Source organism: Schistocerca gregaria, chromosome 3 (assembly GCF_023897955.1).
Source record: "Schistocerca gregaria isolate iqSchGreg1 chromosome 3, iqSchGreg1.2, whole genome shotgun sequence".
Lineage (NCBI taxonomy): Eukaryota > Metazoa > Arthropoda > Insecta > Orthoptera > Acrididae > Schistocerca > Schistocerca gregaria.
In genome coordinates this window covers 656819823-656891911 of record NC_064922.1, presented here as the reverse complement: position 1 = coordinate 656891911, position 72089 = coordinate 656819823, and positions in this window count along the sequence as shown.

Genomic DNA, 72089 nt, shown 5'->3' with positions numbered 1-72089 from the left:
TGTTATCCTTTTGGGAAACGACGCCTGGAATGATGTTGAAGAATGACAGAACGGCAGGTCGAATCGCCAGACTGACGTACAAATTTTCAGTCAGGGACGTGGGGTGATCTCGAGTGTGCTCCTGATATCACGAGAATTCGCACCACAGACCGTAACTCAAGGGTGGGTACAATGTACCTAGCACACAGACAGGTTGGTTGCAGGTCCTCAACTGGCGTTCTTGTGACCACACTACGACCATCTCAGCACCGAGGCAGAACCAACTTTCGTCAGAGAACACAACAGACCTCCATCCTGACATCCAGTGAGCTGTCGCTTGACACTATTGGAATCGCAAATGGTGATGGTTTGGGGTCACTGGAATGCACGCTGCAGGGCGTCCGGCTCGGAGCTGTCCTCGAAGTAACCGATTTGTAACGGTTTGTTGTGTAACTGTGGCGCCAGAGCCATACGTCGAACACGATGGTCTTCCCTCTCGGTAGCACCACGTGGCCATCCGGAGCCCGGTCTCTTTGCGACAGTACCTTCCCATGACGACCGCTCCCAGAAATCACGTACAGTGCCTGTATTCCTGCCAACTAAATCTGCAGTATCACAGAAGGAACAGCCAGCTTCTCGTAGCGCTACTGTACCTCCTCTTTCAAACTCAATGAGCTGTTGACAACAGCGTCTTTGTCGCCTTAAATGTATTGTTGACTAATATCAACTACTAGCGCCATTCATATGCGACTGGCGTGAAATTTGAACCATCTTTCAGATGAAGAAACACGGCAACTAACTTTCTTGTAGGTCACACAGCTTCTTCTTGGTGTTATGACTTTTTTCCAAGAGTGTATATATACAAATATTTCAATTATTTTTAAACCTAGCAATAAGATAATTTCAGACTACGGTTGAATCGTTGTGGTGAGGTAATGTGAGAGGCGTGAATAGAACAGGAAGTTTCGTATTTGGGAATGAGTTTAATGTGGGAAGATGGGTGGTAGAAAGGACGTCTGCTCCTGGTTATGAGAAGAAAAGAGCGGGGCAGTGTGAGAAGGGAAGAGGGAGACCTGTGTGGGGGATGATTTGGGGTTGTTTAGATCTGGCAACAGGATTAATGTCGGGGAGGTTTCCATTTTCTGAGAGAATGTGTCTGTTGAATTTGCGATGGGAGAAGATATGGTGAGGGCGCAGGTGTAAACCGGTTGTTGCAGTCGAGTCAGTAGGATGTGCAGGATAGACAAAGACTTTAAATCTGTGTGAGGAGGAAGAGCTGCTAAGGGATTCTTGTAGCTTAGTGTTTAGAACGTGTGGGAAGAACGTCTCAGCTTGCTGTGCGGTGGAGTCAGCGATGTTACCGTGGGGAGTACGTGTAAAAGATGAAGAAAGAAGGTTGTCCTGTAGAAGGGGCTAGGTTGAGGGTTGCGTGCTGAGCGGCCATCTGGATATTGGAACGATTGGCGGAGGGGGGGGGGGGGGGGGGGAGAACAGCCGCATTCCTGCCGACTCCTCTCAGTTGTGCCACGGTCTCCTTCTATCCACGAGAACCTTGGTGATGGTTTTGGCCTTCTCTACATATTCATCCTTTACTGCGACACGTGTTTCTTAACGTTGGATGGCTTGGGGGAGAAGTCTGCAATTTGGTTGTACAGGAAAGTTCCACCTCGAAAATAACGTCGTCGTCATTGTGAAGATGACTAGCACGCAGTAGTTTCTTCATTTTATGGAACAAAGAACCAGTATGTGTGGCTTTGACCTGCTTACAATGAACTGGGACGTTGCAGTGCAGCACATGCTGCTTCCGCCCCTCCTGTACCTAATCATCGATACATAAAAGTTAAATACGAGCGTGACTGTTATGGCGTTAAATCATAATTGATACGTTGCCCAGATATTATTCATCGGAAATCTGATGCATACGACTTATGAGTTCAGTCTTTCTGATCGGGAATCGAATACAGGCCTTGCATTTTCTGGGCATCGCTCTTACCAAACAGTTGTAAACTGCCAAGGGGTATCATTAAAGCGTGCGTCCGCCCCAAATTGAAAGGTTCTTTATATGAAATCGAAAATTTTTTCAGAGATATATAGCAATCATCTTGTAGTGGAATAGCCAGTGAGATGCTACCAGAGCCGAAAAGTCTAGTCTTCATGTGTTTGATAAAGTGCAAATCCAGTGATTTGGGAGAGAATGGTTCAAATGGCTCTAAGCACTATGGAACGTAACAACTGAGGTCATCGGTCCCCTAGACTTAGAAGTACTTACACCTAACTAACCTACGGACATCACACACATCCATGCCCGAGGCAGGATTCGAACCTGCGACCGTAGCAGCAGAGCGGTTCAGGACTGAAGCGCCTAGAACCGCCCGGCCACACCGGCCGGCAGCTTCTTCGTCATACCACGCAAAAACAAACGTAGCACCGAGAATTCAACCTCCATTTGGAAGGTTCCATAGAGTGCACTCTCTCAGCTAACATATTTTCAGCCTCTATTTACGGTCATTACGTGGCGTATCAATGTAACCAACCGAATACCATGATGATGTCACTCATACCATCGCACATGTTCTGCAGCAGGATTCATAAACTTCTTTCGACGTCCGCAAAAATAGAAAAAAAGAGTTAACCGAAAGTTTCTGCATCGAACATGTAAGCGACTGCTATTTCTCTTCACATTTTTATGTGGGAAGGTAACTTAATGTATCATTTGTGAGCCGTAGGGTCAGTTCTTAAGAGAGTAGATTCCGAGAAGTCAAAATTATTTGCCATGCAGAAAGATAAGTTCAAAGAAAGGTGTCTCAGAAGCTGGGAGATAGTAATGGGAAGTTTTTAATTTTTCAGATTGTAAAACTAAGGCTCTTCTTCTAAAATAAGCAGTTACAACTTGCTCTGTCGATCCAGATTTAAGTTCCCTGCAGTTTCTCATTGGTTGTTTTCACATATGCTTAGAACGCCTTATATCTCGATGTAGCGTGCCCGTGATCCAGGCGTTGTAAGTTTTGTAATGGGCATTTAGGAAGGTGAGGTCCTTAATACCTTATATTTTGATTTATAATTTTCCAGACGTACCTGAAGATGAGATACATTTCCTGAAACGGATTGTACTTTCCTTTTTATAAACAAATAACTTTTACAACTATAGCGGATTTTGTCGTTGATAAGTTTAAAAACACGAATTATGGTCAAAAATCTTTCATTTATACTTCACACGATGCACAGCAAACTACTGTTATCTTCTTCTACTTTGTCTATAAAAGGTATTATGCAAGGCCTAGTGTCCATTATTTTCAAAATGTTTTCAGTTTTTCATAATCTTTTTGCTAATGCCTGTTAGGCTCCATTATCCAAAAGGCGAACAGCAGAAAATACGGGGTCTATCACAGGAACCGTTGAGAGGCGCACATAAGCCTTAAAAAATGATGAGAAACTTCGTTATGAAACAGCAGTCTCAAAATTTATAGGTTAAAGTACTTGCCAACAACCAGCAGCCAGGGTGATGTTAACATCCGTAACAGTTGTTCAAAATTCGTCATCCCAGCGTCGTACAGTTCCCTCATAACTAACTGTGGCGAAGTTCAGACATTATCCCTAGCAGCAGTTACTCGTTACTCTTTGCTAGTATCGCTAGACACATTGCATATAACACCAGGAGGCAAGAAACATCAAGCAGCGTCAAAATGGTTCTGGATAAGGAATTCTACTACTTTTTGTGGTTAGTTACGACGGAGGAACTCGTTTCAATGGTTGGGGAGCTTCACTGTATACCTCTTCTGTTAACGCGAATTGAAGTAAATATTGACGGATGAAGGGATCGTTCAATACCCTTTCCCGCAGGTTCACTCCGTTTCTTTTCAAAACTTCTGTGCATCTTACCGTATATCGCTATTTCGACTGTTAAATATCTCAACAATAGCAAAACAAGTTTCATAAGTAACCCTAACGTATAGGCCCTAGTAATTTTGTAACAACTGCTGCTATTTCAAATGCAGTTAATTAAGTGTCTCCTTACCATCTTTACGGTTATTCGACCCGACGATTGAGTGCTCTTTCCTCGTAATCACAAGTCCTTTGTAAAGAACAGCCTCAAGATGTTTTAGCACCTCAACGACGTGGAGACCAGGCACAAGCTTGAACAAAACAAGCATGGAGAAGTAGTGTGTTTACGTCTTTTCGAAGAAAACCAGCTTGGTTTAAAAATGGCTCTCAGCACTATGGGACTTAACCACACACATCCATGCCCGAGGCAGGATTCGAACCTGCGACCGTAGCGGTCGCGCGGTTCCAGACTGTAGCGCCTAGAAAGAAGTGATACACATTAGAGTACTCAGGTGGAAATTAAAAAAAAATGGACTCTAACAGCCTGTATTATTCATCTCTGATGGAAGGAAAACAAAAAAAATAAGGCACACAGATTTCCAGGACGCTATATACAGGATCTCTGCCCATCAGGCGCTGAGTTCACTAGGTTGACCCAGTTCCCCATCCGTATGCAACCTGGTAGTCCATGTTACTCTGGATTGCCAAAGTCCCTTCAACATTTTCGAGGCTGTTTCTGATAGAGGGGAGCTATTTGTACTTTAAATTTTAACTGCAGCGTTTTGAGACCAACTTTCCATTTCTTGTGCTACTGTTTTGCTTCTCCAATATTCCTCAAAAGTCCGTACCTTCTTGGAAATTCTGTCTATAACTTAATTTCATTCATCATTCTCGATACTTTTAGAAAACCTGTATTTGTGTCATTCATGATTTAAATAATGAGACTGCACAAGTCACGTAATTTTTCATGCTTAACGCAACGCCTTTCGAGGATTTATCTTGATTATATTGTACATAAATATTTTTGGTGATGCTTCCATGTGTCATTTTCTGCCTCTCTTGTACTGTGGTTGTGCTTTTGAGGTTATACCGCAATCGTAAAATGGGACAACATAAATATTAGGACTTTTTTAGATGCTAATGTTAGAAATAGTAGTCTGCTTAGAAGTACTGTGCCTTCTGCATTACATAGAATATCACGCACACACACAAATCAGCACTTACACTGTTTATTTTTTGTAATCAAAACATGTTACAGAGATATTACAATACAGTTTCACAAGGAGTTTATTTCTGTCAGAGGGTTACTTTTTATGTGGGTTACGTTATTTATGAAGTTGTTAACTTCAACATTTATTGTACCATTACTGACTTTTGAGTCAATGATTATGTTAATATTCTATTTTTTTGTAGATGTTGAGTAAAGTCTATCAGGAAATGAACATATTTACAGAAATTACGGCAGTTACAGTTATCATACACAGGAGAAACATTTCAAGAACTTAACTGATTCGCTATGTGCATTCAGACGGCAAAAGTAATGGAATAGCTCCTAATATCGCATCCGATCTCCTTTTTCCCGGCGTCGTGCAGCAATTCGACGTGGCATGGACTTGAAAGTCGTTGGAAGTGCCTTGTAGATATACTGCGCCACACTCTCTCTATAGCCGTCCATAATTATGTAAATACTGCGGGTGCAGGCTTTTACGAACGAATTGACTTCATGGAATTTATGTCGGATGATCCGGGTGGCCAAATCATTCACTGGAACTGTCCAAAATGTTCTTCAAACCAATCGCTAACGATCGTGGCCCGGTGACCAGTCGCATTGTCATCCACAAAAATTCCACAGGTGCTTGGGAACACGAAGTCCATGAATGGCTGAAAATGGTTTATATGCAGCCCAACATCGCCATTTTCAGTCAATGATAGGTTCAGTTGGACCAGAGGACGTATTCCATTCCACCCTACACCATTATGGAGCCATCACTAGCTTGCAGTGTGCCTTGTTGACAATTTAGTCCACTGCTTCTGGGGTTCTGTGCCACACACGAACCCTACCATCAGCTCATAGCAAATGAAATTTTCGATCCGTCTAGGGTCCACGAGCCCAGTAGAGGCGCTGCAGGCGAAGTCGCGCTGTTAAGAAAGTCATTGGCGTTGGTCGTCTGGTGCCATAACTCGTTAACACTAAATTTCGCCGCACTGTCCTAACAGATACTGTCGCTGTTCGTCCCACGCCTTCTTCACGAAGTGTGCTTGTCTGTCACTACTGACAAATCTACGCAAGCGCCGCTACGCTCGGTCGTTAAGTGACTGCGTTGTCTGTAGTGAGACGTAATGCCTGAAACCTAGTATTCTCGGCGCACTCTTGACACTGTGGATCTCGGAATACGGAATTCCCTACCGATTGCCGAAATGGAGTGTCTCGAACGTCCAGCTCCAACTACTATCCAGGATTCAAAGTCTGTCAATTCTCTTTTTGCGATCATAATCACATCAGAAACCTTTTCACATGAATCATCTAAATACAAACGACAGCTTCGCCAATGCACTGCCCTTTTACACCTTGTGTACGCCTTATGGTATATGCGTGTACCAGTGTCCTATGACTTTTGCCACCTCAGTGTAGTGTGCCATTGAGAATTTTCTCCCTTGCTTTTTGTGATGTACAAAACTTTCCAGTTCTTCCTTTAAACCCTTAGGATGTGATTTTTGGAAGTGGTGAAGTATCTTAAGATCTCATTACTGTCTCATTTTTTTTTGTTGTTTTCTAGGCCTGCTTCATTCCGCAGTCATGCTTTGTACATTTTGACATGTGTCTTTAGGCTGTGCTCAATTTTATTTTGATAACTCGCCTGTGTGGTTTGATTCTTAGCATGGATAATTTCCCGGTTGCTGTAACTCCGTAATTGTCCATCTACATTATGAAAATATGAACACAATATACACATGTCATTGTTTTTTGTTGAATGCCAATACCAACTATGGTTCCGTATTTCTACTACTTCATAAAATTTCACACAGTTATTTGTATTCTTGGCAGATAAACCTGCAGATGCGCCTGTGTGGACTTGAAACCGGTAGCTGCACATAAGGACCTTTCGTATAGCTATGCAGCTTTTGGATCACGCCTCATCATTCTTGACATTTTTAATCATTATAATTTTTGTGTTACTTTCAATGGCTATTGAGAGTTGAGTGCTTCTTTATTGTTGTTCACAACGTCTTGTGATATACCTTTTGCATTTCTTACTTTTATGTTTTCATCCTCTTTAAAAGCAAAGAGAAAAGATGAGGTGGTAGTAGCCCAGCGTAGAGCCTGTGCCTACCGTCAGGTATTTTTTGACTTTCAGATGTTAAAAGACACAGCAGTTTTTTGTTCTTGTACGAGTTGTTGGAAGGAAGGTTTCGCTCAGTGAGTGAACGAGTGAGAACCGCCATTTTTTAGCGAGTAATTGCAGACCGCCATTGTGTGTATTTTCTATGTGCATCGAACAGAAATATAGTAGTGTTTTATTAACAGAATATTTGTGAGAGTTATTATTATTTCAAGTAGTAATGCAATAAGAAGAACGGAAGCCCACCTGTGTACTTCGGAAAATTTACGAAGATCCGAATATAACAACACGGCCACAGTCAAGGAGACGGCGATCGGACATAATATTAATAATTGGTACGCATAAAATACTATGAAGACGATTTATTTATATAAATATAAACTAAAATGATTCCTTTCCCGTTACAGGCAATGCCTAGCTTATTGTGCTTGTCTTTCATGCCAAAGAATTAATCTCTTTAATTCATCCATTTTAAAAAAGCCACACATTCCAACATTTTATTATCATTCATTCCCTATCCTATTATATTATCATTTTATTATATTATAGTCCCTGAGCTGTGATTTCCCTCCCTAGGAAGTTGTTTGTCTGTTCTTCTACGTCTGTTTTTTTAATATGTATTGCTATTGCTGATTTTGTGAATACGTTATGTGTGTAATAGCTGGCGCATTGTATGTATCTAATTTGAAAGTTCCTGCTGGTCTGTCCTATGTAGTACGTTAAGCAACTTGTTATTTTGTGTATCCCTGAGTCTGAGAACTGATCTGTTTTATTGTTTAAGTTGTGCACTAATTTCTATTGTAGTTTGTTGTTTTTGATGAAAGCAATTTTCACTTTATGTGACTTAAGTAGTTTTACTATTTTTGAGAAATGTTATGAACACAAGGTATCTGTTCATACAATTGATTGTATTATTAGTTCCTTCTAAAGAGCCATGAATTTCTTCCTTTATTATTATTTGTGTCTGAATTTTGTCTGTGATTGAACTGGGGAAGTCATTAGCCACTGGAATTTGCTTAATGTTGTCTCATTTTTTTCCTGGTCTCTTTGTGCAATTAAATTGTGTTTGCTCTGTGTACCACTGTTTTGCATTTGACTTTCTTGTGTACATCTGAGTGACATGATGTGGCAGGGATTGTGTTGCTGGACATTGACATTTTTCTGTATAACTCGAAATTGAGTCTGTTGCTTTGATTTTCTATGCACCAATAAAGCAAATTAGTCCTTTTATTTTTTTGGTATTCAGTTGTGAAATTTATTTTCTTGTGTACATTATTACATACTAAGCGTGATAAATTATGTAACTGATGCAGTTTTTCATAGTTTAAATTATGACTCTGTCTGTAGTTGGAGTCCAACCTGTTTAGTTGCGAATATGGAAATTTTTCATTGAAAGTGCAACCTCACTGCAATGTTATAGCCGTTATAACTAAAGCAGAAAGCATGCCTTCTGGAAACAGCGTCTGCACATTGCTGGACCTCAGTACCAGAGGGGGCGGCCAGTTGAACGATCTTGACTATAGGCTTCTTGGCCTTGTTGTGCCATGTGGGGAAGGGGGGGGGGGAGATGCACACACTCGCTTTAAAGTCTTTGTATTTAGGTAAAAAATGATTCATCGCTCAAATACTTTATAGGAAAGTCAGTGAATAATTAATACGGAAAAATGATTGAAAAAATCCCTTGGTATTAATAATGTTGACAAACACGAAAGCTATTGTTTATATCGACTAAATGCTTATTGATGTTTATCAGAAATCAGTGAACGGTGACCTCACAGTAGCGCGGATTCAAATTATTATAGTTAATAGCCAAGTAATAAATTAACAGAGTGCTCCAGTGCAGCGTAAAAGTGGAAGACAAGTGCTTGGTTCGTTTCTCAAAGCGTTACCTATCAAAACCTACGAGCAGATTTTCAAAATTCGGAAGCACTGCTCCTTCACTAACGCTTTATGACGTATCTGCACAAAAGAAGCATGATAAATAAATTTATAAGAATGTATGTGGCCAGGTTAAAATGAGCTAATGTCTGCCCTTATTCACTACTGCCTTAAAATTATTAGGCAGCTTGCCCAAATTACTAATTTTACTAATGGCCAGTTACATGATCAGTAAACTAAATTTTAAATAAACTTAAAATTTAAATTTTCAGTATCTGGGGATAATTAAGAAAGGAAATGGAGAATTGATGCTCTCTTCTTCCTATATGTGTTTGTTGAGGACACAGAGTAATGGCACATTCGCATAATCGTACTGTTATAAAATCGGCTGTAACATTTCATAGATGTAAAAGATATGAAATGTGACTTTTTGTGGCGTTTACTGACATCTTCAGCTTCCATGTCATACTTTATACGGTACGACAGATTACATTGTTTATTACTTTTTTGAAATTTCTTATTGGAATATTCATAGTTACAAACATTCGTGAATTTTGTAGTTATTATCATGTAAATGTGATCTAAATTGCATTGAGGTTGTGGTGTCCTTGGTTTTACTGTAGTATTTTTATAAGGCTTGAAACTTAACTATTAAAATCAGAACCCAGTTGTCGCCATTATAGTCCTTTGAAGTCGCTCCAGGTCGTCTTCCTCTACCCATGGGGTGATAAGTAGCTACTCTAGCGAGTAATTGCTTTCGTGTGGATTTCTACATAACTTGTAGAAACTTGGCAGTAGCGAACCGTGGATGTTCAGTTTACATATGTTGTCGAGTGCATGTGATGTGCACAGACATGGTCCATGAGAACGCATTTATCTATTTTTGTTTTCAAAGTGACAATAATACCATGAAGGCTATGGAAAACCGTCCCTGTGAAGACAATGTTTACAGAAATAACACATCCTGTAATGGCAGCTACCGCGTTTTATGAAATTTTTGAACAGTCTTGCAACATAATAGATCTCTCTACGTATAACCAACGAAAGCAGCTCGAAGGAAGTCCACTATAGGCAGGATTACGCAATTCATCAGAATATATGAAAGAAAAAGTGGTTCGCTACATTCTAGGATGTTAGCCTAATGGCTGCATTTCCTTTTCTGTCGCTAGGCGTGCGAGTCAGACTGTCTTTATTACTCTACAGATAAGAGCGTCTGAGGTGCGGAAGGCTACCAAAGTCCTACTTACTCCACTGCAGCAGCGCGAACCTCTAATATTACAATTTCCTTAACGTTACTAACTAATGGATGCACCAACTACAGATGATGAATGATGATGTTTTCAAGACCCGTAAATGGCTTGGAAATTAGCGATGGACATCAGGCTCTGTGTAAAGAAGGAGGAAGCAGGAAATTGCAAGGTTCTTTGCAAAGTAGGCGTTTTAGCATTCGCCTTTAATTATTTAGGGAATAGGAGGAAAATCTAAACTGGATCCCTTACACCTGGATCGAGTACTTAAACTATCGGGAAGTGCTATATTTCTGTGTTTCACCTACGGAGTGCTGTTGTGACCATGATTCGGTAAACACTGGGTCGTGAAACTATAACTGATAATCGCGTTCCATAAAATGCTAGGTGGTAACTTTTCTCAGGTTATAGTCGCACGTATTCGCACGAAGTTGTGAAACAATGAAAGCTTTAGTTACCAAAGACATCCAGAATCGCCGAAACATTGTTACTTGCCTCATTCTTTGTGTGTCTAAGAATCAATGCAAACGCGTAAATGATAGTGAAGGAAATTTGAAAAGGAAATCGGCTCGGAACAAAGAGTGCACGGCAGTTAACTGAAAGGACCACACACGTGTTTCTCTACTCAAACCTGATGCAAGTGTGAGGTTAAGTTATCTTCTGCTGTAGTTACGCCGCAAGAACTGGAATTAATGACAGAGAAACATGGGATACAGGTAATTAGCTGCCAAAGACGTGTTTGGCTAGACTGTGGACAAAAGCGGTGCTTAGGAGTAAGAAAAGGCTTATATCATTCCTATCAGCCGTTATTTACAAGGTATAGGAAGCGTTTACATTGTTTATGGCGCTACTGAAGAACAGCCGAGGTACTCAGACTATATTTGTTCCCGTCGCTGGAACAGATAACACTCGAGATACCTGCAACAATGCGATGGCGCTGATTTTATCAGACTCTAAAGCCATGTTACTTACACACTAAGAACTGTGTTCTTAAAATAGCTATAGCACCGAATAGGCATTAAAATTATTTGATCTGTTCACAATTTTAACTTCCCCTAAAAAAAACTCTACACAAATAATAATTTACAGCCACGTCAATGAACAACACAGGCAGTAGATAAAGCCAGTTTGGCTGCAGTAGTGTGAAAAGAATTCGCGTTACTTGTATTCTGATTGTGACTGTCCCGTGTCTACTGGCTAACGTAGCCACCACTACAGCTTTATATTACTAGGTTAAACCCCGCCTAGATCAAGCCACAGTACGGATAAATCACCCACTTCTTCGATTCATTCTGATGTTTACTAGCGATCAAATGTACGAGTAGATCCTAGTGGCCAACCACCACGTACCTCCTCCCTCAGAGAAAGTATTACACTAGTGTGAAATATGATGTCTCGCTTGCCAAATAACAGAAATAATAGGAATCCTATCCACTCCTCGCCAAATGAAGCACGCAGATGCAGCTGAATCACATTACGAAAGTGGCCTTAACCATCGTCATGAGTATCTGCTGCCATTCAGGGATTTAATGAAAGAATGCTTTCACGACCGGATGACATTGCTGCTGGGAAACGTTTCTGAGTGTAAGGGCGTGCTCCACGAAACTCTTCTGTTCGTAACAGTATATATGTGGCTCTCAAGACGTCCGTTCCGTAGGTCGGCAAGACTCAACGGAGGAGAAACGCCTCTGAAGATATTCAGCGCGGTTCTGGACGAAACTTTAGAAACAGAAGAGTTTCGTGGATTACGACTTCTCCCCTGACAGGTTTACCAGGTATACTAGCATTTCTTTCAAATATTACTGACTTCCAACAATTTCTGCGGCAATACAAAGAACTAAGCATTGGCAGCTCGTACATTCTTCACTACTGTAACTTGCTTTGATGTAATCTACCATTCCATTCCTCTAATCTTTTAGAGAGTTTTCCAACCACCACATTCGAAGCGTTCGTTTAAAACACAGTAATGTAAAGGAATGCATCTCCGATGAGTAACTGTGAGGAAATTTGAAACAACTGAATAGAAGTTCGCGCTTTGTGTTATAAATCACTCCTTACATTAATTATAGGTAGGCCTAAATATCAAATAACACAATAGTAGAAGAACGATCTGATAATTTTCAGTATACGGTGTGCCTCTAGATCCAAACATTTAATTAAATACCTAGAGCGTCTAACAACCCTACCACAGCAAAGACCAAAAATTAATAATGATTGAGGTGTTGCTCACGCTGCTAAATACTGCATTTTCCGGCAACAACTAAGTTATTATGTGGCAGGTGTCATTAGACCACAGATAATAAAGTCATTTCATGTAATAATGAATATACTAGGCATTCATCTTTTCATGGCTCAATCGTCGAAAATCTAGGTGGTAATCATTCCAAGCTCGGATGCAAAAAAGGCCTAGGTTTTATTCTGCTATATTCAAAAGTTTTGTAGATGCGCTTCACAAACCATTCTTGAAGATAAAGCCTTTCAAAGTTAGCACAAAAGTTGTGGAAAATAAAATAATCACTTCCTTTTACAAGACAAAACATACTTGAAAACATCTTCCTCACTATTAAAGTTCACATTTTATAAGCTGACGACAATATGCGTCTTCCTTACATTACGTCCAAGACTTGACTTTTTCAAGGTCCGACTCTAACTCACTAACAACTAATAATCGCTTACGCGCCCAAAAATCAGAGTTACAAGTACGTCAAAGATCATAATGAGAAAAGAAAGAATACACATAAGAATAATATCATTGCAATGTAAACATATAGATGTATCAATGTATCTCTACATTAATGAAATCAAATCTGAATGTTGTCTCAGATATATGTTAACTACTTTACAGAAATACAGTAGAATATTGCTGGTATCGAGAGGTTCAGATGAGGTGCCGTAATGGTTACGTAGTTCAAGTGCCATTACAAGCGGTGTTATTTGGACTGAATACACGAAGTCTACTGGGGGAAGGGGGAAACGGGGCCGGCGAGGCCGTGGAATGTGAGTGGGGAGGAGGTAACTAGTAGACTTCGAATAACGAAAAATTGTAGCAAAGCGTCATATAGCTACAAAGTAGGCTGTATGTAAGACTCTTATGGCGTTAGTATGTGGGATACTTTCCTGTTGTCAACATGCGGGGCTGATCTTAATCAATTCTGCGGCGGGCATTGCATTTCTTGTGGATGTACTTTCGGAATGACGTAAGGGACACTTACGTGCTTACAGATTCATACGATTAGTTCTCTTGTGCTCCATCTCTATATACAGAAGGAAATGTCGTGACTGACTGACTGATTTACAAGTTCATTATCACACAGCTCAAACCACTAGGGATAGAAGCACGAAATTTTGAGAGTGTGTTGATCTTTTATACGAATCGTTTAAGAAGGGAATTTTCGAAATGGGCTGAAATAGGAGACGAAAGGTTTTTGGAAAATAAATCGCTATTAAGGCATCTTTGAAGATATAATTACGAAAATTCGTAGTTGGTTTGTTAGTCAGAAGTATAAGAATGCGTGTTTCAGCATGTTTGGAAATTTAACTCCAACGGAGGTGAAATAGTAGGTAAAATCCTTTTTTTAAATAAATCGTCATTAAAGAACTAACAAAACATTTTTAAAGCTTTATTTATGAAAACTGGTATTTGATTTCTCTCTTGAAATTAAAAAATTGGGGATTTCAATGTTTTTGGGAATTCAAATCCTAAGTGAAACCAAGAAACGAGCAGGAACTGAACTACAGTAGAGTTCTGGATCCCAGTGCCTGTTGCGTTACATTAATGAAAAAGAAGCGTTTAAGATAACAGTTCAAGCGATGTGTTAAAATGTATGTGCTGAAATATAAAACGAAGGAACATTTGTCGAACGAGGAACATTCAAGCCCCGCGCCCGTGGAAACAGCACAGCCAACTGTTGCAGTACCTTGTAGTTGCGGCGACAGGCGCTAGATGTCAGGACCTATCGTAAAGCTCGCTCTAAGCGGCATAGCAGTGGCAGCTGCTTCATTCGGTTAAGTTCACATGCTCGACTTCCCGTGAACGATTGAGAAAGAAACGTTTTGTACGTAAAGTACTTCACTATACAGTTGCAGTAGCGTAGTAGGTTCAAATTGGTTTGATTTCAATTTCTTGTTTTCATTTTTATTTTTTTTTACTTTATTTTATTTGATTTCTTTTATGAACCGTTTACAATCAAAAGTCAAACTTACTGAGATTGTTATCTCATTGGCAAGAGAATATTTTTTGCTGTTGATGTGTACATTTCTCCACGTGAATAGTAAAGCACAAGAACACACACTTTTTCAACCCCTCCAGAACCCAGGCAATAATTACAGAAAGAACAACCTGCAGCTTTCGCGTCTTTGGCTTCTACCTCACCACTTATAACCGTCCTATCCAGTTAATTAATATAATAAAATATCTTGCACTAACCTTCAATCGGCAGCTGACTTGGAAACTTCACGTACACCTCTCGACAGGAAGCCCACGACACGCTAAAACTGCTAGCTGGTCGAACCAAAGGATTACAACGCTTCAGTATCCTCCACAACTCCAAATCCTGAATCAGACTCCATCCTTTCCTCTAACGTTTTTGTATGGAGTTCTTCTCCACCCATTCTATCAGTCCCTACGACTCTCTGAACGTCATACACATTGCTTTTCTTTCACCGTTTACTTTCACACACTTGCATCCTCTACCACCTCTTCTTTTTCTTTCTTCTCTTGATACCACCGCTTTTTCCACCCTCCATACACCTTTTCAGTTCCGATCTTTCCACTATCTATCCCAACAAATACCTTCATCTGCAGTTACTATCTGTATTTCACTATATTGTTTACCTACAAACTCAACCCTACACCTCCCCATGCTATTTTTACCAGTGCATGTCCTTTAGCCTTTTAGTGAAAGTGCAGTGCTACTTTTAAATGAACGTTACCATGCTTTTCAAAGAGTTTTAAATACCTATCTTTCCATTATATCTTTAAATTGTAAAGTTTTTTTATTTTCACTTAAAAAGAAAACGAAGAAAAACAACAATGTAATTTTATTCATACAACAGGAAACACTCATCTTCTTATATGTTTTAAAAAGTTTCTAAATTTGCATATTTTAATCTTGTGTTTCTTCGTCTTTGTTAAAGCTTTTAGCTGAAGGGTGGGATTTTGTACCCTTGACTGCCCCTCACTCATCCCCCTCTCCCTCGCCCTTGTGGGGCGAGGGGGGCAAAATAACAATAAAGAAGAAGGAAATATTTTTGGGGATTCATTTTCCTCAAAAGAATATTTGATTTGGAAATTAACTTAAAATGCAACACTTCATAATAAATGAACAGTATTTGAATTCACCAACAACTGTTTCGGGCGACAATATAGTCAGCGAATTTATGCATTCACTAATGTGTAGACGTGAATAAGTATAGGGTTGTCGGTTTTGAAGAGTCTCAAACCAAATCACAGAAACTGTTGACCTTAGTTTAAGTAAAGTATAATAGTAGTACATTCGCCAAATAGCAGAATGCAACTGAACTTGATTTCTGTTCGTTACGTAGAAGAAATCCGACATGTTTAATTTCCACTCTGATTGAAATTCGACGTATTTACAGCTGGTTACACTGAAAAAAAACCTCTCTCTCTTTTCAAAAAATTCATCGGATATGTACTTCGGAACAGAAATGTCGCTTTTCGAATGTTAACACAGTTCTCACAACAGAAGTGTGAACTAAGTTTTGTAATATTTGTTAACTTCACGGAACTGTCAGCGATGTCTGTTCACACAACGAGCAATATAAACTTTCAATATGTACCACAAAACCGCAGTGATGGTAGCTGCAAATGAAAACATGCAGTTAACATTTACTTCTCGATTTCCAAAGATATAATTTTTTTGTCGACATTTCTTTTGCACAAAATATACTGTACTGGAACAGTCACACCCTGATACTCAGCTCACTCGCAGGAGACATTTCGGCTCTCCGCAACTAATCAAGAATGAAATGGCTCCTTTATGGGCTAGTGTGTTGACCTAAAAATCCTACTGAGATCGACAGGTGCATACAGAACCACCTCTGCTCAAGCTCTATCAGCATATCAGGTAAAATATCGTTTAGATTCAGTAACCAGAAAGACGAAAATGCGATACTGGATAAAAAGAGGAGACTCAGAAAAAGTGATAGGCGTATTAGGACGAAGGGCAAAACCCCCAAGGAAAAAATCACTTCGCGCATTATGCAAGGTGGTACGCTATTGGTACAACAGGACTACCACATTTTTCTGTATGTGGTAGAAACATCATCAAATGTTAATTCTTCCGCAGGGATGTGATATATTTTGTAAGAGCAAAGACGTTACCTCCCGTATCTATAGGCCACTGAACACGGGGCCAGTAGTGGTAGCCAGTTCTGGCGGTCAGAAGTGGACGCCACCAGTTTTACCGGCCACTAAGCTTATACACGAAGCCAATAATGGTCTCCAAAATTTTCTCATCTGTGGCCGCCAGTGTGTCGTTAGAGGTGGTGGAGTATACAGTGTTACGTGTTTCTTCGTGAAAAATATGGCATGTGACAGTGAGCTTGAGAAGGCTTTTGACGAAGTGGTGGATGAAATTGTTGTCACTTCAAGTGGGGAGCTGAGAACCATTTTAAATCAACATAGACTGTGGGTAAAAGACCGAGTAGGTCGAAGAGAAACCCATAGAGCATCATCCACTTTGTTTCGTGAACTGTCAGTGGAAGATCCTTTAGAATTTAAGAGACAATTGAGAATGACTGTTGAACAATTTAATGAGCTTTTGAGCGTAATTGAGCCGCAGATAGCCAAGAGAGATACTGTTATGAGAAATGCAGTAACTCCCAAACAGAAACTAGAGGTTATGCTGCGGTATTTAGCAAGTGGTGATAGTTTTAAGTGTCTGGCATTATTATTTCGCATACCAGCCACCACAATTTCAAGATTCTTTCCTGGAGTTCTTCAGGCAATCATGAGTGGATTACGATATTATTTAAAGGTGAGTTTTACTGGTTGATTATTGTGTAATTTGATGAAAGTAGACGTGTAGAAAGTCGTCTAGACATACCTTCTATTAATTATGTAATTACTTAACCGACTATTTTATCACTGGTATTTAAAAACAAAACATCTTCTTTCATAACCTACCATTACAAAACTTTGTCCGCCTCCGTAGCTCAGTCGACAGCGTTGTTGACTACCAGGCAGTGAGCCCGGGTTCAAATTCCGGCAAGGGACTGGGTGTTGTGTGCTTGTCATCACCATTTCATGATCATTGACATGTAAGTCGCCGAAATGGCTTCAGTTCAAGAGACTTGCACTAGGCAATAAAAAGCCACACAAACATTTCATTATGAAACTTTGACAAGGCAAATGAAAGGTTCTTCTCTTTTTTCTCAGATATTACAATTGACCCAAAGTTTTCTACAAATGAAACATTACTTTATATAAACATTAGCTCAGTATTTCTTTCTGGGGAACTTTGAAGATTTCTGTATATCATATCATCAACTGTGAATATGTCTGAATTCAAACTGGTAACGTCTTCTTCTTCTTCTTCTGACACATGAGAAGATGTACTTCCGTATGGTGATGCAGAAGTAATTGTTGAATGTGGTGGCAAGTATTTTAGCTTTTCTTTGGTGATAAGGCTCTGGAACTTTGCTTGCAAGATTGCAGAGATTCTGGCAGGAAGTGTTCTCAATTGACCAGCAATGTGTTGGTGTCTCGATAGCATTTTTTTATAATTTATTAACTGCACTTTCAACTTTGGAAAAGTTTTGAAATGCGTCTTTTCTTTGAAGCTGGCGTCGCAAATTGGTTCTCTTGCGCCGACGTTCCTGTTGCTTTTATGTGCTCTTGGCAATGCTGTCATCATCCATGTCTTGAGTATCTTCTTCCTCATTTTCTTGGCGTACAGTAAGGAGACTAATGGCTTCCTGTTGTCAATCGTCATACTCTTCAGTGGGACTTTTCTGAAAGATACAAATGCGACATTATAGAAATTTTGTAATGATTTGCCTATTTGAATAGTATATTGTTTGGTTTTTATATAGACTAATAGATCAATAAATTATTATTTATTTATTTTGTTTATTTGTGAAGGTACCTCAAACTTTGGATGAGTGGAGACAAATACAAAACAGTTTTGAGATCAAATGGGGTTCTCCATCCTGTTGTGATGCATTGGATGGTAAACATACTTCCATCAAATGACCACCTGGAAGTTGTGCAGAATTCTACAAGTACAAAGGGGGTTACAGCATAACACTGTTGGCTTTGGTTGAAGCCGATTGTAAATTCATTTATGTAGATGTTGGCACAAATGGAAGGGCTAATGATGCAAGTGTGTTTCGGCTGTCTACTTAGAAAACAGCCATTGACAACCACAGCCTGAATTTGCCTCCAGATTACATTATTGTAGCAGATGACGCATTTCCCCTGACTACAAATTTAATGAAACCATTCGCAAGAAGAAACTTGTCCTTAGAAGAACGCATATTCAACTACCGGTTATCAAGACCACGTTCAGTTGCTGAGAATGCTTTCGGCGTATTAGCTGCTAGATTTAGAGTGTTTCGAAAAGAGTTTGAAGTTAATTTATCGACAGTTGATCTAATAGTACATGTACAATTCATATCTGGTTACGTGCAGTATCGAAAGTTACGTACTTTGAAAGGGGATGGGCTGATTATGAAGACACAGAAACAGGAGTGCTGCATCCAGGGCAATGGCGCACACCTGGAACTGAACTACTGTCCGTAAGTAGCGTCCGTAGGGTAAACGCCTACTCAAAGCAGGCATCAGAAAGGAGGAATAATGTGGCTGCTTACTTCAACAACGAAGGACAAGTTCCCTGGCAAATGAACGCCATCGGAATGTAAATATGTTGCAAAATGATTAGTAATTCAAACTTGAGATTTAATATACTTTTGTTCAACGATTTAGCTTTTCTACTCTTACAGAATTAGAATTTTAACAATCTCTAATAAAAGTTCATAAGCTTGTAAAACTTTTTTTTTAATAATCAATAAAATTAGTTGTCATATTATTTAAAAATTGTTTCATATTGCCATTAAATTTTTTTGCTTACATTGTAAAATACAAGTAAACATTTCCATGTGTTAACAATTCTAAAAAGGCAATTTTTAGCTGTTTCTATATTTAGTAATTTTCAGGCCATGTTCATAGAATAGAATACGTTAACTTACCAAATTTGATAGTCTTGGAGCTACGACGACGCTGATTAGAAACGTGTCAGCTGTCTTGAACCAAGGTAACTTCGGCGTATAAACATAATCATCCCCAGCTCCGCTCTTTTAGACGAGGTAACGTTTAGTAACTCACTTTAGTATGTTGTCATGATAGTCTTTATTCGAGCTCTCAAAAACGCAGCATCGGGAACAACTACATCCTGACTTTCAAGGTCTTCTTTCAGTTTCAAAATACTACTTTCCCTTTTTGTTGTGTTGGAGTTATCTTCAAGGCGTATGTTCCACAGTAGTTCATAGTTCCGGAAAGTTTCTAAAAATGTTTCAATGTTATCTGCACCCCATTCACTATCTTCTTAGTACCAGTAACTTTGTTTGCACTTAAACAAGACATATCAAGTCACTACACGACAGCACGGCACGACAACCACTTGATCTGAGCGCAAAAACAACGGCACAGCTCCACACACTATGGCGGAATCAGCTCCGGGTGGCGGCCACTGTACTTTCAGAACCGTCCAATAATGACCGCCATGAATGAAATATATTATTTGCCAAACTGCGATTATAGAGACATTTTGTGTAGTTAGATGTGACAGTATTTCTTTATACAGAGCCTTCCCAAAAATTTTCGAGAACACAGTAACTGTACTGTCCTGTCTCCCTTTTTCATGAAGTACTTTTACCCACGCACGTTATTTGTACCTGGAACGCGATGGTGGTGGTGGTAAGTTCCTCTGGGACGAAACTGCTGACGTCATCAGTCCCTAGGCTTACACACTATTTAATCTAGCTTAGACTAACTTACACTATGGACAACAGACACACACACCCATGCCCGAGGGAGGTCTCGAACCTCCGACGGGGGGAGCCGCGCGGACCATTACAAGACGCCCCAGACCGCGCGGCTACCCCGGGCGGCGATTTTTATGTTAATTACATCAAAACATAGTGCATACTGTTTGTGTCGAAACTGTAACGTGTTATGCTATTATCTTTGAGCGATAAAAGTCTTAGTAAAACCGAATATTTTCAATTCTTGGAACTGTAGGTACATGAAAAGTTTTCTTGGAAGCGTCAAAATCATGGTTGTTTGTAGAACCTGAATGCTGCTGTCTTCTCTAGAAGAATAACGTCCACTGCCATTGCCAGTGTAAAGTTAAGACTCGACTCCAATGTTCTTTTTTGTTCCCTGAATTATCTCATATTTGGTCACATCATATTTTGAGGCTCGTCTGTTAATACACGAAGAACATCCTCCCCCAGGTTAGGGCTCTCAGAACGACCACAAAATGTGGATACATTAGAAATAGCAGGAATCACTTAGAGAAAAGTAGACAGTTTACAGCGTTACATCCTGTGACATGTGAATATCCAATCAGGCATTAAGTAATGGCTCACAGGAGAAGAAACTCGCGTTGGGCAGATAACACGAACAATCTTCAAACATGTGGAGCTATAACACCATTGCAATGAAATTACAGATTTTCGCCAATAAATGAATGTCTATACCTAATGTTAATAAGACCAACCGCAAGCGTATTTAAGGTACACGTCACCACCGGTTTCGTTCAACACCATGACAGAAAATTCGGCATCAGTCTTCATAACAAATTCTCACAGAAGTTTGACGATGTCATGACTCAAGAGGTCTAATCGTCTTGCTTAACGTTAAAGGCACCTTCCGGAACATGGCGAGGATACAAACACTTCGTCCCGCACATGCTCATTCAGCAGTTTAAGGCGGTATGCTGTGCACACTAGAGATGTTACAACGTAGCTATTAGAGAAAATGTCTTTACGCATCTTAACCGTGATAACTCATAGCAGATTCTAAATAAAAACTATAGAAAACCAAGAAAGGAAAATTCACGAGAAAAAATTTAGGATAAAAGTGTGAAGAAGAAGTTTAGACGAGAAAGAAGTCATGAGATTTTTTGACTCATCAGTCTGCAGACTGGTCTGATGCCGCCCGCAACGACTTCGTCTCCTGTGCCAATCTCTTCAACCAGAGTAGCACTTGCAACCTCTGTTATTTGCTGGATGTATTCCAATTTCTTTCTTCCTTGCATTTTTTACTCTCTACACCTCCTTCCAGCGCCGTGCTAGTTATTCACTGATGTCTTAACAGTGTATCATCCTGCCCCTTCTTGTCAGTGTTTTTTATATACGTGTAGATATTTTCCGTCAATGCAACTAATTGAAGGAGGTTTGTTTATTGCCATTGCTTCTTTTATTTGTGAAGTATCTTCTGTGGCCTCTAATACATGCTTTTTTTTAAACGTTCAATAAACATATTATGTGGTAGATACAATATGTTGCTTTGTTACAAATGATTCAAATGGCTCTCATCACTATGGGACTAACATCTGAGGTCATCAGTCAAATGGTTCAAATGCCTCTGGGCACTATGGGACTTAACATCTGAGGTCATCAATCCCCTAGAACTTAAACTACTTAAACCTAACTAACCTAAGGACATCACACACATCCATGCCCGAGGCAGGATTCGAACCTGCGACCGGAGCACCTAGAACCGCTCGGCCACTACGGCCGGCTGCTGTGTTACATTTTGTCGTGTTTCGCTCTAGTTTTTTAGGTTCGAATCAACGTTTTTAGCACAAATTTTGTAAAATGAAATTATCGTTAGGCGTTAATGAAGATTTTTAGCGCTGTTAACTCATGAGTGTAGTCCTAGAGATTATTAATTAGTTTCCATGTTCCAGTTGGCCCATTTCTGGCGTTTTTTCATCCACATTTGTCACATCGCATCTATCGCTTGTACTTTCTATTTTGTGATGAACATGTGTGTGTTTTCTGTGCGTAGTGTTGCCAACTGTTGTGCGTTTGTCTGTAGTCTTTTGTTTTTGCTGTGTGTGTGGCTTGATATTTTTCATTTGCCTTGTGCGTCTTACCATAGAATACTACTCAGATTCCTGGGACGGATAACTTATACGACTAACAGGGGATATTGAACTTGTACGACTCACGGGAAACTGTCGCGGAAGTGTTTAAAAAGCTAAACTGACAGACTCCTGCACATACAAGCAAATTATCCCGCAAAACCTTGCTTACACAATTTCGAAACTAGTAAAACTGGTATAGAGATTTGTTCAGCTCCCTATGTATCGCTCCCATAGGGATAGTGAACACACGATCAGGCTAATTAAGCAGACATTCATCCATTCTTCCCGCTCTGTATACGCAACTGAAACGGGAAGAAATCTCAGCATGTAGCACTAAGCTAATTACCCTTTGCCACGGACGGCACTTTGGTGGTTTGAAGATTATGTACAAAATGATTATTATTAAAGTTCACATTTTGGCCGCAAGGTGCAAATCTGTAGCTGTGAATGCCAGATGGAAGTTTAGAAATGTTTCTATATGTGATGGATTAGGAGAGGGAAGTGGACAAAGAAGGTAAAACAAGTGAGAAAGGCATAATGTAGATGTTGTTAACCACCACTTACGCATTTTGTCCAATGTGAGCACTGGAGATGTATAGCGCCAGTTTGCAGGTGGTGGCCAGAATTTGAACTAATTTTTTTTTCAGCGTAAGTGGGTTCTGCATTAACTATCTACCAAGTTTCGCTGCCATAAGATAATTGGAACCCGCGCTGGACTTGTGTGAGTAGCTGCACGTTAATTGTAACCAACTGATACAAGGGTCGTCCAATAAATAAGCAAGTTTTCCTGTTTTATTTCTCTGCAAAATAGACTGTGCCCGTGACATGTGAGGGCTGCCGAATTCCACTGATATGTATTGACAACGCTCACTTCTAGATCTTGTCTCAAGAGATTTTTGTATGTTCCCCCCACTCAAACGTACGAGAACGGGACCAGACCTGGTACAACACTCATTTTCAAAAACTTATCACTTTATCCAAACATGCTTGGAAAAATATGACGACTATGTAGAAAAGAAGCATCGTACAATGTCGGTAAAATTGTTTCATAATCATGAATCATATGTAACGCTTGCACACAATGCTCTAACTTACTTACTATACGAGTATATTAAAGCGAAATTAAATTGCTGTCTTCGTCGTCCAGGTGAAAATGGTTCACCAAAATAAAGACTTCCCAAGACCACGCATAAGCCGGCTTGTATGTTTGATGCATCTTTTTCTAGCATGTAAGTAGCTTTTGTCCGTTGGTTGTATTTTTAAATTTAATGGTTAGAGCAACGTGAGATAATCTTCATGGCTTGTTGTTCCCTGTAAGAAAAGCATTATTTTTATATGTTTTCTGTGTGGTTTAGTGGTTACTTTACACATTCGACGCTTTTCCGTGTAAATTCGCTATTTGTTTTTCACTTTTTCATTCTCTTAAATATGACCACTATTTTCGGCGTATTTCATGGTATACCCGTTCTCCGAGAATACGGAGAGCATATCTATGTTCGTTCAATCTAGCATTTGCCTGTTCCATATTAATCGAAAACGAGAATGGGTTCTAGGAATGTAGCGATATTTCATTGACGCCACTGAAAGTTGTAAAGGTACACATTGATAGTACGTTATCCATTACCCTCCAGTTGTATTACGTTTCCCGCCACTTGATTTCATACCTACATAGAAAAAAATTTCCCCTGTTCGGAGATCTTAGCAAAAATCCTTACGTAGGAGGTATGACCACAAAGTAAGTTCCGCTTGGTTATATAAAACAAATACAGATACAGTAAAAATATTGATTGTACAGAAATCTAAAACTGTTAAACTGCTTTCCACATAGCTCCCGAAATTTTGTAGGCACAAGTTTTTGTATACATTCTTCATAGAAGGTTGCCGCTTGTGTATTCAACCATGTGGTAACATATTCTTTAAGCTCGTCATCATCGTTGAAGTGTTGACCACCAAGGACAGATTTTAGGTGCAAGAAGGGATGAAAGTCGCTAAGAGCGAGGTCCGGGCCGTACGGAGGATGAACAAGCGGGTCCCAATGAAATTCCTGTAAGGGTGTGGTCACATTCGCCATGTGAGGTCGAGCATTATCGTGAAAAAAAAAGAAAAAACACCTTATAACAGTAATCCTCGGCGTTTGGTCTGTATTATGCAGCGCAATTTCTCAATGGTCTCGCAGTAACCATGTTCATTGACTGTTTAGCATCGTGGTAAGAAATCAATCAGCAAAATGCCTTTTCTGTCCCAAAAAACGCTGCACATGGCTTTTCGAGGTGTCAAGACTTCCTTAGGCTTAACCTTCGTTCGGGATGAAGCTTGCCTCCATTCCACTGATTGCCGTTTTGTTTCAGGGATGTCGTACGATACCCAAGTTTCATCCCCCGTGACTATCCGAGAAAGAAAACCATCGCCTTCTTCATTGTACGTGTCAAAAACTTAAGTGCACTGCTCATTCGTTGTTTTTTGTGTTGTTCGGTAAGAATTTCGGGTACCCAACGTGAGCAAAGCTTTCGAAATTCCAGCTTTTAAGTAACAATTTCATGAATTAGTGATCGTGATATTTCCGGGACTTCCATTTGCAAGGGCACTAAGTGTAAACTTATGGTTGTGCTTAATCTTCTCTTCAATAGCGTGAAACAGTTCATCAGTAACCACAGACGAGCTTCGTACATGTCATCTCGTTGAGTCAGAGTAACTGCCACGCATGCTCGTAACAGCGATCTTAGCGTGGCCGTGGGTAGAAATAGGAACGGAACTTACTTTGTGGACGACCCTCTATGTTGTTATGAAACTGTCACACTATTTCAGTCAGAGAGCAAGTCAAATGGAAACTGTGTTTCAGAAATTTCACACAAACGTTAAGGACTCGTCAACATCAGACTTAACAGTGCCCGCTAAAGTAAAAAGTGAATAGAGTAACTGTTAAAAACATTTAATAAATAAGCAGCTCATTTCATCATTTACTTTGTACCTGCTAGTAATCATGGTCGCATTAGTGAAAGAACAGTCACATGCCGACAAAAAACCTTCAATTTTTTTATTGCATTGTAGCGAGTGTCCCATTCGGTGTACATTGTAAACCACGTAACTCTTTAGTCTCAAATATGTTTTTAATTTCTTGATGTGTTTTCATCCAGACGACAAAGACAGCAGCATAATTAGGGTTTAATATATTCCTGCAATTTAATGGAGTCTACTGCTGGTAAAATGAAGAATCTGAGTCATATTTTTTCGAAAAAAAATAATTTCAGCCGCATCCATATACTTCTTGCGCTGCTGTACCTAAATGTGGATGGTAGGGAGGGAATTTGAACATCGCTCTTCCCTAAACCAATGCGCCATTTCCTTCCGGGCTTTATGCTCTTTACACAAATAACTGTTGAAAATTCATTACTACACACACAGCTTATGTACTGTAGAAAGGGAACCATTACAACAAATAGAAACTGCAAGATGTTTTCATTAGAAATGTTAAGGTTATGGGTAACTAGAGTCCTTCAAACTTTTTGTTAAAGATACAGTTTTTTACATTCCATCTACAGCTTCCTCGAATACCGGTTTAGGAGACACACATTCGCTTTTCTTTCATAATCATTCGCTAGTGGTGGCTTAAATTACAAAGGAATACAACTCGAAGATATTTAAGTGGTCTGTGAAATTCCCGTATCATAAAATGTACCCTACTATGGCTTGCACAGTATTGTTCGCGATTTAGCATACAGTTCGTAACGTATGGCTTATTCTCCAGTTGTCTCGCAGAACATTATCGTCCTTTGTTGTGTCCATCAGAGGTGAAGCCAACAGAAGAGCAATAATTTCTGTGTAAGTGCTCCATATTTCATTACTTCTGAGTTAATGCTCGTACGTGGGGGGCTTTTCTTTTTATCCTTCTCTGGGGATCACATCTTAATTAATTTAATATTGTATTTTTTCCTGTTACTTAGTGTCATTTTCAAAAGCTAGTGAAAACCCTTTAATATTGACAAATTGCCTGTTGGCTTCTGTCTCGGGTTCTTCGGGGGACGTATGTTTGACGATTTTTCTGACGTTCGCCAGCAGGAGTGGCTGGCATTGTGCAAAGTGCTCTCTCTCTCTCTCTCTCTCCCACACACACACACACACACACACACACACACACACACACACACACATACACACACACACACACACAGAGAGAAATTTATTGATAACTTCTTTTGCTCTTGTCTATATGTAGTTTTACGTAGACTGTCTGCAGCTTATATTCTTAGTAAATTCAATTTATACAGTCGTTTTTGTTTGATTATTCCTTTAAGGCTATCCAGTTCTCCTTACTTTCCTTTCAGTTGGTCTCAGAATGCCTTACTTCTTTGCAGGTCTACATAATTGTGTATATGTACGCATTTTCTGTGTATGATCTATGACTCATGTTGGTGATAAATGCTGAATTTGCCGGTTTTGTTATAACGAATTAATTTCATGTCTTCGAATTCTCGTACTTTTGGTTCCTGACGGCTGTCAGTCAAGGTGTGTACCATTTTTTGCCAGCAGTTGCACCAGTTTTTATCAGTGATTTCCAAATGACAAGCGAAATCAAACTGTCGAGGACAGGGTATACTGTTCTGTCTTCTTTGAATAATTTTAATCAAAACGCCTCGGAAAATGAGAGCCGTTAACAAGAAGTTAATTTGAATCCGTATTCTTCTTGATGTTTTGTTACTAATCGTAATAAAACTGACAACAAGCTAGAAACACACAAAATTTCCGTGTCATGTATTAGAAAGTACAGAAAACACTTATGGCGTAAAAGAACAGATCATCAGGAAACCGAGGAATGTCTGCTTATCAGAATGTTACATAAGGCCCAACAAAATGCCGGTGGCATAATGCAGCACATAACTGTGTATGGCTAAAATTACTTTCTTGAGAGCAAGTATGACCCAGTTTACTCATTTTACCAACAGCAGACTACCTTGAATTGCAGAAATATACAAAACAAGAAAAGAAACACACACCATGGAGGAATTACCAGAAAGGGACGGAAACCGGCAGATGTTATGTAAAAGTGTAGAGAAACAAATGATAACAGATTCATAAAAACTGGATCATTTATTCGAGAGAAAGAGCATTAGAAACTGAAACTCAATAACGCGTTGCTCTGCCTCCGGCCTTTACGCAAGCAGTTAATCGGCTTAGCATCGATTGGTATTTGTTGGACGTCCTCCTGGGGGATATCCTGCCAAATTCTGTCCTATTGTCGCCTTAGATCGTCAAAATCTGGAGCTGGTTGGAGGGCCTTGCCCATAATGCCCCAAACGTTGTCAGTCAGGGAGAGAGCCCATGACTTTGCTGGCCAAGGTAGGGTTTGGCAGGCACGAAGACAAGCACAAGAAACTCTCGCCGTGCGAGGGCGGGTGTTATGTTGCTGAAGTGTAAGCCCAGGATGGCGTGCCATGAACGGCAACAAGACGGGACGTAGAATGCAATTGCCGTACTTCTGCGCTGTAAGGGTGCTGCGGATGACAGCCTAAGGGGTCCTGCTATGAAAAGAAATGACACCTCGGACCACCACCACTAGTTGTGGAGCTGTACGGCGAACGACATTCACGTTGGTATCCCACAGCTAAAAAAATGGTGCAAATGGCTCTGAGCGCTACGGCACTTACCATCTATGGTCATCAGTCCCCTAGAACTTAGAACTACTTAAACTAAGGACATCACACAACACCCAGTCATCACGAGGCAGAGAAAATCCCAGGCCCCGCCGGGAATCGAACACGGAAACCCGGGCGCGAGAAGCAAGAACGCTACCGTACGACCACGAGCTACGGACTATCCCACAGCTGTCCAGGGTATCTCCAGACACGCCTTCGGTGGTCATCGGGGCCTGGTGCCTCACTGACTGGAGTAAAGTTGTCTTCAGTGGTGCGTCCCGCTTCGAACTGATCCAAGGTGACAGCGCAGTCGTGGTTGGAGATGCCCCACACAACTGTGGGATACCAACCTGGAACTGGGAGTGATGGTCTGGGATGCCATTTTATTTCGTAGCAGGACCCCTTCGGTTGTCATCGGCGGCAGTCTCCAGCCAGCGGTTCCTCTACGATATTGTAGGCCCCGCTTTGTTGCCTTTCGTGGCAAGCCCTCGTGGGCTTACATTTCAGCAAGATAATACCCGCCCGCACACGGCGAGAGTTTCTACAACTAGTCTTCGTGCTTGCCAGACACTACCTTGCCAACAAAGTCTGAGAAAGTTTGGAGCATTATGGACAGGACCCTGCAACCATCTCGGGATTATGACAGTCTAATGCGTCAGTCTAATGCACAGAATTTGGTACGATATTCCTGATTAGGAGAGTCATTGTTGTCTGATGTGTAGACGTCCGTTTCCCTGCGCTGCAGTAGTAGAATGGGTTATTGTCACTGACTTATGTCAATCTCTTTATCTCACAGTAGCACATACACCAAACGTCTTTAATTATTCATTGTGTATACTGGGCTATTAAAAAATAGAACATAACTTCGGTTACATACTTCTCACATGCAGATAAAAAAAAACATTTGTTTGTAGCAGGCGTCCGATAAGGCTACCTTTCCTAGGTATGTCTTTTAAAACAGTGATACTCACCGGAATAGTTTTCTTCTCGTAGGTAGCTGCTGTGACAGAAGGCTTTCAGAAAGTCCACGTTCTCCTTGAACCCACTTCGGTGACTCTTGGTCCAACAAACATGATCCAAAATTCTGGGAGTACTGCGTATAGCCCCACAGCCTTCCATAATTCGATCGCGAAGAGATTCTATGTCTGATGCCAGAGACGAATACAACGATGAGTTTAAATAGCCCCACAAGCAGAAACCGACAGGTTTGAAATCAGGTGAGCGTAGATTCCAAGCAGTTGGGCGATTCCATCGTTTAGGGAACGTTCGATCCAAATAGCGGCTAACCGTAGGGCTGAAGTGGACAGGAGCGCCATCATGCAAGAAGTGAGCTTGGTGGCGAATGATCTGTTGACTCTCTTCAGAAACATGAGGTGAGATGAAACTTCCTTGCAGATTAAAACTGTGTGCCGGACCGAGACTCGAACTCGGGACCTTTTCCTTTCGTGGACAAGTGCTCTACCAGGAAGTGCTCTGCCAGGAAGTTTCATATCAGCGCACACTCCCCTGCAGAGTGAAAATCTCATTCTGGATGAGATGAGATGTTTCCCAGGAAGTTTCTGTTTGTCTGCTCCCTAAATATGTTTACATCTACATTTGAACTCCGTAACCCTCCTTACGGTGTGTGGCAGAGGGTAGTTGGTGTAACAGTGCCACTGCCTGCTTTTCCTGTTCCAGTCGCGAATGATCATCGGAAAGAAAGATTGTTGGTAATCTTTCGTATGGGCTACAATCTCTCTCATTTTATCTCAGGGTTTCTTGCTATATTTCAGGGAGGAAGCAATATATTGGTTTACTCTTCCTGGAATGCAGTCTCTCAGAACATTAACAGTAAATTACATTGTGATGCAAAAAGCCCCTCTTGCAGCGTGTGCCATTCGAGTTTGCTGAGTATCTCAGTGACACTCTCGCGCTTACTAAATGAACTTGTAACTAAATGTACTGCTCTTCCTTTGACCTTCTGCATTACCTCTATCAATCCTATTTAGTACAGATCCCCGACTGACAGGCAATAGTAAACTACGAGGGTTGCCTAGAAAGTAATGCACCGCATTTTTTTCTCAGCCGAAAACAACGTCAACGCTACAAATGCGGAACTTTACCTATGTATTATTTGAAGTCTCCTGAGAGTGCGCGTCTAGTTTCCGTCACTTCCGACAGATAGCGTAGCTGCAGGACAGTTTCAAAATGGTGCATGTAGGAGAGTACGTTACAAGCAACGTGCCGTCATCGAATTTCTCAGTGCAGAGAAAGAAACTGTGGGGAATATTCACAAAAGCTTGTGCAAGGTTTATGGGGCATCTGATATCGACAGAAGTACAGTTAGCCACTGTGCACGGAGGGTGAAGGCGGTTTGACGGAGCTCCACGATTTGCAGCGGTCAGGCAGGCCATCCATGGTTGTCACACCTGACATGTTGCAGCGAGCTGGTGCTGTCATTCGCTAGGATAGACGCATTACGAAGTGGCATTTGGCGCTGCATCCGGAGGTGATTGACGCAGTGAAGCACTGGCTGCGCCGCCAGGAGAAGGACTGGTACGACAGGGCATACATGCCCTTGTTTCGCGCCATAGAACAGAATGGAGATTACGAGGAAAAATAGGATGTTAAATAAAGAATTGTTGAAGAAAAAATACGGTGCATTACTTTCTGAGCTGCCCTCGTCTTATCTAATGAGTGTCTGTAAATTACCACCTGTCAGAGAGGTCACAGTTCGTAGTAATTGATGGAAAGTAATCGCGTGAAACAGAAGTGATTCCTGGCGTTCCCCAAGGCAGTGTTATAGGCCATTTGCTGTTCTCTGTCTATACAATAGATTTTGGACTCAATCTGAGCAGCCATCTTAGGTTGTTTGCAGATGACGCTGTCGTTTATCGACTAATAAAGTCATCAGAAGATCAAAACAAATTGCAAAACGATTTAGAAAGGATACCTGAATGGCGTGAAAATTGGCAGTTGACACTAAATAACGAAAAGTATGAGGTCAGCCACATGGGTGCTAAAAGGAATCCGTTAAACTTCGGTTACACGATAAATCAGTCAAATCTAAAGGCCGTAAATTCAACTAAATACCTAGGAATTACAACTACAAACAACTTAAATTGGAAGGAACACGTGGAAAATGTTGTGGGGAAGACTAACCAAATTACTGCGTTTTATTGGCAGGACACTTAGAAAATGTAACAGATCTACTGAAGAGACTGTCTACACTACGCTTGTCCCTCCTCTTTTAGAATAGCACTGCGCGACGTGGGATCCTTACCAGATAGGATTGACGGAGTACATCGAAAAAGTTCAAAGAAGGGTGGCAGGTTTGGTATTATCGCAAAATGAGGGAGTGAGGCTCACTGAAGTTCACGAAATTCGAGTCACCAACGCTCTCCTCCGAATACGAAAATATTTTGTTGACACTGACCTACATAGGAAGAAACAATCACAATGATAAAATAAGGGAAATCAAAGCTCGTTCGGAAAGATATAGGTGCTCGTTGTTTCCGCGCGCTGTACGAGATTGGAATAATAGAGAATTGTGAAGGTGGTTCGATAACCTTCTACCAGGCACTTGAACGTGATTTGCAGAGTATCCATAGAGATGTAAATGGCGATGGGCTACGTATCGTGAGAATCCTACCAATGAATATGTCTGACATCTGCCTTACCCATTATTAATTTTTTGTGTTAGCTTCAGTACAAATCGTGCGACGCCGAGCGTTGAAATCAAGCGGTTTTTTTTTATGTGTGTGGCAGACGAGAACTTTCAGACGCAACGCCGCTCTTTATCCACACGAAGAAGCCTAGGAGGATGGCATAAAGGGCTTCGATGAAACCATACATTCCCTTGCGGCATTCATTCACACACACTTCGAGGTCGAAAATGACAGTTTGCAGTGCGATGACTAACAGCATCCTCCCCCCCCCCCCCCCTCGCCCCCCCTCCCGCCCGGAAGATTCAACCCTTCTCTGCAGCCTCACTAAACGTGATCACAACCTTTCGAGCGTAGTGCGACAGCAAGTTTCACTCTGGTATACAGGTTGGAACCACAAGAAAGGTTCAAAACCAGTCGACGAAATCTGAACGTGATCCGAAGCACCAAAGGGTGTCATGCTTTTTCAGTCCTCCTGTTTAACTCATTCTTGTTACGTGATCACAAGTGGGCGGGGGGGGATCGAGATTGAGACAAAAATCGCTAAGGAACTGTCTAGGATACCAGTTCAGCGGCACCCTTAGTGTCACCCAAGCACCACTACTGAACACTTTAAAAATGTATCTGATTACTGTGCGCCAGCGTGACAGCCAACAATTTCGACACTCTGAACTGAATGGTGCTATGTCGCTAAGCTAGCGCCTACTGGCCACATGCGAAATCTAAGGGATGTCGGAAGAGATGTCTGTCACGGAAGCACCTACTAATCAGTGACTATCTATCTCTGTGCAGATATATTTTTAAATTCTCAAGAAAGAAGCGCATGTGGCCGAAATGGGTGTTCTTAGAAAGACCCTTTGCAGTTTATTCACGCATGTGTCAATAATGCCCCCCCCTTCCCCAATTTCCTTCCCCCTCCCTCCCCCCCCCCACCCAATCACGTCACAGGAGGGTGGAAAGCAGGAGGGTTGAAGAAGCTTTGCTGCATCGGATCACATTCACTTAAAGGGTTCCCCGTCGTTCCAACCTACATGCCATAGCAAAAACTGCAATCGTGCTACACTTCAAACGACGCAGTCACGTTAGTGGGGTTGTAGGCCCATGATGACCTTCCCACCATAAGACACATCCACGGTAGCGTTGGGCACATTTGTTGACTGCAGAACGATTCTACTGCCGCTAATGTACATCTCATGTAAGCACCACGAAGATAGCATACAAGAAATCAGGCATATAGATAGTTTTCCTTTTCTCTATTTGCGAGTTGAGCAAGAAAGCAAATGAGCAGTAATGGTACAAGGTACCCTCCGTCACGCACCTTACTGTCACTACTGTGACTGTGAATACCTGCGGCAAAAAAAAGGTCGAGTCCAAATTCACTGGTCTGAACACCATAACTTCGGTAAACAAGCATTTCCGGACACATTTTAAAGAAACTTTTTATTGTCTCTGCATGAGAAATACGTATCTGAAATTACGTCTGCTATTTTGAAACACCCTGTACCCTAGTCTCCGTCTTTCCCTCGAAGTTTCTTCCTGTACGTCCCTCTCTCGTGCACTGTCAATTATTCGCTGTCTTCTGAACACACATTATATCATCCATCCTTTCTTCTAGTTGTTATTTCCGTATACTCAACTTCCTTGCACATTCTGCGGTGGAACTCCTCATTTTTTAGCCTTTGGGCACATTTAATTTTCAACATCTTTCTGCAACACTGTCTCAAACGCTTCGATTCTCGTCTGTGCCGGTTTTCCCAAAGTCCATTATTCGATTCCACGCAATGCTTGCTCCAGACGCACATTCTAAGAAATTACTTTGTTGAGTTAAGGGCTGTTCTGTGCTCCAGACGCACCTTCTAAGTAATTTTTTTTTATCGAGTTGAGGGCTGTTATACGCGTATATCAGTCTTCTATTTTTGCCACGTTATGTTCTCTTTGTTTGTGCTGCTATGCTTAATGTATTCCCCTTTCGTCGTTCGTCATGTGTTATTTTGCTACCAAGACAAACATCTTCCTCAATTTTAGCGTTAGGTTTGTCGTTAGTGTCATTTCCGCCGCCCCTCAGTACGTTCGTGTTTCTCTGGTGCACTTTCAATCCATATTCTGTGGCCAGTTCATTCTATTCAATAGGTCATGTAATTCTTTCCCATTTTTATACAGAACAGCTGTCTCACCATTGAGAATCTTATCAATGCTATCCTATCATCTCGCATTTTTATCCGACTTCTGAAACAACCTGCAAAGAGGAACGAATAAGAAGGAGGTTTAAGTTACTGAATATGATAAATTTTGCCGCCTCGCAGAGGTAGTTTTCACAAGGTATGCACAACTTGTCCCATTGCACGCGCACGCAAACACACGCACACACACACACACACACACACACACAGTCGTATCCGTTCAATATCAGTTTGATTTATGTCAGAACATATAATTGTTGTTCATTCGTAGCAAGTTCACCCACAGCAATCTCAAAACTACTCCGCCGATTGCCGCTACTATCTTCGCAACTGAGAATAGCAGATGGTTCTACATAAATAACTACATTCTGGGTGCTAAAATCTTCCACCAGTGTTTTACCTTCATTTCGAAGCGTATTTTTTGTTGCCACTCAACGTCAATCCCTACTAAACACGTGGGCGTTGTAATGGAACTGGTAATCTCTTTTTTCGTCACCTACTGAAAAATCCGATAAAAATTAGTTCCTTAAATGATGAAACGGGATCGAAATTGTAATTCTGTCTTTACTGTAATTCTGATGTTGCAGCCAAAGCAATCACACGTTTTATAAACAGAAATAAAAGATGAAGCTAACATAAGATTGATGCACTAAGAACCATTAGGGCCTAAACCACACAGTCAAATTTGAGATTGTGACATGCATGCATGCTCCTGAGATTTGTAGATCTTACGGTGATCCAGCTTTATCAGTGCTATACCACTAAGCCGTATAAATGAATCTTTACAAAAATCTGTCTCAACGATTTCTCTGATATTCACTTCCATACGAGTCCAATTAACAAATTTTTTCTTTGCCGTGGAACCATCATTTGCCACACTGTCGTTCATTTCCACACAAAAGCTGGAAGCTCTTAAGGCAATGCCCCAACATTATCTCACGTTTCATTGTTTCAGCATTTCAGTCTGTAAAATGGACGCTGAGGATTTCAGAACCTTTAACAGTGTTACCCACATCACTACCAAACCGAAAATTGATGTTCGTGGTAACAATGTGCATTTCAGAATTTTTAAAATTATTAAGTTTCCAATTGGTTGTCATGATATGTTGTTTAAAGTAACATATTCTTCATTGGTGCTTGGAAAGCTACAATTTTCTAAAAGTCACATCGAGGAAGACAACAATTTATTTCCCCATAGTTTCTAGATTTTTTTTTCAAGTTCCACACACATCTCCTTATGACAACCACGGAGTTCCTAAAATCGTGATTCGGCAATAAAGAAAGTTCCGAAACAGAAATCCAAATGAATCTCGGAATTATCTCCCTCCAGGTAATGGTAGTACAAGTCGTCACTGCACCGGCTTCAGTTCCTTCATCTCTAAGACACTGCTGACAAGACTGAGCATAACAAGATGTTCTGTTGTCCACGCTGTAAATAAAAGCAATAATTAATCGATATTTGCCGCCATGAAAGTATGACGCCCGGCATATATCGCTTGCAAGTGACCTTGGAAATTACTGCGATTTGGAAGGACTGTATTGCTTAAAGCTCTATTCACCTAATACTAAATAAATGTGTTTCGAAAGAATATACAAGCCTGCAGTGACTTATTATTTACTTATTGCATGGAGACAGAAAACCTGGGGACCTTTTTCTTTAGACCAGTGTGCCGCAAGCAAGAATGAGACGAATCTGCAGTTATCGTTCAAGAAACTAGTCGACAATATTTCTACTAAAATTTGCTGAAGTTAATTAACTATCCTGCTCACTCTCATGTTCATGCTTATGATAACTGAACACTTCCTGATACCAACATACATGCAGTTGTTGCGTGACGTAGAATAATAATTTTCGAACATTTTTAAATAATTTCACCAATGAGGATGAGGAGATACATAGCATTCATATGTTCGTGAATGTTACTTGCTGTATGCCAAAAGTGTCTTCTCTCAATTAGGTATATTGTAGGTAGTAGAAACCTGTAATAAAGTGCTGCGATTAGTAGGTTTGGCGTTTAACAAGTACAGTTTCTTAACAGTTGATTGAATTCCACTTTGTTTTCTGTAACCCCCCGCACTAAACTAATTTGATTTGTCCCCCCTAGCTAAGATGCTGGGCACGATATTCGCAGCACACGACCCTGCAGGCAATCGGCCCATATAATTTTGAAAAACTTATTTGGAAAACCACGGGAAACAGAAGACTGGACGGAGACTTGCACTCCACCCTCTCTGAATGAGAGCCATCCGTTTTAACCGCTGTACCATTTCGCTCGCTCTTGGACTGACAATTGTTCTGGAGTAAAAAGATAACTTTCTTAGTATCGCAAGACATCATCACTTAGAGACCAAAGACGTAACATTCAATATAATAAAAGTAGCCTGTTAGCAGATAATTGGGCTCTGTTAAAGAATTAACTCAGAAAACTTCCGCCAGTCCCAAAACATTTTCGGAGCTCATGTGCAAAAACAGTTGGTCGCCATATCTATAAAAAAATTTACGGAATAAGAAAATTGTAATTAACATATCTGAAATTGAAGTTAATGGGTTATGCAGTAGCTACAATTAACATCGACACGATTTGGAGCGAGCAGATAACATTAACGTAAAATTATACTAATGAGGTAGACATTTCCCTAGAGACGTGTCCGTAAACAGTAGCTAATTCAGTAAAGAGACAGCACTAATATATTAATTGGAATTGTAGAGACGATAAAATTGTGAATGTAGTACATCTGCAAGAAGAAAAATGTGGTGATTACTTGTGTGAGAGTGCCAATGCAAAAATCGGCAATCTGTTTTATATTATGTGGCGGGATATGTCAATGATTTCGTGTAAGAATTTTTGCGAGTTTTCAGTAACTGCTTTTCATCGAGTTGTCTTCTAATATTCTGTAGCCACCTGCAAATCGCCCGAAGGAGATCGGGACGATAAAGCTTGAATGGCCTACTTACAGCAGTACAGAGCCATTTATGTAGTTACCGCCTTATGTGGTTTAACGGTACAACTTAATTTGATACTACTAGCGCAATAACGGCTACACAGCAGCGCCCACTGAACCAAGGGAGCGTCAGGTTCTGAATGGGAAAGCTAATCTGGCAGTGATCCAGGACATAATCTGGGCTCAAGTGCTTCATTCACGTCAGTGTTCGTTTTCTAAATAAAGTTTGGGGGTATTCTCACACTAGATACAATGAGACAGTTCCTCAAGTTTTTAATTTAGCTAGTTTTTTTAGTATGAAAGTAGATTGTAATTATCATTACCTGTTTCAAACAGACATCAGATCGTGGCTACGCCTTCTTACTTTCCTCACAGTATCAGCAGCACAAGTATACGTTTTATAAATCGAGAACGTACATAAACCACATGTTGAAACAACTGCAGTGGATGGGCAACCAATTTAACGAACATCAGACTGACGACGGTAGAAAGATGGAATGAAGCTCTCGTAGGTGTGATAAAGAGGTTCATTTGCGAAAACCCACGTTCACGTTCTCTAATAGATATGGGAACATATTTCACTGCACTGAGAAGAGGAACGCATTTTCTTCATCAAATAATCCCGAAATCCTTTAAGTATCCCTCTTTCTCGAAGACAGAAACTACGACATAAGATTTTTATATTTGTTTCGCCATAATCTATTCCAGAATTTTCTGGCCAAGTCGATGAGTCCAACACTTGGCACATTAAGAGACAGTAATATCCTCCGTCTGCAGAAGACGATTCTGAATCCCCTGCTTTAGACAATCGTAAGATCTTCTTGTTCCCCTTCCCGATGTAACTGCTCTGAAGTTCAGATCTTGTACTGCTCTGAGGCCCCAGTAATGAGGAACATTGCTCAGTTTGCTTTCTTCGAATACCAGAAGCTGACTTCTGATATTTCTGTGGGCAGAATACAGTGCAATGTCTCGTGACTCTGTTCAAGGGTTCTGATAATTCTTGAAGGGCATTGCTAAGTCGAGAATGAAATAAACTTCGATAAGTTGACTCCTGTTTTGATCATCTTTTGCAGCTGTTAAGTGAGCAAGTGAAGTTTTCCCACACTTGTGAAGCTCGATGACAGCCAACTGGTGACCAAAACTCTGTCTATTTTCAGAAGTTCAATTTCAGGTAGCTCTGCATGCTGCTTTAATTGTTGAACGTTCTTGGGTGATGGAATTCTTTGTTTATTACATCAACAACTGACAATTCAAATCTATGGTTAGCATTATGACAAAGCAAAATGTGTAGGAAATGTTAATGTAACACTCCTATTTTCCTCCCACAATCACTACTGTTCCATCTGTTGCAAATTAAATAATATTTTCTTTCAGGAAGTCGTTACAAAAGCCTTTGCATACTGAACAATTTAGAAATGTGCTACAAATACCTTCAGCAAGAACATTATTTGGCCCAACCATATCAATGAATATATTGGAGCGCTCTCATGTCAGGGAGTCTGGTTTGTAAATACATTACTAAAGTTTCCTAAATGTTATACTCTCCTCAATAACTGTCATTTTTTATCTTATCACAATAATTATTTTAATCATTGTGTTTGTATCGAGTAGTGTGATTAATCATGTTAATACACACACTTCCAGAATGTAAAATGCGGACCTAGTCAACTTCGTTAAGTTCTTGCAAATCAGTTTCGGTCTCAAGTCTACTGAAAGGTTGATTCTCTTTCGCGACTTTAAAAGCAGTGCGAAGCATTTGCTGTCACCTCTTGTTTATTTTGAAACGCCCTAATGTAAGGATTTTCCAAACTCTTCTCTTCAGCACAACGTAGTATTTCAAGAGCAGCTTGATGAGCGGACTTTTCTTTATGTTTAAATATTTTTTTCACGAAAGACACCATATCTCATTTTCTTGAATTATCTGAAGATGACATAGATACGGTAGCCATCGATTGTGCAATGTTCACGCCTTCTTCATGTCTTTCTAAACTCAAATTTTCCACTTTTTTTTACAACAAAGTTTTTTGTTGAAACCATTAATCAATTATCTTCCCCTCAAAAGGTGATTTCTTTGTCCAAAGTCTAACATTCTGAACATTTCATTTCTTGTCGTACGCACGTTCTTCCACTGTATTTTCATACTTGGATTCGGTGTTCAGGTTTACATTTTCACTTTTGTCATACACTGACAGCATCGAATTTCCGACTTTCCATTCGCACAAGAATTACTGATAAGTTCTAGCTTTTTATATGCAGGAGAACAAGTAAGGTAGTTTGTTACTTTGGTGCTCATCTTACCTTAACCTCTAAGCTGGCTTACAAAGAAAGGCGGACACACCATACAATTTCACGTACAACCAATAAAAGGGGAACAGTAAATGAATAACCAGGTATATCGTGTCCCGTGTGTCGACTCACTCACAGTACAAGATGTAGACTCACTGTCTGGCTTCTAGCACTTCGGTTGTCGAGAACGATTGCCTGCTGCTATGAAACGTTCCATCGACAGACTGCACTGACATTCATATTATTGCAAATACCATCATCAAAAAATGAAATAAATCCCATTTACGTCGGTGTAATAAACTGTTCACAAACTTTTAAGTTTTCCAACATCGTAAGTAAACTACTTTCCGAACAGAAGTCTGCCTGCTTAGTTGAGTGACAACGTGTTTGCTTGCCATACAGAGGGCCTGGGTTCGCTTCCCTGCCGGGTTGGAGATTTTCTCTTCTCGTGGACTGGGTGTTATGTTGTCATCATCATCATCATGATCATCATCATCCATTCATCATCACCGACAAGCAAGTCACCCAATGTGGCGTCACGTGCAATAATAACTTGCGCCCGGCGGCCGAACTTTCCCCCGACGGTGCCTCCTGGCCAGCAATGTCACAAGAGCTTTTCATTTCATTTTTGCGGACAGTAAAGTTTTGAGGTACGCGTCCCTTGCGATCCCCCAGAAAAAGTAAACTGATTCATGTACCCACCAATTGTACTTCTATAACTTACCACAAAATGTGTTCTAAATATGTATAGAATACCATACGTTACTTGTGTCAGGTAAAAGTATATTGCTGGTCTTACATCTGACCAAACAGAAAACGGAGGCCTCTACCGCAGTCACAGAGCATTTACGTAACACAGAGGAACGAACCGACCAATATTATTTCTTGCAGAAAAAAAGCAGACCCAAAAACAGTACAGCTGCTGATAGTAGACCGTTAATTTAAAGCTGGAACATGTGCCCTTACAAAAAGAAGTAGCGCTGTGGCTGATTTGGAGCATTCAGAATTAATCAAGGTATACCTCCATTCGAAACACTTTGACGGCGTAAGAGACTATAGAAATCATTAATTTCGCAGTGAGTTTTATAATCCATTTATTGTATAAGTAAGTAGGTAGTGTTTCCCTGTCTTACAGAAGAGAAAAATGGGGGGAATTTTCGGTATCTTACAGCTACTGGTCTGGAGATGTCCTAATGCCACAGTAGTGGATGAGCGATGCCATCCCTGCCAGAGATGGATGATCAGCTTCAACTTGTCTCTGAACACTTGCTTTCTTAGAACTTTCCATAGATACCTTGCCTCCATCTTTCTCGAATCAGTTTGTAGATGCTCCTTCATTCTGGCACAAAAGATGTCTTGTGAATGAATGGAGCATTATGATTTTTTCTTATTGAACTTACCAGCCGAATTACTGATACCGCCAGTGTGGGAGCACTGTCTGTTTTTTTTCTTTCTGCAGACGAGACTTTTAGCGGCAAAAACTTTTTCGCGTTTGCACCGTAGATATACTCCTCGCTGCACAAGGTATTTCCCCCGAGGTCTGGCGCTCATCCGCTCCCGACTCGTGACCAGAGCTCCCTCAGTGGACTATTTCACTAGAAACCTGAAACTTTAGTCTGATGAAGCGTGATGTAAACCATTGACTAACTAGAAACTTATCCCATCTGCGAAGACCTTTATGTGAAAACTCGAAAAAAATAGAGGAAACTGATATTTCCACTCGCGAATACCAATGTCCGTTATGTAACAGATCCCAAATCATTCCTATAAATGGTTCAAATGGCTCTGAGCACTATGGGACCCAACTTCTGAGGTCATCAGTCCCCTAGAACTTAGATCTACTTAAACCTAACTAACCTAAGGACATCACACACTTCCACGCCCGAGGCAGGATTCGAACCTGCGACTGTAGCGGTCGCGCGGTTACAGACAACCATCCCTATAATCTACAAAGTCAAATAAGGTGTTACTTATGTCTAGAGAACCAGGAAACGTGTCTTCCACCCGTCTTCCACCTGCTAGACGCTCAAACCACAGTCTATGTTCTCTCAACTAAATAAAGGCGCGAAATGTGCAGCCACATGTCCATATTGAAACTTCTCAAGTTTCCACAGGATCACGAAAGGTGTCCAACACATACTAGGTAATAGTATGCTATTTTGCTGTCTAGAGAATGGTTAAGTCTGCTACATTCCTGCATCCCAACAGGTCTCTCCATTCGGACAGCTCCTACCGTTAGCCAGAAACGTGACTAATTACCACCACAGGCCACCGTCACTGTGCAGCACGCACCCCCAGTCAGACAATCATTCTAGGAAACCGGACACTTATATATATTATCACTGTACCTCCAATTAAATATTATGATCACAGCCTCAGTTGAATGACATTCGACACCCCACTGACAGGTGTGGCTCTGGAAATAGAAATATCTGTACCATTCTTATAACTTGACATGCTCTTCCCTCCGTTATCACAGTATTCCACGTCAAATCACTACCTTCCTTGTGACTGGACATAGTCATTTCCTTTGCACATTTCGGAACGCAAACACATACTTTATAAGCCTCATGCTCAAAGGGAACCTATCACTCATCCCCTACTACTACTTAGTATAATACACTCCTGGAAATTGAAATAAGAACACCGTGAATTCATTGTCCCAGGAAGGGGACACATTCCTGGGGTCAGATACATCACATGATCACACTGACAGAACCACAGGCACATAGACACAGGCAACAGAGCATGCACAATGTCGGCACTAGTACAGTGTATATCCACCTTTCGCAGAAATGCAGGCTGCTATTCTCCCATGGAGACGATCGTAGAGATGCTGGATGTAGTCCTGTGCAGCGGCTTGCCGTGCCATTTCCACCTGGCGCCTCAGTTGGACCAGCGTTCGTGCTGGACGTGCAGACCGCGTGAGACGACGCTTCATCCAGTCCCAAACATGCTCAATGGGGGACAGATCCGGAGATCTTGCTGGCCAGGGTAGTTGACTTACACCTTCTAGAGCACGTTGGGTGGCACGGGATACATGCGGACGTGCATTGTCCTCTTGGAACAGCAAGTTCCCTTGCCAGTCTAGGAATGGTAGAACGATGGGTTCGATGACGGTTTGGATGTACCGTGCACTATTCAGTGTCCCCTCGACGATCACCAGAGGTGTACGGCCAGTGTAGGAGATCGCTCCCCACACCATGATGCCGGGTGTTGGCCCTGTGTGCCTCGGTCGTATGCAGTCCTGATTGTGGCGCTCACCTGCACGGCGCCAAACACGCATACGACCATCATTGGCACCAAGGCAGAAGCGACTCTCATCGCTGAAGACGACACGTCTCCATTCGTCCCTCCATTCACGCCTGTCGCGACACCACTGGAGGCGGGCTGCACGATGTTGGGGTGTGAGCGGAAGACGGCCTAACGGTGTGCGGGACTGTAGCCCAGCTTCATGGAGACGGTTGCGAATGGTCCTCGCCGATACCCCAGGAGCAACAGTGTCCCTAATTTGCTGGGAAGTGGCGGTGCGGTCCCCTACGGCACTGCGTAAGATCCTACGGTCTTGGCGTGCATCCGTGCGTCGCTGCGGTCTGGTCCCAGGTCGACGGGCACGTGCACCTTCCGCCGACCACTGGCGACAACATCGATGTACTGTGGAGACCTCACGCCCCACGTGTTGAGCAATTCGGCGGTACGTCCACCCGGCCTCCCGCATGCCCACTATACGCCCTCGCTCAAAGTCCGTCAACTGCACATACGGTTCACGTCCACGCAGTCGCGGCATGGTTCCAGTGTTAAAGACTGCGATGGAACTCCGTATGCCACGGCAAACTGGCTGACACTGACGGCGGCGGTGCACAAATGCTGCGCAGCTAGCGTCATTCGACGGCCAACACCGCGCTTCCTGGTGTGTCCGCTGTGCCGTGCGTGTGATCATTGCTTGTAGAGCCCTCTCGCAGTGTCCGGAGCAAGTATGGTGGGTCTGACACACCGGTGTCAATGTGTTCTTTTTTCCATTTCCAGGAGCGTATTTCGCCAATTGCTGGCGATAAGAAATAATACTGAATGGAAATCAACGACGGGTGGACATGTCTCATAAGTTTTCTTGCGAGTGGTACCACACCAGACACGATATATGGGTATAAAGCCTTTATTCGCACTTGATGTAATACAATGCTTACGCCTTGTAACATGTTCTAGAGCGAAGAAATTCACTTCTTCCGCGCAGGAAAGCAAGTCAGCGATCCTATTTGTGGCAGTGTAGAGACCCCAACCGCCCCCCCCCCCCCCTTCCCGCCTCACCGGAATGTGACGCACCAGGGGGCGTGCTGTGAGGTGACGTCGTGGAGTGGCTAGCGCTGCTGGTACTCGTCGGTGGCTGTTGCCTGGATATCGAGTACACATACCACAGCATGAGCCATGGCGGGGGGCAATGGTTCTATCGGAGCGTGATGTGCTGGGGGGCTGGAGGCGATTGTGCACCTGGCAGCGACGACGACCGACCACGTGTGTCCGGCGGTGGAAGCGGTGGCGTAGCCGCGGGCGGCGAGAGGCTCGTAGAATTGGCCGGCAGGATGATAGCGCGCTTGCTTGTCAGAGAAAGGCGGGAGGATGCAGCAGCAAAACAACACAGCTGGCGGTAGGTTGAAGGTAGTGAGCCGGGAACCGATTGGCGTGGAAGAAGAGTCCTGGGAACCACATGACTAGCTTCAAACAAGAGTTGCATGTCTGCCAGTTCGTATGCGACTTCGGTTGAAAGTGGCAGATGTAGACTGTAATAATGGCTGGTTCGGCGAGTCGCGAGCCTGCTGAAGAGTCGCCGCAAGCAGTCTCGCATCTACGATACTTCCGAACCGGGGCGAAAGCTCTCTGGTGGCCGATCCCCAACTCCCCACGCCCACTCGAGCGCTTGAGATAGGAAGTCAAAAATTTAAAAAAAGTACCTTCATTTTGTAGCACACATGTGTCTGAAGAGCTTGCTACATAAAGCATACATGTTCGAGGAAATGTAAGACACGTTATTTAGTCTTAAGTGTGCCAAAGTGCAGTGCCACTCCTCTTCACGCAGCATTGTTCGTGTAGTGTGCGTACTGTAAGACCTTCGGTACACACACCATCAGATTATTTGACTTGTCGTTCTAACGAAGTAGTCGAGTGTCAGCAATATGTCTCGTGATCTTATCGTGGCGTGTTTATCTTCTGCCGTTAGGTCAGACGATAGAAATGCCACTTGCACGCTTAGAGTAGCAGATTGACGGTGACCAACTTTAAACAGAACTTGATTAATTTTCACACACATTTATTAAAATAATAAAAATCATGGACATTACATAACTTGATTCTGGATGCTGTTTACAATTGACAATCTGAAGTTCCTTTGGTCTTGGTACGTTAATCTTATTCTCAGATATCTCTGATACTTGGCAAAGTGTCTATACATTTCTCTTCATGGCTATGTACAGGAATATGGTAATCTTATTAGGCGCAGACTGAAACTTGACTATAGACTGGTACAGACAAATGCAGACAAACGCAGACTGACTAATCGGAGCTCTGTACACTCGTTATAATACCTCGTGCGTCCAGGTATCACTGCGCGTGGATTGGCGGAAGCAGAATTTGGTCCGTCTCTAAGTCAGCGTCATCTCGTAGTGCGGAGACGGACGAGCGCTGTGCCTGCGCTGTTGTACTTAGCAGGGCGCGCTCTAGTGGGAAAGTTGTGTATGCGCTGACTATGCGGAACTATCTTCTATCGCACGTGACTGTATTTCGGTGTGTGGAATTCTAAGGTGTTTTTGTAATGGAAGCCATCAAACCTATAGTCATGACAGTGGAAATTAAAGTATCCTGTGTCTTGTGGTGCCTCTCCTGCTCTCACTCGACCGGTTTGATATAACAACCCCCCCCCCCCCCAAAAAAAACCGTCAGTGGATGAGATCATTTGTAACCGGGAGAGTAAGAACTCTTTAGAAAATTTGCATTCTGTATTGCATATTAGCTAGTAACTTCCTCCTTTGTGTCACAGAAAATTAAATACAGGAAACATAAAACTAGTAAAAATAAGAGACAAGCAAGAAAGGACTAGTAATAATAAGAGACAAGCAAGACAGGACACATTTCTTCAATCCTTATGTCCTAGCATATTTTTCTGTCATCTTGCTACAGCTTTACACAGCGTACTTTCCTTTCTGTGAAAGAATCTACACTCCTGGAAATTGAAATCATCCCCTACTACTACTTAGTATAATACACTCCTGGAAATTGAAATAAGAACACCGTGAATTCATTGTCCCAGGAAGGGGAAACTTTATTGACTCATTCCTGGGGTCAGATACATCACATGATCACACTGACAGAACCACAGGCACATAGACACAGGCAACAGAGCATGCACAATGTCGGCACTAGTACAGTGTATATCCACCTTTCGCAGCAATGCAGGCTGCTATTTTCCCATGGAGACCATCGTAGAGATGCTGGATGTAGTCCTGTGGAACGGCTTGCCATGCCATTTCTACCTGGCGCCTCAGTTGGACCAGCTTTCGTGCTGGACGAACAGACCGCGTGAGACGACGCTTCATCCAGTCCCAAACATGCTCAATGGGGGACAGATCCGGAGATCTTGCTGGCCAGGGTAGTTGACTTACACCTTCTAGAGCACGTTGGGTGGCACGGGATACATGCGGACGTGCATTGTCCTCTTGGAACAGCAAGTTCCCTTGCCAGTCTAGGAATGGTAGAACGATGGGTTCGATGACGGTTTGGATGTACCGTGCACTATTCAGTGTCCCCTCGACGATCACCAGAGGTGTACGGCCAGTGTAGGAGATCGCTCCCCACACCATGATGCCGGGTGTTGGCCCTGTGTGCCTCGGTCGTATGCAGTCCTGATTGTGGCGCTCACCTGCACGGCGCCAAACACGCATACGACCATCATTGGCACCAAGGCAGAAGCGACTCTCATCGCTGAAGACGACACGTCTCCATTCGTCCCTCCATTCACGCCTGTCGCGACACCACTGGAGGCGGGCTGCACGATGTTGGGGCGTGAGCGGAAGACGGCCTAATGGTGCGCGGGACCGTAGCCCAGCTTCATGGAGACGGTTGCGAATGGTCCTCGCCGATACCACAGGAGCAACAGTGTCCCTAATTTGCTGGGAAGTGGTGGTGCGGTCCCCTACCCTGCGTAGGATCCTACGGTCTTGGCGTGCATCCGTGCGTCGCTGCGGTCCGGTCCCAGGTCGACGGGCACGTGCACCTTCCGCCGACCACTGGCGACAACATCGATGTACTGTGGAGACCTCACGCCCCACGTGTTGAGCAATTCGGCGGTACGTCCACCCGACCTCCCGCATGCCCACTATACGCCCTCGCTCAAAGTCCGTCAACTGCACATACGGTTCACGTCCACGCAGTCGCGGCATGCTACCAGTGTTAAAGACTGCGATGGATCTCCGTATGCGACGGCCAACTGGCTGACACTGACGGCGGCGGTGCACAAATGCTGCGCAGCTAGCGCCATTCGACGGCTAACACCGCGCTTCCTGGTGTGTCCGCTGTGCCGTGCGTGTGATCATTGCTTGTACAGCCCTCTCGCAGTGTCCGGAGCAAGTATGGTGGGTCTGACACACCGGTGTCAATGTGTTCTTTTTTCCATTTCCAGGAGTGTATAACGCCATCAAAGTTCGTCAAACGTTTTGCCACATGAAAAATCAAAATGTCGTTTTGTAATATTAAAAAAACTGTTAATACGAATAGTTCCCAAGACTGGTGGGGTTTCTCGATTTCTGTTTTATCACTGTCTGCTATATAGAACGAAATAGGCCTTTCTAATATTGCAGCAATTTTAACACACGCCAAATAAGCGAGACGTTTTTGGTACAAACCGTCATTTTTAACTATTTCATTTACATAAATAACATGACAGAATGTAATTCATGAAGTACCAATATCAAACGCCTATTAGGCCTACTACAAGCAAAAAATTTTATGTTAGGAAACATTTTTACATTTTACTCATACTCTCCAGTTTCTCAGTCATGAGATCGAGAAGTAGCAGTATGAAAGTTTTATATAAAATTTCGAATCGTCATTTTCTTCCTCATAATTTGTGTGGCGGCACCGTTCCTTCTCTTCCTATTTCTAACAATCAATCCTGTCATAATTAATTATCTAACTATTCCTGCCGCTGTCAAATCTTATTCTCCCGCTAACATCACTAATCCTTCCAGAATCGTCGGCTTAGTCATTCCTCGTTTATTCTCCGGTTAGGCATTATTACGCGTTCATACAACGAGTTTTGCGCGCTATAGCGGGGACTGAAGAACTATCCCTTAGTAGTGTAGCGATCTTGCAAAACTTTTCTGTCAAAATTTCGTTTTATTGAATATACTGGGAAGATATGTAATCTACTTTACCTGTTATGCTCATTAGTCGTTTATTTCCACTCTGATAATCTGAATCTAAGGATTTCGCTAATAATACTGATCATTCGTACCATATAAATAAACGCTGATTAGCATTCACCAGTTGCGAGTTTATTCAGCTCAGCTCGTATAGCGTGTCCCCTTTTGTCTGCGAAAAAGTTTATTTCCAGATGCGATGGGGATTCCCTGGCAGAGACATCATGTACACTATACATGCATTCAAAAATCAACTTATGATTCGTTCAGAAATCAACTTGGAATGTGTTCAAAGATGTTGAAAAACGAACAGGGATGCCTTTCAAGATCATAGGAATAATCGAGAACCAACGTGCGCTGGATGCTGACCGCTTTTTGAAACAAGGTTTTTTTCATCAAGAACATGAAGTTGGCGCCCCCTGAAATTGCCGCCATGGTCAGATGACCCGGTTCCACTCATCCCCGCAACCCCCTAGATCCAGATGTGGTCACAAGCTTTGTCGTCGTGGGGAACAGGTTGGCGTTCAAGGCATTTCTAGTGATGCTAAGCTGGGTATCTGGCATAGGGTGTTGCAGGGAAACTGGCATCACAAGACACTCCTTGGAGCAGATGAATGTAATTTGCATCTCAGTAATCACACAAATTTCTGTTTCCCCATTGTGCGTGGGCCCACTAGGGCATCAGTCAGGGGTGCTTGAACCTCCGTAGCATTTCAGCGGTAGGAATTGAGGATGCCCAGGAGCTGACGAAGGTCATGAGGGGTTCGAGGTGGTGGCACCTGGTGGATGAGTTCGGCACAATTTGGTATTGGTTTGGTACGATTAGAATTGAGCGTGTGCCCAATATTGCGATTTTTCGTCATTGATGGTCACCCCAGCATCGCAGAGGGCGTCGAGGATGAGACTATCTTTTGTGGCTTTGAGTCGCCAGAGAAAATTAAGATATCCTCTAGGCATGCATAACAGCAATTGAGCTTGAAAAGCACACTGTCAGTAAAACGTTCCCATTCGTCAGGTGAAACGTCCCCTTCGAACAATTATACAAGACTGTGCTTAAACTGACACACAATATTGTTTTTAGCGCAACGCATTCTGACTTTCAATAATCCCTACAAAAGAATGACCCTGACTAACATTAACCTATACCTTTCGCAAATCACTTACCTCACAAAAATCTTCGTTACTCAAGATACTGCAATACAGCGAGCGCCACTACTGCCAGCTAAATAAAAGATTCAAACTACGGAAGGCACTAACTACTGATAGGCACAGTTAGCAAATTAAAGATTTTAATAGAGAGCAAACAATGTATTTACCTTAATAGTCATAATATATATAGCAGTTCATGACATCCAGTCTTACAAATTTCAAAACTCCGCCATCTCTCTCCCCACATCCACCACTGCTGTCGGCTCACCTCCAACTGCGCAACGCTACGCGCTGTTAGCATCCAGCTGCCCAGCACTACAATAGCGAGTATTACAACAATGCCAACCAGCCACAGACTGCACACAGCACAGTAAGTGATCTTCATGCAGAGCGCTACTTGGCGTTACCAATAAAAAAGCTAAACAGCCTACTTACACAGGTCATACGGCATGACAAGGAACTCAAACAGGTCAAATGGTGTAATAACAGCCATCTTAGCGACTTCAGTTGCGTACACAGGGATTTGATAATAGGCTTGGGGCAGCCGATCACACTAAAAATAGTATCTATATAATGAAATACATAGTGTCTACATACGTTTGTACTTGTGATTATATCTTACATTTTAAACATGAAGAATGAATAATTATAATTTTTTCGCTAATTTGTTGCTCCTGCTTTAATATTGTATGGAGTAAAGTTTTTTAATACATTTTAATGTTCTTCGTTATAATGGACTCAGTGTGTTGCAATATTTATCTACAATGCTTATTTTAGTTTAAATGCCACGTGACAAAATTGTATTTTACTATAATTATATGGATTCATTTTATTCTTACGTATAAATTTTGTCTTAACCCATTTTTGTATATGGATAATCGTTCAGCTGTGTATATGTGGATTCGTTGCCTATAGTTTCCACACCCTTGTTTATGATATCTCAACGTTGTATTCCAGAGTTCCTTTCTTATTCTTTCCCTCTTTCAGCGACAGTCAATGAACGTCTGTTTATTTTGTTTTCAATGTGTTTGATGGTAGATACACTTTCCACCTGCAGTTGTGCCAATATAAAGACTTAGAGAATGGTAAGAAGATTTGACCCCTCTGGTCGAAGTATTATTGCGCTTAAATTGACATGGTGTGGAAAGGGCTCCTCTGGTCACTTCTGATACCTGTCTAGGTCCCGATTTTGCTGCTGTGCTCAGACACTCGTTCCTTGAATCTTGGTGAGTCAGGTTTTTAGTGTACGATAGCTTCAGTATGGTGACTGACACTAAGTACGTTTCAATCTACCTGAAGTATTAATCAATTTCTTTTACAGCTTTATGTCTTGGTAATCGAGTGGTGTAGTTCGTTCGGTCTAGGGAGCGCGTTATAGAGTGCTAAGGGTTTTGCGATCATTCAATTTTCGTAGATAATTATTTTATTCAGTCAGGTATTACGAATGCGGAAGTGCACTGGACAAACTATGCTCGATTTCTGCTAGTATTCTCATTTCCCCATTGTCTTTCTTTAATTAGTTTATTTTTAATCTGCAGTTTCCATCTGCATTGTATGTGTACCTCTGTGTAGTTCCACATATTTCTATATGGTTTAGCTAGCCTTTAACTCTTATTCTGTTTCATATGGTAAGTACCTTATAGTAATCTTCTTATACGGAAGATCTCTTCTCGTATAATAAATTTTTCAGGGTTTTCATCCTTTCTCTTGGTTTTGCTTTTTCAGTTCCTTTCTTTAGCGGTAGTCTTTAAGTTAAATTCCGTTCACGGAGTGTTATTTCTGATCTGCGTATCTGACTGTGATTTTCCGTGACTTTTTCTTTAAAGTGGGTTCTTCTTTGTATGAGTGAAAAATCGGACGTCGCTAGTATACGCTCGAAGTTGTGGTTATTTCAGTATTGCAGTGTTCTTTTGCGTTTGCGATTACTTGTCGTTTCTTTTATTACTTTCGGAGTGGCTGTGACATCCTCACAGGTTACTCTGCATGTTAAATTGTTCGGCCATGTGGTTCTTTCCTGGTCCATTTGGATGAACCTCAACTTTTGCGTGTTATTGAGACACTATTCGTAATGTAAACTGCATTTGATGCCGTAATTTTTCATTCAGTTGTCTTCCCCCCATGAACCATGGACCTTGCCGTTGGTGGGGAGGCTTGCGTGCCTCAGCGATACAGATGGCCGTACCGTAGGTGCAACCACAACGGAGGGGTATCTGTTGAGAGGCCAGACAAACGTGTGGTTCCTGAAGAGGGGCAGCAGCCTTTTCAGTAGTTGCAGGGGCAACAGTCTGGATGATTGACTGATCTGGCCTTGCAACATTAACCAAAACGGCCTTGCTGTGCTGGTACTGCGAACGGCTGAAAGCAAGGGGAAACTACAGCCGTAATTCTTCCCGAGGACATGCAGCTTTACTGTATGATTAAATGATGATGGCATCCTCTTGGGTAAAATATTCCGGAGGTAAAATAGTCCCCCATTCGGATCTCCGGGCGGGGACTACTCAGGAGGATGTCGTTATCAGGAGAAAGAAAACTGGCGTTCTACGGATCGGAGCGTGGAATGTCAGATCCCTTAATCGGGCAGGTAGGTTAGAAAATTTAAAAAGGGAAATGGATAGGTTAAAGTTAGATATAGTGGGAATTAGTGAAGTTCGGTGGCAGGAGGAACAAGACTTCTGGTCAGGTGATTACAGGGTTATAAACACAAAATCAAATAGGGGTAATGCAGGAGTAGGTTTAATAATGAATAGGAAAATAGGAATGCGGGTAAGCTACTACAAACAGCATAGTGAACGCATTATTGTGGCCAAGATAGATACGAAGCCCACACCTACTACAGTAGTACAAGTTTATATGCCAACTAGCTCTGCAGATGACGAAGAAATTGAAGAAATGTACGATGAAATAAAAGAAATTATTCAGATAGTGAAGGGAGACGAAAATTTAATAGTAATGGGTGACTGGAATTCGAGTGTAGGAAAAGGGAGAGAAGGAAACATAGTAGGTGAATATGGATTGGGGCTAAGAAATGAAAGAGGAAGCCGCCTAGTAGAATTTTGTACAGAGCACAACTTAGTCATAGGTAACACTTGGTTTAAGAATCATGAAAGAAGGTTGTATACGTGGAAGAACCCTGGAGATACTAAAAGGTATCAGATAGATTATATAATGGTAAGACAGAGATTTAGGAACCAGGTTTTAAGTTGTAAGACATTTCCAGGGGCAGATGTGGACTCTGACCACAATCTATTGGTTATGACCTGTAGATTAAAACTGAAGAAACTGCAAAAATGTGGGAAATTAAGGAGATGGGACCTGGATAAACTGAAAGAACCAGAGGTTGTACAGAGTTTCAGGGAGAGCATAAGGGAACAATTGACAGGAATAGGGGAAAGAAATACAGTAGAAGAAGAATGGGTAGCTCTGAGGGATGAAGTAGTGAAGGCAGCAGAGGATAAAGTAGGTAAAAAGACGAGGGCTGCTAGAAATCCTTGGGTAACAGAAGAAATATTGAATTTAATTGATGAAAGGAGAAAATATAAAAATGCAGTAAATGAAGCAGGCAAAAAGGAATACAAACGTCTCAAAAATGAGATCGAGAGGAAGTGCAAAATGGCTAAACAGGGATGGCTAGAGGATAAATGTAAGGATGTAGAGGCTTACCTCACTAGGGGTAAGATAGATACTGCCTACAGGAAAATTAAAGAGACCTTTGGAGAGAAGAGAACCACGTGTATGAATATCAAGAGCTCAGATGGCAACCCAGTTCTAAGCAAAGAAGGGAAGGCAGAAAGGTGGAAGGAGTATATAGAAGGTTTATACAAGGGTGATGTACTTGAGGACAATATTATGGAAATGGAAGAGGATGTAGATGAAGACGAAATGGGTGATACGATATTGCGTGAAGAGTTTGACAGAGCACTGAAAGACCTGAGTCGGAACAAGGCCCCCGGAGTAGACAACATTCCATTAGAACTACTGACGGCCTTGGGAGAGCCAGTCATGACAAAACTCTACCAGCTGGTGAGCAAGATGTATGAGACAGGCCAAATACCCTCAGACTTCAAGAAGAATATAATAATTCCAATCCCAAAGAAAGCAGGTGCTGACAGATGTGAAAATTACCGAACTATCAGTTTAATAAGTCACAGCTGCAAAATACTAACGCGAATTCTTTACAGACGAATGGAAAAACTGGTAGATGCGGACCTCGGGGAGGATCAGTTTGGATTCCGTCGAAATGTTGGAACACGTGAGGCAATACTGACCTTACGACTTATCTTAGAAGAAAGATTAAGAAAAGGTAAACCTACGTTTCTAGCATTTGTAGACTTAGAGAAAGCTTTTGACAATGTTGACTGGAATACTCTTTTTCAAATTCTAAAGGTGGCAGGGGTAAAATACAGGGAGCGAAAGGCTATTTACAATTTGTACAGAAACCAGATGGCAGTCATAAGAGTCGAGGGGCATGAAAGGGAAGCAGTGGTTGGGAAAGGAGTGAGACAGGGTTGTAGCCTCTCCCCGATGTTATTCAATCTGTATATTGAGCAAGCAGTAAAGGAAACAAAAGAAAAATTTGGAGTAGGTATTAAAATTCATGGAGACGAAGTAAAAACTTTGAGGTTCGCCGATGACATTGTAATTCTGTCAGAGACGGCAAAGGACTTGGAAGAGCAGTTGAACGGAATGGACAGTGTCTTGAAAGGAGGATATAAGATGAACATCAACAAAAGCAAAACGAGGATAATGGAATGTAGTCCAATTAAATCGGGTGATGCTGAGGGAATTAGATTAGGAAATGAGATACTTAAAGTAGTAAAGGAGTTTTGCTATTTAGGAAGTAAAATAACTGATGATGGTCGAAGTAGAGAGGATATAAAATGTAGACTGGCAATGGCAAGGAAAGCATTTCTGAAGAAGAGAAATTTGTTAACATCGAATATAGATTTAAGTGTCAGGAAGTCATTTCTGAAAGTATTTGTTTGGAGTGTAGCCATGTATGGAAGTGAAACATGGACGATAACTAGTTTGGACAAGAAGAGAATAGAAGCTTTCGAAATGTGGTGCTACAGAAGAATACTGAAGATAAGGTGGATAGATCACGTAACTAATGAGGAGGTATTGAATAGGATTGGGGAGAAGAGAAGTTTGTGGCACAACTTGACTAGAAGAAGGGATCGGTTGGTAGGACATGTTTTGAGGCATCAAGGGATCACAAATTTAGCATTGGAGGGCAGTGTGGAGGGTAAAAATCGTAGAGGGAGACCGAGAGATGAGTACACTAAGCAGATTCAGAAGGATGTAGGTTGCAGTAGGTACTGGGAGATGAAGAAGCTTGCACAGGATAGAGTAGCATGGAGAGCTGCATCAAACCAGTCTCAGGACTGAAGACCACAACAACATTGTCTGGTATGAATTTTTTGTCTTCGTTGTTTAGGCGTTAGGCCGATGGAGACATGACTTTTTGCCGACTATATGTGATGGTAGTTGTATGTTGTAACTTTTCTCATTTCATCTGTTTCCTCTGTATGGTGCTAGTATGAATGTGAAGGGTGTATGTGATACCTGCGCCTCAGACTATCCCTACTTTATGAGTTGTCAATGGTTCGTGAGCTCATGAGTCAAGGTATTTTATTATTGTTTTTCCTCAGTTGCTTAGTAAAACAGGCACTGGGAACCCATTATATTCGAATATTAATGTTTAGTGTTCTTTTGCCTAAAATTTTGGATAATTATATGTTCAGTCCAATTTTTAGTTTCATCTTTATGGCACACCTCAACCTCTGTTTCCTAGGGTGTGTACCATGGCATTATCCTTTGTGTAGATGAAAAGTTCCATTTATTTTTTGTTACTAAGCAAAGATTCATTTTTCAAAAGCATTGTACCTAGAAGCAGATTGGCTGTCTGATTAAAGATGTGTTTCAGCTGTTAGTCACCTACCTTTATTTAATTTAAATGCGCACAGTCTTTTGCTGGCAGTGACTTTCCCTATGTTCGCTGATCTTTTTATCATTTATTGTTGAGGTAAGAGTCAACGGATTTGGAAATATTTTCACTTAGTCCTTAAAACTTACGTAATTATACTGCTAGCTCAGTTTAATCTATCGTTACCAATTAAAACAAATGATGTCAGATATAATGGATACCAAACTATATACCAACACCTACCTTTTATATGGATAGACATATTTTATCTGCATAAGTACCTTTTAAACACTACCTTCTAAAAAATATTACTTAAGGAAGATGGAATTACGTTTGTCATCCTCCAGTTAGCGCGCCTGGGTACAAAGGGTGTCAATCACAGATAATGTTCATCTACATCTTACTCCGCAAACCACCTAATGGTCTGTGGCGGAGGGTATTTTGGTTCAAATAGCATCCTGTTTTTCAGTGACATAATGACTTTTGTGATCTATGAAATCTTTAATAAGAAATATTGAGTTCTGGGAGATGAGTATGTAATGGCTGTCTGAATTTTAAGAGTTTAGTGGCCAAAAATTTTAATTCAACCTCATATAGATTGTTGCTACTGTCAATGCCTTGTCAGTTCATGCTTTACACACCTGAAACTGCTGCAGTTTCCATTTACTTTGTTCTTTCTATATTGAAAAGTTTGTGCATTTTTTTTAGTTCTGTAAAACAGGGAGTGGTTCTAGGCGTTTCAGTCCGAAACCACGCTGCTGCTATGGTCGCAGGTTCGAATCCTGCCTTGGGATGGATGTGTGTGATGTCCTCAGATGTTAAGTCCCATAGTGCTTAGAGCCATTTGACCTTTTTTTTGTAAAACAGGAATTACATGCAGCAGCTTCTCATATGTTTTCTAAATATTTTCCCTTGTGCTGAATATCGGCTACACTTTCAATCACTCTCACAATTACACGAATTCTATTCTTTTTTGAGCAATAATTGAAATTCAATGAGGTATAATAATTCCACATACTCTGCAGCTGCTCCTAGAACAAATACCATTTCTTCTTCTTGTTTCTTTTACTTTTCCACCAACCTCTCCCTCTGAAATCAGTAAAATAATAAACTCACTGAAAAGTAAAAGCTCTTACGGAATTGATGGCATTTCCAGCAAAGTACTTAAAGCTTGTTCCCCACAGATAAGTAGAATTCTCAGCCACATATGTAATAGCTCTTTGGAGCAGGGTGTTTTCCCTGATAGACTGAAATATGCCATTGTAAAACCATTGCATAAAAAGGGGGATATGTCGGATGTCAACAACTACCGCCCAATCTCTCTTCTGACAGCTCTATCAAAAATTTTTGAGAAAGTAATGTATTCAAGAGTAGCCTCCCATATTTGTAAAAATAAAGTACTAACAAAATGTCAGTTTGGTTTTCAGAAAGGCTTTTCAACAGAAAATGCTATATATGCTTTCACTGATCAAATATTAAATGCTCTGAATAACCGGACATCACCCATTGGTATTTTTTGTGATCTCTCAAAGGCCTTTGATTGTGTAAATCATGGAATTCTTTTAGATAAGCTAAATCATTATGGTTTGAGTGGGGCAGTGCACAAATGGTTTAATTCATACTTAACTGGAAGAATGCAGAAAGTTGAAATAAGTGGTTCGTGTAATGTTAAAACAGCTGATTCCTCAAACTGGGGTGCTATCAAGCACGGGGTCCCACAGGGTTCGGTCTTAGGTCCTTTACTGTTCTTGATATACATTAATGACTTACCATTCCACATTGATGAAGATGCAAAGTTAGTTCTTTTTGCTGATGATACAAGTATAGTAATAACATCCAAAAACCAAGAACTAAGTGATGTAATTGTAAATGATGTTTTCCACAAAATTATTAAGTGGTTCTCAGCAAACGGACTCTCTTTAAATTTTGATAAAACACAGTATATACAGTTCCGTACAGTAAATGGCAAAACTCCAGTAATAAATATAGAATTTGAACAGAAGTCTGTAGCTAAGGTAGAATTTTCAAAATTTTTAGGTGTGTCCATTGATGAGAGGTTAAACTGGAAGCAACACATTGATGGTCTGCTGAAACGTCTGAGTTCAGCTACGTATGCTATTAGGGTTATTGCAAATTTTGGTGATAAGAATCTCAGTAAATTAGCTTACTATGCCTACTTTCATTCACTGCTTTCGTATGGCATCATATTCTGGGGTAATTCATCGTTGAGTAGAAAAGTATTCATTGCACAAAAACGTGTAATCAGAATAATTGCTGGAGCCCACCCACGGTCATCCTGCAGACATCTATTTAAGGATCTAGGGATCCTCACAGTAACCTCACAGTATATATATTCCCTTATGAAATTTGTTGATAATAATCCAACCCAATTCAAAAGTAATAGCAGTGTGCATACCTATAACACCAGGAGAAAGGATGATCTTCACTATGCAGGGTTAAATCTGACTTTGGCACAGAAAGGGGTAAATTATGCTGCCACAAAAGTCTTTGGGCACCTACCAAACAGCATCAAAAGCCTGACAGATAGCCAACTAACATTTAAAAATAAATTAAAAGAATTTCTAGATGACAACTCCTTCTACTCATTGGCTGAATTTTTAGATATAAAGTAAGTAAAAAAAAAAAAAAAAAAAAAAAACAACTTAATCATTAGTGTCATGCAATATTTTGTGTAATGTAATTTCTTGTACAGACATCTTTTATTAACCTGACACGTTCCACATCATTACGAAGTGTCGTATTCATGATCTATGGAACAAGTATTAATCTAATCTAATCTAATCTAATCTGTACAATATCTACAAAAATATAACAACATTCAGAAGATGTATATTTATAATCATCTAAAGTGTAATAAGTCTTCAACACTTAAGAATAATGTATATGTATTGTATACAAGTATTTCAGTTAAAGATATATTCAAATCTTATGATTTAGCACTTAAAAATTCGACCCATTAAACACTGTTTCGTGTATGACAGACATACACTGTATGTCTTTTTCATCTACAACGTAAACATTATTACAAACATAAGTGTTCATACCAGACATAATACAAAATGCAATATAATATTCTGTATCCCAAATTTTTTGTATAAAAATATATATATTTACTGAAAAAGCATATTAGTTTATAAAATATGTCTAACAGAAAAATTAGTAATTAATCTATTCTTGGTGGTATTTACTATAAAATGTGAAAGCTGTGCAGACCCTTAATTCCACTTATGAAAACAGACTAACATTTATTGAACAGACATAAAAAAGGCACACAAAATACAGTCACTGCCAGATGTGTATAAGTATTGTCATTTGTTCCTTGTATTGTTATTATTTTCGATTATTCCCTTTTGAGCGAGCGACTGAACTTCAGTAGTCATGATTCCTTCTTCTTTCTTTGTTCTTCCCAAATTCTCTTCACATGTTCACTGTGTTCTCTCTTGCATTCTTCTGACCATCTTTTTCCCATTCTGTTCTCTGTATCCACTTGTTTAAGTGTGTGTTTCTGTATGATGTTTCTAAACTGTTCTCTATTGTTTATGTTGTCTTGTGTGATCCCTAGTTCTTTAATGTCTTCTTCTGCTTCAGTGATCCACTTTGTCTTGTTTTTGCTCTTGTTTACTATCTCAAAGTTTTGTCTTGTGAGCCTGCTTTTATTCATCTTGCTGAAATGCCCATAAAATTTCATCCTTCTCTTTCTAATGGTGTCTATTATTGTTTCTATGTCTTTGTAAATCTCTCTCATTGGCCTCTTCATCCAAATTCCTTCCTGAAACACTGGTCCATATATTTTCCTCAGAACTTTTCTTTCCTGCTTTTCAATCTCACTGATCATAGTATGACCATGAATCACTGTAGTTTCTGCAGCATAAAATGCTTCTGGTAGGACTACTGTGTTGTAATGCCTCAGCTACACATTGACAGAAATAGATTTCTTATTATAGTGATTCCAAGTGAACTTATATGCTTTTTGTAATCTGGACAGCCTATCTTTATTGGCTATGGAGTTCAGTCCTGGTTGTTGGATTATTTCAACCTCTGGTATCTGAAGTGGACAACTTGTGCCACCATCCTGTATTGAATAATAATGGGGAGATTATCTATGGGTTTGTTTACCATATACTGTTACCTCGTAGGAGATTTGTAGCCCAGTTTTATGTGAGAGTTCGTGTAGTTTTCCCAGTGCAAGTTTGGTTTCCTCTCTATTGTTGGTTAGAATGGCAAGATCGTCTGCGAAAGCCAGACACTTCAGCCTAATTCTTTGTTTTAATCCCAAGTTGAATTCCTTTTATTTCCTTTTCCCATATCCTCATAATTTTTCCAGAACCATGTTAAACAGAATGAGGGACATTCTATCTCCTTGCGAACACCAGTATGGATATTAAATGCTTCTGATGTTTCTCCCATGAATTTAACTTTGGAGGTTGTATCTGTTAATGTCCATTGAATAATTGACCTTGTTTTCCCATCAATCCTGAACTCTCCTAAGGTGTGAAAAAATCTATTGAATTGTAAGCCTTTTTAAAATCGACAGACGTTACCACAGTATTTCTACATCTTCTCATTTGCAAAATTGTTTCTAAGTTTCATATCTGTTCGATGCAAGATCGACCATTGCGAAACCCTGCCTGATACTCCCCTATTAATTGGTCCACTTGTTCCTTCAGTCTGTCCAACAGGGCCTTTGATAGAATTTTGTGTATTACAGGGAGCAGTGAAATACCTCTGTAATTATTTGGATCGGTTTTGGTACCTTTTTTGTGGAGATGGTGAACTAGTGCACATTTGCACTCTGTAGGTATTTGTTCAGTTTCTCAAATATTTGATATAATTCTGTGGGTTGCTTGTGTGATGTTATTGTCATTTAATTTCCATACTTCTGCTATGATTTCGTCTTCCTCTGGAGACTTGTTATTCTTCAAAGAATTGATTATTTTCTTTACCTCTTTAAGTGATGGTGGATTTGAATTGGGATTGGATGTGGGTTTCCGAAATCTAGTTGTTCTGTTGGAGGCTCACAGTTGAGAAGTGAGTGAAAATATTTAGCTAAAATTTGACAGTTTTTTGGGGGTTGGTTTCCAGTGATCCATGGGATGGCGAAAGCACAGATTACGTGGTTGATACCCTGTTAGGTTTTCTTGGAAAATTTTGTAAAAATTTCTGTTGTCGTTCCTGATAAATTATTGTCCAATTTATTTAAGCTGCCTTTTATAATATTTACAATTTTCTCTTTGTATTGCCTTGGATGAACTCTTCTGTATTTTTCTGTAGTTTTGTTCCTACTGAAAGTTTTCCAAGCTTATATTCTTTCTTCTATTGCTTGATCACATGCACTGTTCCACCATCTGTGTTTTCTCTTTCTTGGGGGTTTGCCAAATTTCATAGTGTTTCTCTGTCAAGACATTTTTTATCCTATTGTAACCAACACTTACACACAAGATATGTGCAATAAAACATCTGTGTGACAATTGAAATGTGGCTTGTATAAAGAGTACACCAATGTGGACAAGTGTGCAAATACAAGTAGCAAATCAAGGTATATGTACATCAAAAAATTAACATACAGTTAAATGCAAACAGGCAAATATATGGGCTATGTGCGATTTATGGTGTATATGCGCAATACACTAAAGTGGCCAGCTGTACATGCACCAGCTCTAAATAAGTGTTTGGGTAAAAAATGAACATACAAATAAATACAAAGAAATGATTATGTGAATGACATTCATGAACATATATTGTGGCAACAGAATAAAATATGTCAAATGTGTAATGACAATTACAAGTAATGAAGTTAGAGTGAAGTAATTGTTAACCAAAAATCATTAACTGCAAATGAGGACAAACAATAGTGTAATATCTGCAGCTTCATAGTGAGCACAAAAATGAATGATCAAAGATACCATGTAGCTTGAGGTTTTCACTCTACAGTGGAGTGTGTGTTGATATGATACTTCCTGGCAGTTTAAAACTGTGTGCTGGACAGAGACTCGAAATCGGGACCTTTGCCTTTCATGGGCTAGTGCTCTACCAACTGCGGTACCCAAGCACGACTCACGACCCATCCTCACAGCAGGAGATGAGGTACTGGCAGAAATGAAGCTGTGAGGACGGGTCGTGAGTCATGACTGGATAGTTCAGTTGGTAGAGCACTTGCCCACGAAAGGCAAAGGTCCCGATTTCGAGACTCTGTCCAGCACACAGTTTTAATCTGCCAGGAAATTTCGAAGATGATGTGTGTCAATTGCGATAATCATATAAGCCGGCCGGAGTGGACGAGCAGTTCTAGGCATTACAGTCTGCAACCGCGAGACCGCTATGGTCGCAGATTCGAATCCTACCTAGGGCATGGATGTGTGTAATGTCATTAGGTTAGTTATGTTTAAGTAGTTCTACATTCTAGGGACTGATGACCTGAGAAGTTATGTCCCATAGTGCTCAGAGCCATTTTTTGATAATCATATATATATATATATATATATATATATATATATATATATATATATAAATTGTACAACATACCAAACATTAGAACAGTATGTTACATGAAAACATATGAAAATTAAACAAACAAATAATCAGTTCAGCCCGGAAAAATTAGTCATGGCATGTAAGGGATAGTATGACACATTGAAAAACTCAAGATCTAGCAACTGTAGCACTAGGAAGCAGTCACATGACTTCACAGTGTTCACTCCCTTATGTCACTCTGGGTGTGACTTTCAATTAAACAAACTGTCAAAGCGGAGATGGATGTGCAGTGCCGACTTACTGTTCAGAGATCATGAGCAGGGTGAAATCCTTCTCAAAGTTCTGTATCTGGGTGCTACGCAGTTGTGGGCAATACTTGGCAGCCTTCCTTCCTGTCAATGGTAGTGTGAACTGAATCAGTTGTTTCTTATTAACATATTTGCAGTGCAACATCCAGGAGTTCCATTATGATATTTTGGCAGACAGTAGGATTGGCTCAATATATTCATTTTCTGACAACAGCATGTCTAGAGTGCAGTTCCTTTAGTTGACCTTCTTGAATCTGATTAGCTCCCAAGACTGGCAGTAAGATATTCATGGCTCTGTGATGAGTAAATTGTAAACAGGAAAGTGAAGTAGTGCATCATGCATGTTGTTGCTATCCATGTGCAATATGATACTCATGATGAATTCCATCTTAAGTCGACAGGACAAATTAATAAAAAACGACAACAATACAAAAAATATGAATTCTCTAGGGATGCACGAATACAAGTGCTTGTAAATTATTTAGAACAGGTAAACAATATTGCACAATACAAAAGCTGCCTTCAAGTGCATTAGGTGTGAAATTTGAATACCTATTTGTGGTTCAGTGTACATGTAAGGAACATACTAAACATTGTTTTTGATCGTGTGACAGAACACATTGCTGTAGTTACAGTACTTTATCTACATATTTACAATCATCTCTTAATCGCTAATGCCAGTCTTACCTACTCTAGCATGCAACTAGATAATGAGAAGTTGAATGAAATTACATAACACTGACATATTGCCTCATACTGACACTATTCAAACAATCTGTGAATTGAACATTTCCTGTGCAGATGTACATGTTCAGATATACCAGCTGCACAACCTACAAACATTTTGTCATACACATGAACTGCTACAAAATGGAGCAAAAAATACTGTTTTACATTAAACTTATGTGAACATATTACTAGAGATCCTAGTCATACTGTTGTGTTAGTAAGATCTCAAAAACCATAACTGTAAATCTATGATCACATACCTTTGACTAATACATACTCATGATTTCCATATGGCCAGATTACATTAGTTACAAAACCCTCATTTTGATTCACAGATCTCCTCTCATAATACAGTAGTGATGAAATGGCATACTGTTTTTTCAGCGATTATCAAGTTTGCCTCTCCTGCATCCTGAAACTCAAATTTCTGCATTAATGATCCTGTACTGACTCAAATACAAAAATTTAATTTAGTGTTTTCATGCCCTATTGACAGTCCCTGCCAGTCAGTGTGTTGTCTGCATGATCGTGAAACTCTTGTTTGGACAATTCCTTTGATGCTACATGATGAGCCGCCATTCAGAATGACCTGCACTGTGCATGCTACAGTCGCAATACGTCACAAAAAATAAACCGATTACCTCACACACATACTGGGACGTGGAGTGCTCACAAGAACAAGCTATGGAGTGGTCTCTATGCTATGTTAGTGAACAGCTAAGATCGTGTCAAACATTAATCCGTTGCGTGCTCACACTACAAAGACCAGCAAAAACATGATGTAGGCGAACAAGCAACTCGGGCGTGGCTAGCCACAGCAGCTGAACAAGAATGCTACCTACAGCCAAAAAAGGTGACCAAATCTTGGAGAGGCAAACGATATATCCATTCCAAACTTAGAGTAGGATGACAAAATTTTCCTGACTCTCACTGACAAAAAGAACGACAGAAATGGTTACCCTCAAGAACTTCACTCACACCTTCAAATGACCCAACAGGCGAGTAGAGAAAGCTTCCACAGTGATATTACTTTATTCTGGTACATAAACGATGGTGGAATCAAATTCCTGAAGGCAGAGCACCCATCACACCTGTCTCTTGTGTGTTACTTTTGCCTTAACAAGAACTCAGGTGCCCATGAAGATTCTTGTCTTTCAGCTGAACAAGAAAAACTTTAAATTTGGAAATCCCCAAAAACTAGCAAGTGCTTCCTAGTGGGAGGGAGAATAGTTCCTTTCACTCTTTGATAGAATAATATTTCCGAGTGCAACTGTCTTGTGGACTACATATCCATTCTCTTTGTGTTATTGAAATATCATGACCATACAGAATTTCTCCAACAAATTAGGGTGTGAAAATATTGACACTTTTATCAGTTCTGACTCTAAGGACTAATATTTCTGTTCTTCATCAGCATCCCCTGCAAGTTGGAAGCGTCACAGTGATGTTAATGTGGTCATATTTATAAATCTCTTGTAGAAAGGAATTATCCAAGAAAGCCGTTGAGCTTTCTTTTGTTGTTGGTGTTGAAAATTTTTCAACACCTTCACTCTTTCCCTGGTTCAGAGATATCCTTCCCATCGCAAACCCTAATAAGATGCCCAAGAAATTTGACTTATGAAGTTCTCAAACATCTACATACCACCATATGGTGCATGTCATAGGTTACTCTGTGCCACTCTAGCCATTTCCTTCCCTTTTCCACTTGCAAACAGAAAGAGGTGAAAATGACTATCTCATATTTTATCGTTGAGGCTCTTATGTGAACTATATGTTGGCAGCAGTAAAATCGTTCTGTAGTCAGCTACAAATCCCAGTTCTGTAAATATTCTCCACAGTATTCCTCTAAAAGAACTTCATCTTCTGTCCAGGGATTCCCATTTGAATCCCCAAAGGATCTCCATAACACCTGTGTATTGTTCAAACCTACCAGTAACAAATCTATTGTCTTTCGTTTATCTGATCTGGTATGGATCCCAAACACTCGAGCAATACTCAAGAACATGTCCAGTATGCCATCTCTTTTATAGATCAATCAGACCGAAATCGAGCATTCGCCTTCACTGTCACAATCCTCACATGCTAATGCCATTTCATATCACTCTGCAATATTACACCCAGACATTTGAGCGACATGACTGTGTCAAGCAGGATTCTACTAATGCTGCATCGAACATGGCAGGTTTATTTTCCCTACTCATCTGCATTAACTGACAGTTTTCTCCATTTAGAGCTAGCTGCCATTCATCGCACCCATTAAAAATTCTTTCTGAGTCATCCTGTATCCTCCAACAGTCACTCAATGTCAGCACATTCCTGTGCACCACAGCACCATCAGAAACAACCACAGTTTGCTGCCCACCCTATCTTCAGATCATTTAGTATCTAAAAAATATCAGCAGTCCTATCACACTTCCCTGGGGCAACTCTGACGATGCCCTTGTCTCTGATGAACGCTCGCCATCAAGGGACACATACTGGTTTCTATTACTTAAGAAGTACTCGAGGCATTCACATACATGGGAACATATTCCTTATGTTTGTACCTTCATTAACAGTCCGCGATGGGACACTGTGTCATAAGCTTTCCGGATATCTGGAAATATTGAATCTGTCTGGTACCCTTCATCATGATTCATTGGTGTTTGCTGTCACACTATGCTCTTTGAAAGTTTGTAGGACCTGATTCAGAATTTTATTATAATCATCCCAAGGTGCTTCTGCTATCAAGAGATCACCTGCATAACTAGCGATGTTCTGTTTAAGATATTAACTCAGAATACTATTCAGTTCACATATAAAGGAAGCTGAAGATATGTTTAACCCAAATGGTAGGCACCTAAACTGATAGTATCTATCAAACGCCAGCAACACAGTGTATTTTAGACAATCAGTATGGAGAGATATCTGCCAGAAGCTGGACCGTGAGTCCACTGACGAAAATACAGTCACTCCATGAAAGTTTTGTAGAAGTTCTAATTTCTCTGCCTGTCTGTCTCCAGCTCGATTTTGGTATTTATTTGTCATGTGTTCTGAGTCACTTCACGTTACTGGCGGTGAGATCACAAATGGTGGACATGCGAAAGCTGACAGGCATTCTGGGTATTCTAATGTATGAATTGGTTCTGTTATGTTTCAAGGCAATATACTCCATTTGTTTTAGACCATGATCATGCTCTTTCGATTTTTCCGCACTTTGTCTGTCAGACCTGCTTTGTGATCCCTCACATCTTTCACATCTTGTCAATGTTTGCTGAGCACTAATACATGAGTGATCCTCTCGCAACTCTGACGGGTCTTCCTTCTGTTTTTCTAACTGATCTATTCTTTTCGAATTTTTTATATTTCTTCCTGTGTTTCTTTTCGTATCGTCTTACACTGTTCCTATAGTGTGGCCAGAATCTTCTTCACTTGATTTACTGCTTTTTTTGCCTGCTTTGCGTTTTCTTTGCTACTAGCACGTCTTTCCATCCTCTTAATACTTCGGTTCTATCTACTCTTGCGTCTTTCTTCACACTGATTGTGTAATGAAAAGTATGGAGTTGGCCAAAATAATTATTTGTGGAGTCAACTGATTGAATATATAATATCAGGTCAAATTTATTGATCAGATTATGCAGTAGTGACCACACGTATAACTAGGATAATAAGTACAATGTAATGACTGCCAGTTAGTGTAAGAACAACTGTTAGGGTAAAACAAGAAAAGGTCAATTGCTGCATCAAAATCTGATCAAAAAGCAATTTCCAATGTTTAGCTTGCTTAGTATAATTTCCGATAATTAAAGCATATTATTAAGAGAGGAATGTTAAAAACAACATATAAAAATTACAAAATTTGTTCTTTATAAAACTATAGTATATTATCTTGATTTATCTCCTTCATCAAACAAACATAATTGTGGAACCCACAAGTCTTTCGATTCAGGTTTTGATCCAATAGATGAACACCTTTTACAGCATAATTTTCAGAAATACAGGAATCTATAATGAATACAAAATAATGTTTCACTTCTGTTGCAACATACCTCAACCATTGCTACTATCCTGTTCAGTTTTCATAATGTGTTTATGACATGTTTATCTTTTACGGAAGCAGCATTATATGGAGTTCATCAGCACAGACTATGCTCTCACTGATACCCTGCCCGAGCAGAGCACTGAGCACACCACTTGTTTGGGACCATCTCTCGTGGTCCACCAGGCACAGCTTGCCTGTCATGTTACCTGTTTGCTGTCTCCAGCTGACAACCCCTTCTTCACATGCGGGCGACCAACGTATCTGAGAACCTTTAGTACTTTCCAGCCCGAAAGGAGATCAGAGATAATTGCCCCTTGATGCGACCACCGATAAGTGCAGACATGGCACAACTGTTCTTTGTTTTGACTCAGTAAACACCGTCTTCTCTTAACTTCCATCACCTCGTATTTGGACTCAGTTATGTTACATTTCAATTCTTTCTCATATTCATTCCTTTCTTTGCTTTATTCCCACATTATCTCTTTTGCTTCCTTTTGCCTCCTCATTTCTTCCTATTTTAAAACAACTTTCTGCCTCCTCCCTTTTTCCGCTTTAAAAATTTCGAGATTACATCTATCTGCATATTCTAACCCTTCACCACTTCTGGGGTAGATGAACTCATTGTGCTTCAGTGCTTTGGTGGTGAAACCAATCAATCATTATCCCCTGTGAAGCATTTCTGATAGTTACTGCAGCATTAACATGTCGGGAAGCGACTCCCCCTTCACCTGCACTGTTGTCGAATGTGCCATTCAGTTCCTCACAGTCTGACACTGCTTTACCCATACTGTTGCTTTACCTGCCCCACTGTTCCATATCCAAATTAATCCCGTCCGCTCTGGACTCGTGTACTATCCTATTTTAATCCTGATCCATATTACGAAAATTTCTGTCTTTATCCTCTTAGCACTCAATTGTGCTTTACGTTTCTTTATCACTCTCTAACACACCATTATAAGAATGGAATCAGTTATCAAGCATCCTTAGAAAAGACAAGACACATACACTGTACTGACACCATAACTCAAGAAATAGCCCCTCCAAAAATGAACAATGCTGTTATAGATGCCATAAACGATAACAACACGTGGTGCGGAAAGCACAGACGAACACAAGCAAAAATACTTTGTATAACAGAAGAAACATGTGGTTTAATAAATTTATACCAGCAACTGTAACTATGCCGGACCTACTGGTTCACAATGTTGTTACATAACAAAACTGAATGGTGATGAAATTGAAATTATATAACTGCAAATCAGATTTAAATAACAATACCAGATCCTGCCAGGTATTGATTTGATACACGGTATTATTTGGTGAAGTTGAACGAAATTTGAGTTCAACGTTATTGGTATCACTGCGTCAAAAAATTCCCAAAAAATGGGGGATCATGACAGGGAACGACCATTATACAAAGTGTCTGGTGAGAAGTTAATGTGAGGTTATATATAGTGAACTTTTGCCCTGGAATATTCTATGGCACAGAACCAACCTTCAGCTGCACCAGTGTGAAACTAAATGCAGTGGAAAATTTTAAATGCAAATGTTTGCTTTGGAGCCCTTGCAGTGAAACTGAACTTGCCCAATTGTATTACACTCCAACATCACTTCTATTATCTCCAGGTAAATGAACAAAATTAATGAATGATCAGGGAATGCTATCTTCTGGAATAAGAGATGAGTACTCAGGATAAAAGTACCTTTATTACACAAAGATGAGTGAAATCGTACATAAACATGACTAAACAAATATTAATTCAATTCAATCCTCTATTCAATGAAATAAAGAGTGTATTGATGTGCAGTTGACACAGTTGGGAATGAGTGGAATAATTTACTATTCCTCCAACTTTAAATACTGATAGCACAATCTAACTGAATCTGCTTCGATTGACAGTGACTGTGAACTAAAAAGCTGCCACCTAGAGTGACAGCACGATACACACATACGGAACGGCAACTGCAGCTGGTTACAAGAGCATGTGGTGGAAAGTGAGAATTCACCCTAAAGGTTCCTAATGTGGTGCCAGAGCTGCAACTGCAGCTGTTTACAAGAGCATGTGGTGGAAAGTGAGAATTCACCCGAAGGGTTCCTAATGTGGTGCCAGAGCTGCAAAAGGCTCACCATGCACCTGCATGAAAATGGATTGCTGTTACCAGCAGATCTCCACTTCAACATGGACACTCGACCATAGACTCCTTCTCTCATCCCAATATATGTAACTGCATCTATAGATGAAACCTGAAGCCAAGTCTAATGTGAATCCAGGCTCTCACCCAAGTATATGGTCGACTCGCCTCCTGACCAATGAAGGAATCCATTTCTATGTCACTTCCCTATCATTTCCAAAAACACTTCATGCGGAGTACTCTCCAAAAACCAAAACTGCCCATCGAAATGCAGCAGACCTTCTTTCCACCAGCTGCATAATTCTTCTCTCTCCCTACAGAAAGAGGCCAAATTCCTCTTCTTCAGTCCTATCGCTTTCTGTGACAGACAGTCACCCTCACATATGTGTTCTGACATCACCATCAGATTACCAATCAAGACACTTTTTCTCACCCACTTGGGAAACCACTTGGCCTGAGTGCCTACGTGACATCTCATAAACGCAATGGGTATCCTCGCTACAGTGTGTTGGACGTTTTTACACATTGACTGATTTCAGCTCTCGAGGCAAAATGCTTTCATGATTCTTACAGGTATGGATCTCTCAGGTAGGTCAATGGAAAAACGTCAGCTAGATACCAGCAGAATCTGAAGAATGCACTCACCTCAACAAGGACAAATTATCAGGTCACTGGTCTGTCGTGAATCGTCTGAAGAAGTTATTCCTGCCACAAGCTGCCTCTGGGTCTGGGAGAAGATAATGTGGACCGCTTATAGCATTTCACTGCGCATAGCTGGGCGACCGCCTGTTTTTCTGACAGTATTCGCCAGTTTAACATAAACTGTGCCTGGCCCACTTTCTTGTCCTCTGAACTGACAACAGTAAAGTGCCCTTTTCACTATATCTGGTTGGCGAGCTTCCCTTCGCCCAGCTGCAGTCGCAACTGTCAAACAAAACATGCTATCAGACACAAAACCAGTTTCGTCGTCTCAAATTAATCCTTGCAATTAGATGCCAATGAACTCAGTACCTGACCACTGTCAAACCTTTTTCATAAGCACCAAATTGATCACATTGCCATCCTATCTAAATATAATTGTCCTAATTTATATGTTCACATGATCTGAGAAATGTGGGCGTGAAAGACCTGCCATCTTTCAAACTTTGAAAAGCCCAAGCTGGTCCATATGCGTATAAAGATAAATGTTACATGACTGCACTTAACACGCCTATATTGTTGCCTCTGTTGTTTAAAATTATTCCAAGTGTCTGTTCAGTCATCCATTAAAGAAGACTTTAAGATCAGTTCCTTTACGTGGCATATGAAATTTGTAAATTTCAAGAAAGATCAAATTACAAATGAGACTGTTTTTCTGTTTCCCAGTGTACATTATGAAATGACCCAATTTTAAATGTCTTCACTCTTTCCACTAGCAATGATGATTGATATTTCATAACTTTTTAATGAAATAATTGTTACTTATTCTGTGAAAATTAGTTTCTAAACCTTTTGACTTTATACATATTTTGATTTTTTCTAGACGGAAGGAAACATAAATAATTTTTTGTATAATCAAGGTCATTTCAAAGCTACAGTAGGTTTGATTGTCATTTTATACACATCTTTTTTAAACTATGTAGAATATTGAGGAAGGAATTTTGTTTAATAAAATTTTAGTATATATATAAACAATATGAATAAACTGTAAATACGTGAGAAGTGCTGAGACTTTAGTTAGAAATATTTCTAAGAGGAAGCTGAGTTTGCAGTAACTGTACAAGTGAAATGAGGAAAGTCAGGTACAATCTAAAGAAGAGCTATGTATCAAATTGGAAGAGAAAAAAGAAATATTAATAGTTTTGTAATTTGAGAGAAAAATGTATTGAATAGCTCAGTAGAAAAGCAAGGAAACCAAGACATTATAGTAATAAATGTTTGAATTTGGTGCTTGGAGACAGAAATAAATTCGATAAAAATGTAGGGAAATAAATTCTGAAAGTTGATAACTTGTTTTTTTTGGGATTTGTTAATGTAGCAGGTCAAGGGCATCAAACTCGCGGCCCATGCACCACTTGCAACTGTTAAAGGTTGTTGTTGAGACCCACACAACCCTGACCTGTCCCACACCACCCTGTCATTACAATAGAACAGAAATATCAAGTCGTTTATGAGTAGGCGCACAAAACCCAACTACAAGGGAGTATTTTGGTAGGCTACTTCCAAATTATATAGTCAAAGGGCACGTAAGGGGATTTCACTCACGTTTTTTGCAGACTCCTCCCTTCAGTGTGCACTACATCTGGGTCCATGGAGCAAGTGTGTTTAGTTTGACAAACAGAATACTACACTGCTGCAGAAACAATAGATCGATCTTGACCAAAGTTTCTGTGAGTAGAGTCTGTCATCGTAAAAGTGTCACTTTGTTCCTCAGATCTCCTTGATATACACAGAAACAAGCCAACACCCTTGTAACTATGACGTCATGATGTATTCCACCGGTGCTAACAGCAATGTGGCTCATATCCATTACTACAAATAAGTAGCACATTTGAATATGAACGTCCCTACAATACGCTTTCATGAAACATTGTTACTTCCACATGCCATTTCTGTCATAGCTGCTGATTGGCATCGGAGTTGGTATCAATGCAAGACAGAAAAAACGATCCCTTCTAAAACTCCAACACCCTGCATTAGCTGATATTTAATTCCTCCTCACTTCACACTACACAGTCACATTGACACACATAATTTGTATGTGAACAGACTTGTTTGGTAAGTAAAAAGAGATGTATTTCACTTTTTGAAAACAATTATAGGTATGCCCAATTATCCTGCACTGGTAAGTTTGTGTTAAATACATATATTAATTTTTATTAGAAAGTTTGGTTGCTGTAACATTTTAATGGTTATCATACTTATTTCAGCATTTTGTTTTGAGCATGTGTCTATTGAGACCAAATAATTGTGGGAACTTCTGTTTTTTGGTGTGAAATAAGTAATATAATATAATAACCTGCTTGATATGCTGTCTTGCTACTAGTATACCAAACTTAAAACATTCATCATCAGTGTGAGTAACAATAATCAACATATAACAATTATGAAGGATTAATGAGACACAAGAATTTAAATATCTCAAATTGGGATTGAAGAAACAACAGTTAATGTCTAAACCAATAACACAAGAAACTGAAGTGGCAATGCAAGCAAGTTAAAATCTTTCAAGTTTTTTGAGGAATTATTACAACTAATTTTGATGCAAAATAATTCTGTGTGGCTGCATGGGGTAGCCACAGGTTCTGAGGCTCCTTGCCACAGTTCATGTGGCTATCCCCATCAGAGGTTGGAGTCCTTCCTTGGGTAGGGGTGTGAGTGTTGTCCCTAGTGTAAATTAGTATAAGTTAGATCTAGCAGTGTGTAAGCCTAGGGACCAACAAGCTCAACAGTTTGGTCCCATAGGAACTTACCACAAATTTAAAAAAAAACACTTCTGGTGGACAAGACATGTTTGCTTACTTTTTTAAACTCCTGCAAAAGCATGAACTACTCCTGTCCAAATAAGTTGCAATAGCTATGGATGGAACTCCTTTACTGACTGGGAGAAAATAAATTTTTTACTGGATAAAGGGAAGCATAATTTGTGATGGATTCGAGATTCATATGGGCTGCATTATACATCAAGAAGTATTGCACAAAAAGGGAATGAATATGGAACAAGTGCTAAAACCTGTCATAAAAACTATCACTTTCATTAAATCTCGATCTTGAAACCAGCAATAGTATTGACTTCTTACATGAAATACAAACTGATTATTTGTGTTTGTCTCACTGTCTCATGTTACAATGAGAGACCAAAAAATTGTCTCGCCTGAATAATT